Here is a 69,544-nt window from a genome sequence, read left to right as displayed (position 1 = left end):
CAGCCTGAGAGCCAGCCCTCCGCAGAGGACGGGACCCTGCCTGGGGATGGCTGCCGGTTGCATTTCGCTGCTAGCCCAGTCACCTTAGCAGGGCAGCCCCCCGGGAGTCAGCCGGGCTGCTGCCCCCCTCTCCCGGTCCCAGCCCCTGTGCCCCGCAGCATCCCGGGGGCTGAGCACCCCTGCACCTCCCTTATCTCCCTTCTCCCCTGCCAGCCCTGACTGCCTGACATATGGGAGCCATTTCTAGCTCTTCATGTGCTCTCTTTTGTTGTCGTTCTTCTCAACAATGTACCTTCTGTGTGTGCAGCAACTCATACCCGTCTCTATGCTGATGTGCAGCAGTTTAGGTCTCCCCGCAGGTTTTGTTGCCCAGCTGCCAGCTGAAAGGGCTCTGGGGGTGCAGGAGCGGTGATGGGAGGAGGGGGCTGCAGCTCAGCTCTCGCCCGGGTTTAACCCTTCAAACAAGACAAAACCAAGCCCCGGCTGTGGCTGCAGAGACTGCAACAAAGCTCCTGCGTGTGAGCGGCGTGGGCTCTGCATGACTGCGGCCGATGGTTCCGCTGGTCCTGCAGCTCTTTCCAGGGGACCCCAGCACCAACGCCGGCGCCCGCTGCCCTGCGCTGCACGGGCCACCCGGTACAAAGAGCTGCAGGATCAGCTCCTCAGGTCATTTTTCAGCCTTACACAGGTCAGGGAGTTGTTTAACCTGAGTAAGGCTGGACTAAAACTGCGTTAGATGCATCTGCCTAAAACAATCTGTCACTGCCAGGCAGGCAGCCTGCTTGATTTGTGTGCCCTGCTGGCCTGCTCCACTGCGCTTGGCTATAGAAAATGCATAAGTATACACACACACACACACTTATATGTATATGCATATATATATATGTATATATGGGAAGGAACAACTCTGTGTGTGCATCCTCCAGTGCTGTCTAGGGAAACCTGCTCTTACCTCCTTTGTGCTCCGGAGTCCCGAAGCTCTGAAGTGAAGGGTTAGCCAAAAAAAGAAGTGACATCCTTGTGGATTTTTAAAAATGGAATAAACTTTTGTTAGGAACAATTTGGGTGGTGTTCTTCCTCTTCTGGGGCACACTTATATGGGCATGCATAGGCTAAAGAGCCAGTCCAGAATTGGCCATCAAAAAAAACCCTTTAAATATGTGTTTTAATAAGAAGGCGTTAGTGCCTGCGTTCCCTTTTGCTGCAGAGCACTCAGCGGCAGCGGCGGAGGCCCCTCAGAGCCACAGCAACCCGAGAGAGAGCCGGCTGCAGAGGTGGTGCATCTGCCGCACTTCCCTGCGGCTCCTTGCCTGCCCGCACGAAGGCCCGTTTGCCCGTGGCTCTCGGCATCCTGCCCGAACGGAGGCCTCGGAGCACGCCTGCACGGTGCTCCTGCTTGCAAAATCCCCCAGTGAAACTGGGTCGGTGTCGGGCTGAAACCAGCTCTGATCTGATACCCTCAACACACCCACCCTGAGGGCATCGCTCTGTGCCGGGGCCGATGCAGGAGAGCATCGCTCTGTGCCAGGATGGCAGCTGCTGCCGGCGGCTCTCCCTTCACAGCAGAGTCAGGAAAGCTCCTCTCTCCCTCGCTCCCTCTCATCCTCTCTGCTTACACATTAGCAGAAACGGCATGGGTTTTTTTCATTTTAGAAATAGCATTAGAAAACGCTTCCTTTACAAAGTAATTTTCAACTCACTTGTTTCAAATCTGTCAGCTGCTAAATGTGTTTCCCCAGTCATTTTTTCCTTACTCTCACCCCTCACAATCCCCGTTCAAGCCGATGTATGGGTCTTTATCTTTTAAAAATTTCCCAGCCCCTCGAGCTGTGTTTCTCCCATGCGGATTTTGCTGTGATAACTCAGCTAGCACTTCAATGACAGACAAGAAGGCTCGCCAGGCTGCAGGCGAGCACATCCCCATTGGGTGCAGCAGTCTGTTGGGGCCACCAGTACCACCCCTGCAAAACCCCTCCGTCAGGCCCCAAACAGCACAAGAACTGTAAAAAATCACAGGGGAGGAGGGGAGGGTTGTTTGGTTTGCTTTTAAATATGAGCGTTGGTGTCTTTCTGTTTGCCTGCACATTTCTGAACAAAAGTTTAGGGTCTGTTTGCTTCATCTCCTCAAGCTCTATGCTGCAAACACGAGTGTTTGCACTTAAGTTAAATTAGCCTTAAACCCAAAGCGAGCCGAGGTTCTCCTGCAAGCTTTGCTGAGATAAATGTTGCAAGATTGGCGATAAAAAAGAGGAGGACGTGGCAGAACCGCCTCCTGCAGGCTCTTGAGCCAATGCCCCTTGTCTGGATGAGGCCCGGGAGCGGGTGCTGTCCCCAAGGGCAGAGCTCATCGCCCCCAGCCCACAGGGACAGGGGTCACCCCACGTCCTCTCCCCCTGCAACCTCCTGCTCTCCCCATCCCTGCAGCCGCCGAGGGCATCGCACGCAGTGCGTGCTGCAAGAGCCTTTGATTCTCAGACAATAATTTTTGTACTGGTACAACCACCCCTCAGATGGTGTTATGGGTATTTTAAAACGAAATCCTTTAAAGTTAGATTTGCTAATTGGATAGGTTTTGAAATATATCATTATAGATTATGTAGTAACTCAGGAAAACTGAGAAATAAAACAAGGAAAGAAAGGCACCAGTCATAAATTGCATGGCTGGACTGAAAATGTCTCTGTCAATATGCATCACTTTAATGATACAGCATTGCAACAAGAAAGGAAAACATCCACGGGGGGAAATCTTTACCCAAAGGCCTGATCCTGCGCCCAGCGGGAGGCCTGGAGCTGGCCGTGGCTCCGAGATACAAGTGGTTTGGAGGGAGGGATCTCACGGTGTTCTTCCCCTTCTCCATTTTGTTTGCAGTCCTCTGCTGCGGACGCCAGCACACCCGGTGCGGTGGGAAAGGTCCTGGAGCATCCCCGAGTCCCGGCAGGCGCAGGGGCTTCGCTGGGCGCTTGCTGCCGCGGTTGTGCTTTTCTCCCAGCACCGACTCTCAGAGGATGGTGCAGCCGCAGCAGCACCGCTCGGGGTAGTCCAGCGCGTACACCTTGTTTTCCAGCCCATAGACGTAGTAGAGGTAAGGCTTCCCTGAATACTGGTAGTGGACTTCCGTGAGGGGGATTAGCTCAATTGTTTGACGCTGGGAAAGGAAAGGAAAAGCTCAAATTCAATAAGCAGTTTGGAGCAGAGGCTGTATCTCGCTTTAGACCAACACATGTAGAGAGGAAAAAAGCCCCAACTTTTAGCCACAAGCCTCGCGGGTCTGAGAGAGCTGCTGCTTTGAGAGGGAGGAAAGAAAGTCTGATGGAGACCAACCAGCCCATCACTGCAGCCATCAAAAATTCCCCGAGCTGCAGCTAGCATGTTCTGGCCCGTGCATACTAGACCATTTTTACTGCATTTATAGCTAGTTAAGCAAATTCTTTAAATCCTTTAAACCCTTGTTTCCAGTCCTCGGTGCGTTAACATATGCCCCCGTCTCATGCGTGGTTGAGGTCTGTGTGTGAACGCGGTTCCCTGTCCTTGCCCTGGGAACATGGGAAAGCCACAGGAGTCTGGATGTGCACCAGCAAACACTGGCGTTGGTGGTGAACTGTGGACACACGTCACCTCTGTCCCTTGGAAGCAGGAAGAGACTTCGGTGATGGGCTGCACCGTGCTGTGTTACTGCAGCAGAAATTGCTGCAGATTTAACCCCTGCTGCTCCGCTCCCTTCCCTGTCTGAGGGGGAAGGAAGCTGCTTTCATCTCCACTTACCTGGTAATTTTTATTCATGGCTGAATTACAGGAGATAGGCTAGCATCAGTGCTGCGGTGGCACCTTATCTCCTCATGGAGGGCCCTGCTTTCCTCCTCCCTTTTCTTTGCAGAATGAATTTAGCAATTCCTGCCTCTCCCTAACACACACCAAACCCAAGTTTTGGTGAATTTTTCATCTGTGATCAGCCAGGAACCCCGCCGGCTCGAGCCCAGCAACACACAGCAGCCCCTTAGGGCTGCTCGGTGGGATGGGAGAGGGAGGGGAGTCGAGCAGTGCCCGGCAGCCGGTCAGGTCTCCTGAGCAGCCGGTGCAGCTCCGGGAGCTGCTGAGCAGCAGCAACCCGGCGCGGAGCCGAGGGGCAGGCGACCGCCCCGGCTCTCACCTCTTGTTGCAATGACACACGAAGTCTTGGTTTTAAATAAAGCTCAACAAGCCCAGCAAAGTCTGCCGGGCTCCAGCCCCTCTAACCCCAGAGGGTATTTACCTCCAACACACGGCCAACGTCGTAAGAAGCCAGAATAGCGTCAGCCAAGCAAAGAAGAAGAGATTCCCCCCCTCCCGCCAGCTTTTTCCAAAAGATGCTGATTATTAAGCAGAAGAACTTCAGCCAACGACAAGCAGAGGGAATGAAAAATTCAATGGTGGGGACAGCGCCGGCAGAAGGCGGCCCGGATCGGCATAAATTCCACATGGTGCTGGGGATTTGGCGGGGCGGGAGGTTTTCAGCACCTGCTTTCCCATAGAGCTAGAGGATGCTTTGGCTGGTGTGCAGCAATCTAGTGAACAAACTGCCTTTGATGCTGAGAAGGGGAAATTATAGGCTGGAATTAAGTTGGAAGACAGAAATTTGCCAAAGAGCTGGTTTTGACAGACCACATGGAAAATCAGACCATCTCCCTTTAAGTTTATTTTGGTCTTTCAGTTTACTTGCATTTTTAATGTGAAACCTTCTCTTTCCTGTGGGTGAAAAGACAGTATGTTCTAGCTAAACTTTTGCATTTGCAATCACATTTATAATACCAGCAACAGAGATTACAACACTCTAGCAAGAATCAGATGGAGTGGAATTCTAATGTTTATTCAAAATTAACTTCTAAGACAAAAATAGTGGTAATAAATAATGTTTGCCAGGGCTTTGAAACAGTAAAAGGAACACTAATAACCACAGTCGCCCACATCTTTCTATACATGTCTGAAAAATTATTTCCCTGGTATTTCGCTTGATAATTAAGATCTCTTCGATAATCAGAATTTCTTTTTCATTTGCTAAAGATGACCTCTAAATAAAAAATGAAATCTGTTACTATTCTCAACATCTTACTGTGTCTAACCAAGCTCACTAACCAACCACCATTAGCTGACCCCCCCGGGTGCAGGGGTGTGCAGCAGGCGGGGGGGGACGCGCAGGCAGCTCCGCTCCGGGCTCCCCCCTTACCTGCCGGAGGATGCGGGAGGACGTGGCAAATGCCGCGCTGTGCTCTGCGATGGCTCGCTGCGAGGCCAGGGAGATCTCGGGATCGGGAAAGTCGATGACGGGGTACACCTGCAAGAAATAAACCCACCCGCGCAACAGAGAGACCCTATTTGTCTGGCACAAACATAGTCATTTCACCTGTTACCCATACACGCAAGGAAAGACCTGGGCATATAACGGAAACATACAGAATAAATGCTAAGCTCAGAGTCCCAAAGGCACGTCCGTCCCGCCCCAGCAAAACGTAGAAGTGTCCAAAATAGGGACCGTGCCTCCCTAGACAGAGGTCGGTGCTGCCCGTGGAGCAGGGCAGCACGGCGAGAGGCCGCTGTTCCCAAGCTGGCAGGTTTGGTTAAAAACTGGCACGGGGTGACTCGGTGACTCTGCGCCCCAAGAGGATTCGCTGTCACCTTCTTCCCGCAGCGCAGCACTGCTAAATTTGAAAGGTTTTTTTTTTAAAGCCTCTCTGTTTTCCCCCAGCATGTGGAACATTTACAGAAGAAACACTGGGCTTGTGGGCAAAGCAAACTAGTCATGAATGCAGCTACTTTTTGCATGGCCAGGAGTGACAGCCACTTATGTGAGAGGCCCACTGATTTTAATGCTCATAGGACTTCAGATCTAAAGCATTTGTTGGAGAGTGACTCAGATGCTAAAGCATCATTCAAATCCCAGAGGGATTCTGCAACACCAGATGCAAAGTCTTCACCACAGATGCATGACACTGAGTAATAGCTCTCTGGGGGAGAGCTGGTCCGTGCTTGGATGGTGCCTATCTCCCCGTCTTGGTACATGACTAAAGTTTCTACAGGTTACTGCAAAACAACTAACAAATAATAAAAAGGCACAGTTAAATCCTCCTCATTTGCATTTGCATTAAAAAAAAAATCAAGCTGAAAACTGAGCAGTACAGAAATGGCATTGGCTGTAGGAGAGCACTGTGCTTCAGCCATTTTCGGACTATTTTGCCCCAGACTTTTGCAGGTATACGAAGGCAGATTCCCTCTGGGAGCCCTGTACCACAGGAGCTGGAGGAGAAGTGATGTCCAGCATTGACGAACATCTTGTTTAAGGGCCCTGCACCCGCAGGTCCCCACGGCAGCCCAGCGAGCAGCCCTGGCCAGCAGCAGCACCTCTGTGCTGGATCCCCGGCTCCAAAGCTGGCAGGATCAGCTCCTGCCTGCGGGATGAGCTCCTGGCGGCTCTGCAGGCAGGTGGGTTTGCTGGTTGATGGCAATGCCACGCAGGCGCTCCGGCAAGGGGCAAGAGCCGCCGTCCCATGCCCTCTCCCTGCAAAGCCTGCAGCCAACGGCGCTGATGCTGTGCAGACAGTGGAAAATGTGCAAGGGGCAATATAAAAAGCCCCAGGGATGGATGTGCTGCTGGATGTCTCCTGCTATTGCTGGAGAGCTGCGGAGAACGACTCTGGGGTGGGATTTCCACTAGTCTGGCAATGGCCACCAAAAGTAACGTGGGGCAGTTGAGTGCTGACTGCTGCAGCATGCGTTGGTCGCATTTTGTCAGGCAGAAGACCCAACAACTCTCAGTTCCTCAGAGGAAGCTAAGGATGCTCTGCACTACCTAGAGGCAACGTCCCGAAGCCACCTCGTTGCTTTGGTCCTGGTGCCACACTGTCAGACCGCACAGGTCACCGGCGGGGACCCCTGCTCCTGCCACAGCATTTCTGTTCCAGCCTGAGAGCTCCCTGGCCCAATGCCCCCGCAGCGAGGAGCAAAGTCGCGGTCTCCCCGGGGCTGCTGATGGAAAAAGACCCACTTTCACTGGGTTTCATAGTCCCATTGCTCCCTAAGTTTCTCCTGACTGTAGAAATGGGAAAAGCCGTGTCCCGCGAACAGGAACTTGGCAGCTCTGCTGCAGAAGAGGGCACTGGTTATCGCCGTGTCCAGAGCAGCCGCTGGCTGCCGCAGCAGAGAGGCACAGCCATTTCACATCCCCCCTCTTTCACAGCCGCGCAGGGAGGGATCCCCTCCGGCCCCGAGAGTCGCACTCACCACCACATTCTCATCTTTAAATATATTCTCTCCGCTGACTTTGCTGAGCAGCTCTCCTGGGAAGTTCAGATGATGCTCAGAAACAAATTCAAAGACATTGTTCTTCCTGCAAGAGAGAGGGAACACAACTGAACGATCCGAGGCTGGTCGTAGGGCGCTGAGCTACCTCCAGGCTTTTTCTAAAAGCCCGAGTAATGCTTGAATGCACCCTGATTTCCGAGGACAATAATCATGCCTGCCTAACCTTTGTGCGCTCCCGCATTAGTTTCTTAATAACCTTGTATATGCAACAACCATGGATGACTCTTGCATAAATAATCCTGAAATCAGACCTTCATGGTGATCACCTTGCTTTATGGCTTTCAGAGCCTCCTGCAGCTATTAACTCCTTGCTGCAGGAGAGGTCTCATATCCCCTTTCCAAAGCCACAGCTCCTGTTACAGTGAACCATTTTGCTCTATTACCTGTAGGACGTGGGCATGGTTAGTGGCTGATGGTGGCCTCCAAAGGAGCTGAAGGTCTCATCTGGCAGAGCTGTGCTTGTCTGGGGTAGCACAGCCCTGGGGCCCCCGCGCCCCCCAGCAGTCCCACCAGCGTGATGGGCATGGCTGGGGCAATTTCCCATCTCTCAGGATGGACGGAGATGGTGTTTTGAAAAACGAAGGTCTTCACACAGGGTAATTGAAGGCATTTTTGTACAAAAATGGGAAAGCGCTCAGGAAGCACCCAGCAGGGCAGGTAATGGCTTTTTGCTAAAGCTCACAAGCTAAGATCCTTTTCAGCCCCATCTGTTATCTCTGGCACTCGAGCTCCCAAAGGGGAAATGCCAGAGCAACACGGCAGCCAGCAGCCCGCGGCCGTCACTAAAGCCCCAGAAAAAGGAGCTCGGCCACTGCCCCACGTCGCCCCTGGCTGAGGGGGCTTTGGGTCTGGGCTGCGCCAGCTCGTACCGGGCAGAGGCTCAGCCGCTCCGTCTCCATTTCTGACTTCTTGTGCGACCTTGGACCATCCTTTACCTCTGCTCCCACCACGCCCCGTGGACAAGACTGCCGTCATTAAGGACTAAAGCCGCCCCTCTAAGCCCCCCTTTCTGCCTGACCAAAGGCCATTAATACTCTCCCAGCTTCCCCTTAGGGACCCCAGCTGAGCTCCCAAGCCTTGCAGTAAAATAAGGAATAAAAGTAACAGCTCTGAACTCCTGCCCATGCTGCTTACCAGCTTATCACCAGCTGCTTGAAATGTTGGAGCTTTTTCTCTCCCTGACAGGTCGCACAGGTCTTGCTGCCCCGGCCAGAACAGGTATTGCACCTTTGGATGCAGCAAAAAGGATTTTAAACAGGATTTTGAACACTGCCCACTTTCAGAGGCCTGCGGACCTGAGGGTGATTTGTTTCAGACTCTTTGTGTAGCTCAGCTGGGTCAGCAGCTACAGGAGTCAACGGTAGCACATGCACCGCACATACGTCTTCCCCCAGTCTGTGACTCAAGGGATATAACATATTTGCTGGGAAAAACAAATGACTAATGCCAGCCTCAAATCTATTTGTAAATGTGGAATTAGTCAAAGAATGTATTTGTACGTCTAATTAAAGATAATCACAATTTCCCTACACAACGGTAGGAAGGCAATTGTCACTTTGAAGACGCTGCTGCCTGTGCTTTTAACAGATGCAGGAGGCATATGCTTATGCATGGAGCATTTTGATTGCATCAGTGCAACACAGATTAGCAGCAGTTAACAACTGATTCATTAAGGCTCTTCAAGCCATCATTAGCCCCAGTGGATTCATGCTTTAAAATGACTGCCATGATTATGCACGATACCATCTCTGTTATTTTAAACTTAATGGAGCCACATAAACAAAACAGTTTTAGAACAGTGCCTTCTTTTTTTGTCACTTAAAGATCATTTTTAAGCCTGTTAAGTTTCATGTTTGGAAAAAAGCAGAGGGTGGTAATAATTCTGCAGGCTGCTCTGGCCGTGAAACCTGCCAAACCCCAACCGGGCGCTGCGGGAACCGGACCTCAGAGCGGCTCCGAAGTTTGCTGCTGCCGTCCCGGGCCGGCTCCCTCCAGCCCTGTCCCACCACCCCCTCCCCGGGCTCCGAGCCAAGCGGAGCCCACCGAGACCCAGGATGGGAGGTTGAGCATGGACCTGGAGAGAGTCGAAGCCTCTTGCCTGCCGCAGCTCCTGAAGGTCTGAGAAACTCTGCTTTCATTGGAAAACCCAAAGCTTTCTCCAGTTTCCCAGAGAAGCTGGGAAATGCGACAGTCTTGCGACAGAAAGGTAAGAAAGGTGAAAGAAAGGCGAGCCAAAAAATTATTATTTTCCCAGCACTTAAGAGCTTCTCTCACGAGTTTGGGATACCCGCCTGGTTTCTGAATGCTGAGGGTGGGCCACACAGAATGAATAATAGATGTTAAAATGAAAGCTCATTTAAAGATCAGAGGGGGAAAAGGCTATTTCTAACCATTTTTCCTGGAGAATAAATCTAATGCTGCACTGCTTTATCTGTTAGGTGATCTTCATGGTAGAAAATAAAAAAACCACACAGGCGCGTAGAGCATGCCCCAGCTCCGCACTGTAACCTCTGCCAGCGGCACGCGAGCAGAGTCATTTTGGCGCAGCCATACTGGATTAAGGGCTTCTTTCCCCTACCAACTTTCCAGTCTTTTCCTCCTACCGGCAGACCCTCAGCTGATAACCTCCACCAAGCCAGTGGGACTGGGGTGACTGGTTTCTACTAACGATACCGTTGCATGAGCAAACACGGCCTAAGGGAAGCAATACGGTTGGAGCAGAGCCAGACTAACTGACGCGCAGAGCGGAGCCCATCGTACCTTTTGCGACCTGTACCTGAACAAAGCTGGCATCTCTTTTGCTGCTTTAGCCTCCGTCGGGATCCCTTGCACGCTACACACCTCGTCTACAAATACACCGAAGAATTAAAATAGGTGGTGACTGCTAGAATAAAAACGTCAGGTTTATAAATCAAAAGCTTTTATGCACGTTACCAAAATAATTGCTAACTCAGGCTTGCAGAGAAAGGCATATGCCAAGTACGTACATTGCAAATGAAGAGTGCACAAAATAGCTCATAAATTGTGACCCTGGATTAATTAGGTGTTCCAGTCAAACTCACCAGTGATGCAAACGAGACACATCATAGGTTGAAATGCCTTTTTTCTTACATGCCTGTTTTTCCGCTGTTATTTATTCTTGTAGTTAGTAGTATACTTTTATTTAACTATTCGTATTTAATCAGATTAACTTAAATTAAGCAGTAAATTTGTGCAATAACAATACATCTTTTGGCTGTCTGGGAATATCTGTGCAGAGGAACAAATAAAGACAGGAGGCCAGATTTGTAGCCGCACTCGCATCCCTGGGTTAAGCCTCCTCTCCCATTCAGAAACCCCAAATAGAGAACTGAGCATATCCGAAAGGCAGCACACAGTTTGCTGTATTTCATGCCTAAGATCTAACCTCATTTCAACAGTGGAGAAGCAAATTCTCCTTTTCCTCTCACCATCATAACACGTAGCCTATCGATTGAGGACGGGTAAGACATCTTTGCTACCTGGGCAGGACTTTGACAACCCCATTCCGCATCTCTGCAGGACCCGGGAACATCAGCTGGAAACTGGACTGAACACGAGTGGGTTTGGGATACGGGGTGGTAAAGGGGGAATAAAACAGAACTTGCCCTCAGATTTCCAACCCTCATACAAAGTACAGTAATAAGATAACATGTGTTGTAATTTTGCAAATGAACCCCAAACTTAGAGGAATAGGAGATGCAGGCTGCCTGGCGGAAGGCTTCCCAGCTCCTTACCCGACCTGCCCCATGGCACACCCCGCACTTGGACCGGCCGTGACCGTGGCATCTGTGACAGTCCTGAAATCAGAAGATTATTCATGCACAGAGCCGCCCAGGGATTTCGGATATCTCATATTATGCACATGCACTCTTCCTGCATCTAAATTCAGCGATAAAATTCTGGTCCTAACAGGACAGAATCCAACACCATAAAACTGTGCTGTACGACCATTAAAGGAGTCATAAATAATAATTATTTAACAAAGGCAAATGTCTATGTAGTGCTGGCAAAAGAAAGTAATTTTTTTTCTTTATTCATCATTTCACTTAAAAAGTAAAATAAATTGACCAGCTATAGAGCTTGTCAAAAGCTAAATGGGAACTGTCATGCAAACAAATGTTCTGCTAATGTTGAAAAAAAAAATTGAACAAAAGAGGAAAGATTATCCGGTGCTGTTTCTTGAAAAGGCTGCAGCAAGATTTGTCCTCAAACTTCTAGAGGAAGAAAGCACCAGGAAGAAGGGATCTATGACTATTTTCCCTGGCATTTAATGAGGAAAAACCCAAGAAAATGAGAACTGTAGTGACGTGCCCGTCACTGTCCCGAGGAGCTGAGGGTCCTGGGGAAGGGACAGTGCCCCGGCATGGGGCTGCTCCCCGAGCCCCAACAAGCCCATCGGCTGGGGAAGGGGCTCCCGCGAGCAGCCGACAGCGAGCGAGGACTCACCCTGACCAGCGCCGAGCAGGGCACCCGGCAGCGCCGCGTCTGGCCCTGGAAGAGCGGGGGGGCCCCGACCTCCATGTCCCAGGGGTCCAGGGGGGCGTCCCCAGGGGGTCCAGCAGCTCCGGGCTCTGCAGGAGGGGACGGCGTCTTATCCACCTGGCTGGAGGTGGTGCTTGGATGCTGGCCGGCTCCCAGTGCTGCTGGGGACCGGCCAGCTTTGCTCCTCATCCGCATGCGGGCGTCGCACCAGGGACCGACCCTACATGGTCCGTGCCACCCTGAGGTGCTGAGCATCCTCCTGCCGCCACGGCACAGCCCCCGTCTCCCCCCAGCCCTCCCAGCAGACCCCCCGGGCCAGTGCGGGCACCTGGGATCAGCTGTCACCCAAAAACCGGGGGCAGGGGTCCCCCGCACTCCTCAGCAGGTCAGTGCAGAGCTCCACTGCACAAGAGCTCAAGTGCCCATCTCAGGTCTTGACAAGCTTTGAGTCTACATGGCATGTGGTAGGAAATTACTGCTGCGGAGGCAGGGACCTAACAGCCTCTGCTCCCAGGGCATGCCACAAAACCTCCCCTAACGTGAGGAAAGCCAACTCAGCTTGTAAAGGAAAGCATTTTGCCCCAGCTTCGCAGGCCCTGCAGAGTGCAAACGGCCACAAGGGATCAGACAAACCTGATGCACATTAAACCAGGCTCAGGTCATCTCCAGGAGCCACGCGAGCCCTGGATGGCGAGCACTGCCACAGACCCCAGCTCCAACGCGTGGGGCACGTCCCATGAGAGCTATTCCAGTGGGATTCAGGGCAATCACTTACTGGTGAAGGGCTCGAACGCCCACTCGCTTAACCTCGACTCACTGAACGTCTCCAGTCGATACTAGAAGAGAAAAATCAGGCACTCGCCACAAAGACAACTTGCACAAAGCAGGCATTTAAATTTGAACCGTGACTTGCTAGTAACGGGCCTCGGGAGCATTCCCAGACTCTTCTGTCTCCGAGTACAACTTGCGTAAGAAAAACTGCTTGGCACTTTCACAGCAAAAATGCATTTTGCCATTGTTTGGAGAATCCTGTGGCTTATTTTTTAGGGAAGGCTCAGATAATGTTTGTGAGTAATCAGAATAATCTCAGAAGTGGAACTAACACTTGCGTAAGGGAATATCTGCCCCACAGTGCCTATCAAAGGGCACTCCCAGCACCCTGCTCCTCGATGCTCCTGCATTATCCCCTCCAAGAAGCCCCAGAAAAGGGAGCAGAGGTGGGCACAGCAGCACTCCCCTGCTCGGCTGCCCAGGCAGGACCCGCACCAAAGCCTGGCACAGAACCCACCATTTCGGTTTGTTGGGTGCTCCCCCATGGGCAGCGATTCCCCAAACCAGGACTGACTCAAGAGCCAGCTACTAACGGCAGCAAGCACCAAATCTGCGATAACTGTTTTCAGTGAGGGGAATGACAACAGGGAATCAAAGCCCACGCGTTGCCTGTGAAATTAAACGTTACCAGAATAGATTCACGGCTTGGGGGATGCGTGGCATTACAGGTCACTCAGTGCTTGCCTGGGCCCAAAATACCAAGCTGCAGGGCAGGTTCCTGCAGTTTAGGTAAGGAAAGGGCTCTTTTGCCAAAGCTAGGCTGTCAGAGAAGGCTTCCAGGGGCTTTGCCGAGGTGGTGCTTTACTGTAGAGGAGGATGGACCTTTCAGCTATAAAAGCCCGTAGTCAGCTCTTAGGTAGACCTTCCTTGGAAAGCACTTGTATGGCTGCGTTTAAAGTAGGATGAAAGCCATTTGATTTAATGAACGGATGGTTCTGTGTGGCCCGATGTCACTACGTAATTGGAAATTATCCCAGCCGCTCAGGAGGGGTGCCCAGGATGCCAGGTCTGGAGGTACTCACTCGGTACATCCCCAGGTGCCGCAGCCGCCGGATGGCCAGCTCTCCTGCGGCTCTGCTCCCGTAGCAGCATCGGGAGGCCACGAAGCGCAGGAGGGCTCGCCTGGCCGCCGCCTCTGTCATCGGGGGCACGCTGGGAGGCAACGGGAACAAAACAGGTTTATACTCTTAACTTCTCCTAAAGAATTAGCTGGAAACATTCAGTGTATTTAACCTACTGTAAAAAAGTGAAGTAGAGCCCATTTGGGAGCACCCACCTCTTTTACACAATCACAGCTGGCACCTTTCTTATTACAAAAGAAAGAGAGATTTACATTCTAAAAAATATCTTCACGCAATATCAGTAAGGTCAGTATTAAAGAGTGGTCTAAAATAAATATGTGTGTGTGTAAACCCTTGCCTCCAGCAGGCTGGGTAAAGGAGAGACGGTTCGAAATATCATTGTGTCTTTGCAACCTGCAAATCGATAGCTTCCCTGTCAGCTCACGGGATTAGAAATGGCACTCTTTATTTTTCCAGACCCAAGGACCCCTGTTACTCTGAGCTGTTTCTATTTTCAGTTAATAGAAATAACAGCAGAAAGACTAACTTGTGCACGAAGCACATCCCGTGCCCGCCGTGGCACCCTGCAGCAGCTCTGCCCGGGCACGGCTGGGGTGGCAGGTCCCCGGAGGTGTCACGGGCAGTGCAGGGCACTCCTACCTCCCCTGCCAACAGGACTAGAGAAAAATTATGAGAAAAGGAAAAAATAAGCCTAAAAGCTGGTTCTCAGAGGTGGTTCCTCAAAAATCCTCATCAGTTGTCTTTGTAAGTAAGAGAGAAAAACCTACAATGACTGCCCAAGCCCGAGACAGGTCTGTCTGTCCTCACTGTGACATCTGACTGTCCGTTACGCATTTTTTCATCTCTCTGATTTAACACCTTCGGAAAGCATGTTAAAACACCATTAAGTAAATGGTAACAGAGGAGATAATGTCAGCATTTGCTCTGTGGGAATATTCAGCAGTGAATCCTTTCCTCAGAGCCCATGACAGCTCCAGCCTTGGTGGCCGAGCGCACTGGCGAGCGTTTTGTTATGACCCCAGACAACGTTCATTACGAACCCTCCCTGTCAATAGGGTGACAACCCCCTTCAATAAAGAGCAAGAGCCGATCCCACAGGTCCGACAGCTACTTTGGTTTGGCAGGGACGCTAGCTCAGGGAAGGGGGGGGCTTGGCCGGGCAGCAGCGAGCGCTCCCCCGGCTCCGTCACCTGGCAGGCGCTGCCTGCAGCATCCCTGACACCGCCACTGCCGGCTGGGGACTCACCTGCATCCCCGAGCCCACTGCTAGCCAGAGGAAATTTAGCACACATCTGCTCTTAACAGCTATCCCGGAACCTTCACATTCCCTTTTTCTTTTGTTTTTTTTTTTTGACCAGATGTTTGTTTCTCTAGCAAGCGTTCACCAGGCATTGATCAAATTCAAAGCTCCCATGTTTATTTAGTCACTTTCCTGTCCTTTCAGGGCTGTGTTTATGAGATGTTTCAGCAGATTGCTGTCCTGCAGTCATCTTTTCCCCTCTCATTAAGGCTCAGAAACGTAATGGCGCCAGATATCCAGTCTGAACCTTTGTGTAGATGAAGAAAACGAGCAGGAGCAGACTCCCACCATCCTGTACTACTATGGATCAAATGCTACCTTTCGAGCTGGCCTTCTTTTTTCTTTTTCTCCATGCGCAAAGGAAAAAGGTGTGCGTGTGTTTGGTTTTGATTTGTTTTGTTTTTTAAATTCAACATGAAAATCAGGAGAGAAAAAAGACAATAAGCAATAAAAGCATAAAAGACAGAATAACCGACCCCTGGGAGAAGGATTAGCATAAAACCTGTGTAATACTTATATTCCAAAGAAAACGTCAAGAGCTTGGGCCCCACCTCCGAGGAGTTGCTCTGGTTGTGCTCAGACAGAGGGTATTTTATCAGCCCTGCCGCTGGGGACACTGGGCTGTGGGGAAGGCAGCCCCGCGCCTGTAAACTCAGTTTTTACCCCCGCCCCGAGGCTCTCCCACATGCAAGCCAGCGCTGGTGCTTCTCCGCACTGCTGGATCCGTAAAACACCCGTCCACCTTCTCCCCACCTCCGCTGCCCAGCGCGGAGGGACAGCACTGCAGGATGCCCGGCGCAGGGACGGCAGCTCGTGGCACCAACCTGAGGGCTGGCGACGACGGCAGGAGATGGCACAAGGACGATGCCAGTGCTGTCGGTGCCATAGGGGTCCGCGTCTGCCCCCGGGGCCAGCTCTGGGCACGCCGCAGGTTGCCGGTGCCTGCGGCGGGGGCCGCCTTTTTGCCGTCTCTGGGGCCCTGGGACCCCAGCCAGCGTGCGGGGCTGGTGCGAGGGCTCACCTCCCGCCCCGGGGCTGCGCTGAGCTGCTTTCAAGAGAAGGGCATAACACGCACGCTCCCCAAAGCTGCTTACCTGTGCTGCGCAAAGGGGGGCCCGCTCCTCTGCTCCCCGGGCTCGACCACCGGGTCTGAAGGTGGTGGCAGGGGCTTTGCTCCTATGGGAAAGGGCAGCTGAGGAATTCGAGCCCAATTTAAACCCAAGGCAGATGATTGTGCTCACAACTGCAGGAAGATTCAGCTGTAGCAGCTAAAGCCACTCCCGGGTGAGCAGTTTGCTTCACACCTAACACCCCACACACCCCAGCCAGAAGCTGCTGCCAGTCCAGCTCATCCCAGTGGCATTCCAGCAAAGCACTGGGACAGCTCCCAGGTGAGTTGGGCAGCCGTGCCCATGCCTGTGCCCACAGCACTGACCCCGCTGCTTTGCTCAGGGCAGTACAGCAGTCCCAGCTCCCCACTCAGCAGAGGTCTTGATGACTTTCCAAGTAGGGAGAAGCACAGCCAGATGTCAAAGCCAATTGCTTTTCAAAACATAGCTGTCTGCAGAAGAAGCAGGCCAGGAACAGCAGCCCAGGAGGTAAAAGGAGTCTGCGAGCTGGACAGGCACATGCCCACTGCCGTAGCTGTAGTGTGCAAGAAGGAGGGTTTCGTGGGACTGTCCACCTTGCCTGGCACCTCCTTGGGTTAAGCAGCTGCTATTGTTTCCTTACGGTCAGAAGAGTAAAGTTACAGGAGTGCGAACTGTCAGAAAGACAAGAAGTCAGTGCCCTGCACGTACCTCTGCCCTGGACGGTGCACTCACAGTCATCCAGCCGTCCTGGAGGTGCAGAAGGCATCAGGGGATGTCCCGGCTTCGGGTCCAGGTCCGGGTCACCTATAGCCCAGGGAAACATCAGTGAGTGAGGAAGCCTCGAGGTCTGTTGGTGCATGTAGAGACCAAACAGATGTCACAGGCCAACATGCAGCCAGAGGGTTTGCTGTCCTTTCACACTGCCTTGCCTTCCAGGAGCTCAGTCCCTGTGCTGAGGTGGAACAACACTGACACCCTGTGTAGGTGACAAAGCCCTGCAGGTCCTCAGCTCCCTCCGTGGCCCGGGAGAGCCGAGGACTGGGCGTTACAAGCCAGGGAGGTCAGGAGCCCGGCTGGGGAAACTGGCCCGGCAGCCTGCGGCATCGGCACCCGGTGGCTGGGAGCACCAGGGAGCAGTGCCGGCGGCTGGGACGGCCACCCAGGCCGGCCGGGGTTAAGCACACAGGCAGGAGAAAGGCACCGGGAACGTTCCAAAGACCCAGAGACGTTGTCTGGTGAGCAGGTGAGAAGGTGCAGCTGAAGAGCTCAAAATTGCGCACACTTACATCTTTAACGGGACGGGAACATAGGGGTGAAGGTCAGCACCTCTTGGCTGCCTTTGAAACGTCAGGCCTTAGTTTGACCAGCAATGACTCTGCTCTTTAAGCGACTGCCTTTTTCTAAAAGTTTCCAACTTATTTTAATTCTGCTCATGGGACATCGGTTGTTTGTTTCCTTAGGTACCGCTCTAAAAATAACTGCTGCTAGCAACTGGTCCTCCTGATGCCTAACACAGAAACAATTCTTTTTATTAAGCCTTTTATCCAGTGGCCTTTCGTATCGCAGCAGTTGATCACAAAAATTCAGTTTGTGCAAGAAAAGAGCGCGTGGAGGAGCCAGGAAATGCCAGCCTGGCAACAACACACAGTCTGACCGGCGCAGGGAGAGGCCGAGGGTAGTCATCCATCAACTTGATTTACTAGACTTTTCTTCTGAAAGCATGCTCCTTTCTTCCGGGAAGCTAAATTAATCTCTCCGTTATTTCTTCCTATGAAAATAAGAAACTACATGCTGCATTTGAAATGTCACATCCCTCGTGCAGGAGAAGACAACGCTGTCCTTGAGCTGAAGGAGCACAGGTTTCCAAGTAACAGTGAGAGATAAGCACTATGGAGAACTTCCTTGTGAAAAATAAATCAGTAAGATGCCTTCAGTGTGATTATCTCGGTCATGTCTAGACCAAACAGAAACATCTTCCGCAAGTGGTAGGTAAAGCATCTCAAACAATTTTGGATTCACTGGCCAATTAGTTCGCAGACAATGCGAGTCTGCCGGGGCTTCGGTCATGATAAAGCTCCAGCTTCGTCTTCTGTGCCCTGGGGTGGGAAACCGCGCTGGAGAGGTGCCTTCCCTTCCCTCTGTTTTGGTGTTGCATTGCTGGGTGTTGGTGTTGGTGTTTTGATATGTCTGTGTGCAACCGTGCGCTCATAAGGAAAAGGACACACAACTACGACTGAAAATGTTGTGAATTTCCTCATTCAGAAAACGCAGCGTTTACAAACCTTTAAGGACTGAAAGGACTTTGCACACCTTTGGCGAGGGCTCCCTTGTCTTCAGTTCAGCAGGACTGGCGCAGCCCTGCTCGGGCGGGCAAGTGCCATGCTCGGCACGCCGGCGGGGAGGAGGGCAGAGGGAGGATGAGCGCCTTCCCTTAGTGTGCCGCAGAGAAATATTCCAGGAGCATGAACTCCCAGGTCCTTATTTTAACTATTATATCACAACAAATCCTTTATTTCCATTCCAAATATAATGGATTTCTGTACATGTTACCAAGAGAACCTGAATGTCTATTATTAATGTGCAAAAGTTAAACAAAAACCTGTTTAAAACAAAAGATGGAGATAAGAGTGTAAGTACCAAATTCCAGTCCAATGGAAATGGTTTAAATGACCAGGATAAAAATATCCCAAATTTGGAGTAAATAAATCAACTGCACAGTTGTTGCTACGGTGATGTTGTTGGAAATCACAATAGTCTATAAACATGAACACATAGCTCCGTTTTAAAACAACAATAAGTCTGAGATAGACTTTGACCAAAGCCAGGAAATGCAGAGCTTAGGCTGTTACTCATCCGATATTTCAGGTTCTGCTCTGTATCGTTGGGATCCGGCTCTAGGCACACCAAAATAGCTGGCAAAATTCCCATGGCATGCAGCGGCGGCGGAGTGAGCTCCAGCCTCGGACTCGAAGCTCCGTTTGTCAGACCTGGGCACGACCCACGTCGCAGCATCCCCTAAAACCCGGCGTGCTGCAAGGCCCTGGGCACCGAGCGCTCTGCCTGCGTGCCTCCTGCAGCGCAGCCCCGCTTCCCGCTGGCTCATCCGAGCTGGCACCAAAACCTCATTGCACCTTTGGTTGAAAATCAGGTTATCAGAGGTTTGGCCTTTTTGTAAGCAAATAGGGCGATGCTGGATGGTTGTTAAAATGTGACCAAACCTCTCTGGGCAATTCTGTGCACTGCCGTGTCCCTGCCCTTCCTGCACGGGGACACCAACAGCTTTGAGCATCTTCCACAGAAGGACTCCCTGTCCTCTAACGACCCCCGGGACACTGCCACCTCTCCCTGCTGCTGGCTCTGCCAGCGATCAGCTGCAACGAGGGTGAGAGGCCACAAGCCGAGTGAAGACCTACATGGGTGGAAACCTCTGTTCGCTTTCCTGAGGTGCCCAAGATCCACATGGCACATCTGCAGTTGACATTTACATTCCTCGGGTGTCTAAGATTAGGCTTTTATGCATGTGCTTGAAACAGCCAGATGTGACAGTCGTATGCACTCGCACCCTGTTTCTCAACTGGAAGATCCCTCGTCTCTCTCCCAAGGGTGCTGTCTGCTAAGCGCTCGCTTGCGATGTCAAGGCTCAATACCGCACGGAGCGTGACGGCTGGTCAGCTATAAAGAACAGCCGAAGGAGGGGAAATCGGCATGGACGCACCGCTGGATGGGAACCAGGGTTGGGTTCCTCCAGCCGGAGCAGTAACCGGATTTTATCATTTGGGGAAATCCCTCTGCAGAGAGGGACAAGTCCCGGGCAGGTATAAACCAAGGCCAAACGCTGCTTTCCCCACACACCCCTCCAGGGAGTCCATGGGGACAGCAAATACTGCAGCTGGCAAGCAGTAACTGAGCAAGCGCCCATCACTGTCAGCGGGAAGACCCCCGTTTTCAGGGCATTTAGGATTGGAACCCACAGCCAAAAGTTTGGGAGAGTGTCAGTCTTTGGCAAACCCTAGCCGTTAACCTGCAGTTCTTGCCCCCATCAATCACCTCCCCCTCCTGCTGCACTGTCTGCCTGGTCGAGCTGGATGTCAGCGCTCCACACAGCACCTCCAGGACCACAAACTTCTTTTTTTCCCATCTGATTAAACAGAAACTTCCTGTGGCATCATTATTTCTTCTTAAGCTAATCAAAGCTTTTCTCATTCATAAATTAAGGAACCTCAGAACTCAATTACTTTTCAGTAACATCAGTGACAGCAATATTTCACTGGGGCCCCACATAATTAGAGTTTCTTCAGGCACCATATTAACATCTAATGAAAAGGTATAGTCAAGGGCATAAGATCAAAGCTCCATCATGACATATTTTGATTAAGCAGCATTTTGTTAAAAGATAACAAACCCTAGTTTAATCTCTAAGCCATGTCAGGCAGCTTATAGTGGACTCCAAGAATCCTACCTTAAAAACAAAACTAGGAAGCATCCCAGGAGCAGAGAGTCAGGGACTAAGTTCACACCTCTAAGGATTAAGTCCCTGTTCCACTGGAATCAGTGGGCTTTGCATTGCGCCTAAAGGTGTAGCAACACCTTTAGGTCACAGACACGGCACAACCAACGTGCCGACCCTTTCCACTCCTTCCACAAACACTGACTGGACGGGTGCATACACTGACACTTGGTGGAAGAGAGTTCAGTTCTGGAAACAGTTATTTTTAACATATTACTTGAAAACACAGTTTATGAATATCTTAATCAAGAGGTACAACTGCATAAAAATAGTAGAGAAGCTCACCAGCATGGCATGCAATGTATTTCTTTTTGTTTTACTTACTGTCTTCTTTCATTTCTTGTTCCATTTTCAAAGGCTAGGAGCAGAGATGATCCCGTCCCAGCAACCTCCTCTGGAATACATTGTTTTCTGCAAATTCTGTGCTCACAGCAACGAAACCCAGCCCCCGTGAGCCACTCCCCTCTGCCAAACAATGCAGATGTTGGGAATTAATGAATTGATGTCAAAGCTGGACAAAGCAGAAGCTTGCCAGGAAGGAAAGTGCCAGACAGCCCATGCACACCATGCTGGCCTCCTAAAGGGAAGCCCCACTGCAGAGGAAGGTGTTCAGAAATCATGGAGATGGCACATGGGACCAAATTACAGCTAGAGAGGTATAGAGAGAGTAGATCTTTCAGACCCCTTCACGGTATGGTTGAAATCCAGTCGTATGAGGCACAAGATCTATTCAGCACGTGCTCAGCCGGTGAGCTGGGGCTCCAGGCACGGTTCACTCTGTAGAGAGGGAGCTGCCTGCGTGCCTGCTCACAGTCAGGTGCCTCTGGGGCATCACAGGAATATTCCACTTATTCAAAGTTCTCGGTGTTAGCTTTTTTCCAGTATCTAGTATAATTATTAAATACTTGCTAACTTAAGTGCAGATACTAGAGAAGACATTAGCACTGCTTCGTTCAGTGCCTTTCATTTTCCAGACTGCGTGCAAGCCCTGTACATTACTGAAGCCAAGTTCCCAGGGAACACAATAGCTGTGCAATGAGCTAATGACGGCACGGCAGCCGAGTTATCCTCAGCTTCCCTACCTTCCTTTTGGGTATCTCACATTTCTGCTTTCTCCACTTGCTCTCCCCAAGCGCATCGTCAGCCCATGAGCACAGAGAGGGAGCAGCGTGATGCTGTTAAGCTTATAAGCCGGTGACTATGGCCTCAGAAACCAGCTAACAAGAAGCTTTGGCCAGTTAGTTGATGATCATAAATTATGAAAAGAGCCTGGTTTTAAGAGCTGTCCCTACTCACCAGACCTTAGGAGCCTCCCACAGCTGCTCTTGTAGTCAAAAGGCTGCTATCCACTTGAATAATCAGAAGAGAAGGTTTGCCGCACCACACAGGTATCTGTGAGAATCTAGGTGATTTCCTTAGACTTTGCTGCATTTTTCATCAAAAGGCCCAACTTCTGACCCAACACCATGGTCTGCAAAAGCCTGAGCTTTAACCCCGAAGTATTTCTGTGCATGGGCTCTAGCAGGGGGAGAAGGGTTTGCTTCCCTGCAGAGATTTATCCACCCCGATTGCTGTCTGAAGAACTCGGTTAATGCTGCAGGGGGGTGACTGTGCCGTTAGCGGCACACTGGGGTCCTGCGAGGTGGGGAGGGGGGCCCTTTAATGCGGTATTTAGCTCAAAATGTAAAAAGAATTGAAAGCTCTAGTGGAAGGCACTGAGTAAAGAGTGGAGAGCTCTGTTTCGGCAAGGGCAGAGCCAACAAGGCTGAGCCGAGCCCTGCCACGGCCTCACCCGCTGCAGCTGGTGGTCCGTCACGGCAGCAGCTGGAGGAGCTACCGTCCCTTTGGGTCCTTCCAAGTCAAATTGTGCAGCTATTGACAATAGCATGTTTTTTTTTTTTTTTCTTTTTTTCCTTTAGAGCTTAAATCAATGGCTTAACCATCCCAACTACGTTCCAGGCTCCAGCTACACCACACCACTTGCAAGGTTAGAGCCTTGTTGCAGCCACTGGTGCTTCAGAGCCTGCCTTGGGAGCCAGCAGAGTCCAGAAGTGAAGTTCCACAGAGTGCCCGCTCGCTGCGGCTCCCCCAGCCCCACCAGCCCCGGCGCTGGCAGGGGCAGCAGAAGGTGCAGGGCCTGGCCGTGGTTATTAACACCAGATTATCCTTTCCCCATCCAAGTCCAAACCTGTCTCGGTAAATGCCTAATTGGATTTCACGTCAATAAAGCCCATTAGCCGCGTGCGTCTGGAGGGGCTCTGCTCTTTGCCGCCGTGCCTGCACGGTATTGCAGGCAGCGGGCTCTGTTCTTTGCCGCCGTGCCTGCGCGGTATCGCAGGCAGCGTTAATGACGTTAGCAGGGTGCTGCTGTGGGTTGCCGCAGCCCAGCACCGGAGCCAGGGGCTGGCAGGCGGGCCAGTTTCTTACAAATATGAAGAAGAGTGGTAGGGGCAGGCAGGGAAGAGCTGCCCTCCCGAGCAGCTCTGGAGACCCGCACAAACCCACCTCCTCCATGGCACCAGGGCTTCCAGGGGAGTTAGTTAACCGGGGGAGTTAACCAGGGGAGTTAACCACCTCGGTCCTCCGAAGGGCAGCCGGGCTGTGACATGAGCCTCAGGCCCCGAGTGTTGAAGCCTTTCGTGATGACAGCCAGGTGAGATTTGCTTTTCCATTTGCTGTGGCATGCTGCAAACTTGGACAGAGGAGACTGGCAGCTTCATTTGGGCATATAATTAATGTAGCTAAGACTATCAACACCACAAACGCAAGCTGGTTTTAATTGTGTTCAGACAGTCTATGCAAGGACAGCCTCCAACGCAGTTATGTTTAGCAGTGTGAATGACACCAGAGAAGGGAAATTTATCATTCAGCTTAACAGGGCTCTGGGTAGGTGAGTCAAGACGCGGGTGTTGCCATTCCCCAGGTCGGTGCCTGTCCCTACCCACCGGCACAGCTTCTCGGCACAGCTCTCACAGGGGACACAGGAGCAACGCGGGACAGAAAGGAAAATGAATTCCCTTTAGCAAGGAAGTGTGCAGAGCTAACTCTGGTACGGACGTTGCTGTCATCTTCCCTGAGCCATCCAGCATCACTGAGCTCCTCTATATTCCAAGAGCTTGACATCCCAGCATGAACTCGCAGCCACACAGCCCCACCGCACAGTGTATACCATTGCATACTGTCTACCTCACAGCTATATACATACATGGTGCGGTCCCTAGCCAGTCGAATGCCTGGAGAACATTTGACAAGCACCTTTATAATGGCTGCACTGACTGTGTAGCTATAAAGTGTTATTTACAGATGCGCTGGGTGCTTACTGCTGGCATTTGTGCTTTGCTGGAGGGACACACTTTTGGAAAGTGCTTCTTTTCTGGTTTTGCATGTTGTATCAGAGACTCTGAAATGTGTCAACGGTAGAATTATTCTGTGTAGTTTTAAAAAAGAGCTCAAAAACATAGCTGCTTGGGAGTGTTCACACCCTTAAATGCGTGTGAATAGTATGATACAAAGGAAAACAAAGCTGTACCAAACAGCCTGTTGGATCATGATAACATTGTTACTGAATTGTCCCCTTTCACGGGGAAAAAAACAAGCTACAAAAAAAAGAAACCACAGCAAAGGAAAATCTTGATTCTGTGGAATAGGATAATGGGTTATGCCCAACAGCATTAAATAATGGGATTTGGGGATTATCATATGCAATTAGAAATGTGATGTGGCTGTAGTTATCTATGAACAAGCTGTCATCTCTCCCAGCACTCATAACCAAGGATCAGAGCAGAGGGTACGTGCCACTGCTGTTTCTGAAAGGCAGGCGAGCATCGCTTACAGAAGGTTACAGTAAATTTTAAATGAGTTGTTAAAGGTTGGAGATAGTCAGTGGCCTAGAAAGCAAACGGCAGCTCCGGACTAAGGCTACGAGCAAACCAATAGACACGCGTGTTAGTACTGCTGCCAGCATGCAGGACTTCGATCGATAAAAATCAGCAGCAGAAATAGCTAGCATCCTGCGTGGTCTTTTGAAAGTGTATCCCTAACTACTACTGAAAGCTCAAGCCTTCCCTGAAAAAAGATTGACATTGTGCTTTCGCCTAATGGAAAACATGAGGGAGGTGGGAAGGAAAGGGATCACAACAGGGCTGGGCCGGGGATGCTGACAATACCTCCTCCGCTTGAGAACGGAGATGGGGAGCTGTGGGCGCCTGCTGTTCCGTGCTTATGAGACCCAACATACAAACCCTCAGCAGGAACAAGCACATGGAGCCTCCTCAGCCCCCACACACCAGAAATCCCTTTTATTCCATTTCCAAAAGGGCTGACTTTGACCTGAGCAGCCCTGCTCCCTGCCTTCCAGCAGGTAACCCCAGCTAGCTCGCTCTCCTGTGCCATTAAGTGCCTGATAATGGCACAGCGAGTGACACCAGCGCAGGCAGCAGTGCCCAGCCTCCCCGTTTGCGGCAGACCCCCTGCGTTTCCAGTTCCTGTGGCTGCAAAGGGGGCATGGGGAACCATGGGGGGAATTTTGCGGGTTATTTACGACCGGGCTGGGGGGGGGGGGGGCCAGGGCGGGCAGGATCCCAGCCAGGGAAGCAGCGGGATGGGCTGGGCAGACCATGGGCACCCATCACTCCTCAGCACTGCAGGGTGGCTTGGGCTTGTGTCTCAGATGACAGTAGCAGAACCGATGCTTCCTGAGCCACAGACTGAATTAAGTCAGACTCCTCACCCGTTTTAAGCAGACAGCCGACAGAAAGCTCATGGGTGGGTGGGAAGGTGCCTTCAGCCCTGAGAGCAGCCCAGGGAGGGTCTTCTCAAGCAGCCTCAGCACCTGGCAACAGTGGTAGGTCTGTCTGGCAGTTTGCACCCAGGTCCCCCAAAGAAAAGAAACACACAACACTATGGTTTCAGAAATAATTGTTCTTTTTCATCTCAAAGCAGAAGCAGATATGGGGGGTTTACTGCATCAGCCCCGAAGGGATGAAGACCCTGCTCCTGCTGTGCAAGATGCACAGCGTCGTGTGCTGTCCTCAGGATGCCCAGCTCCCCCAAACCTGCTTCATCCCCCACTTGCTATTGGGATAGTTTTTCACAAGATGGAGCAGGCAGGTCCCCGGAAACATCTGCAAGTGAGTGCGCTTGGAAATTATAGGGCACGATCCTCTGCTTCCTCATACCCCACGAAATTATAGGATGAAGCCGACAGTCCCATCAGTTTAGCATAGGCATCGCTCACTTGGGATCTTCAGAAATGTTTAGCAAACTAAATACAATATTTCAATGCAAAACCTTAAGGGAGAAATAGAAGGATTTACACTTTTATCCATCTTCCAGTGTCAACTCCAAGCAGCTTTGCACTAAGCCATTTCTTCCTTCTCCACACAATTAATACAAATAGAGAAGAATGGCCTAAAGAAATGGTCCTCAGTTTGCTGTTGCCCTGATAAAGCAGAGCTTTTATGCTGTACTGGTAGGTGACAGTTACTGTATGTGCTACAGGAAAATTGGGAAAAGAATATGTGGTTAATCTAAAGAGAATGAATAATTATTGATCTGCTATGCTGCTCAACAACACAGTTGAAGATCTGCATAGAAATACATTTCCCATAATTCCTTTGCTTCTTCTATTAAACAACTAAGATGATAGAAAAATCAGTTTAAGTTTCGCCAAAAGCAAATTTTTCCAACCAAAAACTTTCTCATGGTCACCCTTGCCCCCAGTTTTGCTCAATTTCAAGGCAAATGCTGCATTTTCTAAACAGTTTTATTCCTTCATAAAGCATTCCCCTTCCTGTTTTAAATCTAGGTGCTTTTTTTAGTGGAAAAAAACTAAGACTTGGAATGAAAAAATCTGACTCCTGCTCTCACCTTTTAGTTTGAGATTGCTCTTCAGGGGTGACTCAAGTTCCCTTCCTCCAGCCCCTTCCTTCCCCCACCGCTCTGGGAGTTTATCATTCTGCAGAAAAATTTACCCGGCTCCAGCTCTCGGCAGGACTGACCCACGCTCACAGGATGGCACAGCAGCATTTTCCCGGCAAGCATAGACTTGCTTTTCATCACCAAAGACGTAGAAGGAATATGCCTTCCCTTTCCATTCATATTCATGAATGAAATGAACGGATATGGGCGATGAGTGGACTGAGAGCAGCCTTGCGGAGAAGGACTTGGGGGTATTAGTGGATGAAAAACTGAGTATGAGCCAGCAATGTGCGCTCGCAGCCCAGAAAGCCAACCCTATCCTGGGCTGCACCCAAAGCAGCGTGGCCAGCAGGTCGAGGGAGGGGATTCTGCCCCTCTGCTCCGCTCTGGTGAGACCCCATGGGGAGTACTGTGTCTAGCTCTGGGGTTCTCAGCCTAAGAAGGACATGGACCTGTGGGAGCGAGTCCAGAGGAGGCCATGAAGATGATCAGGGGGCTGGAGCACCTCTCCTATGAAGACAGGCTGAGAGAGTTGGGGTTGTCCAGCCTGGAGAAGAGAAGGCTCCGGGGAGACCTTATAGCAGCCTTCCAGTACCTAAAGGGGCCTACAGGAAAGGTGGGGAGGGACCCCTTATCAGGGAGTGTAGCGATAGGACAAGGGGTAACGGTTTTAAACTGAAAGAGGGTAGATTTAGATTAGATTAGTCACCAGCAAGGGCAATTTCTCACGTATAATTTGACCCAGAGAATCAGATCTTGCCTGCGCATGCTGCCCAGAGGCTGTATTTGGGCAAGCTCGGACAGCTCTCCAGGAGGAACAAGACCAAGCCCATCCTGTCACAAGGGTGACTGATCACCCACCGCATCACAGCGCCTGCTCAGGCACATTTTGTTTAAAACCAACTAGCCCGACAAGCATTTCAGTGTTACCGATCCCATGGATTGATTATTCGGGCAGCTCTCCCAGGAAGACGCCTGGCAGGGAACCGTGCACCCAGCCGGGATGAGGTGCTGTGACTATCTCCCCAGCCCGTTTGCCCCAGAGACAAGTCATTCCCATCGCTAGACATCCCCTCCTTGCTTGCACTGACACCTACCCCTCCAAACAGCTGAAAAACAGCTTCTCGTCCAAACCCAGCGCTAAAAAAAACCCTGAGATGACATTTCTGGATGCTTATTTACACTAAAAAACTAAAAGCTGACCTGACTACAGATGGACAGTTAACTAAAATAATATTTACAGATATAAGAGAAGCACTTTCAGTGGGAAACTGGTTCATATTAGTCCTTATCAACACCTCAGCATCACACTCACATGATGGAGCTTCAGGCACGTCCTGACACTCTCTACTCCAGCCATCAGCACTAAAACCTCGCTATTGACGCTGTTGCTTTTTCTTTCCATCTCAGTGCAACCCGTACGAAGGGACACCAGCAGGGCAATCAGTCTCTGTCCAAAACCCCCAAAAGCCTAACTGCATTTCTAACTTTATTGAGGTGCCTTTATTTGACATTTCCTAATGCTCTGTGTTTCCTTGAGTAGCCATGTGGAATGGGTTTACTACATGACCAGGTTTTCAATTTAGGGTGTTAGTAGTTTTGACCCGATTCAGTATAAATTGGGTCTTGTTTTTCTCAAAGAAGATGGGGCCTGATTTAGCTCCAGCTGACAAAATTTTCCAGAGATTTATAGGTTTTGAATCAGTCCCATAATCTTCCGTTCTTAAACTGCTGTACATTGATTTATGTCTCTTACACTTTCCTCTTCATTCTGAGAAACTTGTCAGAGATGTACAGTAGCTTTCTCCTCTAAGAAAGCAGAGGAAACTTGCTTCATCATCCCATATTAAACTCCCAATTTTGTATATCCCATCTGCCTGGGAGAACGATTGCAAAGGCAACATCCAAGAGACCTGGAGGAGAGATCCTACCTTGTTGTCTTCACACAACGAAGTTCTTTGCTCATCTCACAGCTCAAAAAAAGGAAGAGGATGACAAGGGAGGTTAGCTGGTGTCATGCATTTCTCAAAGTATTTTTAAAATACACATGTTTTGTTCTGTCTCACAGTGGACACGATATCCGGAGCAATCCCACGAGGATCCCAGGCCAGCGTGCCGTGCCAGGTCCTCTGCACCAGCCGCATGGGGCACGACCGGCTCCGGAGCAGCTGGGACAGCCCTGGAAGCCAAGGAGATGGAGCAGGGCAGTCACTCGGCAGGCGCAGAGCTGGGAGATGTGCAGGACACCCCGTGCCACTGCTCATCAGCAAACGCCTTTAAACCCGGCTCATTGTAACCTCGCTCTGCAGATCATCTCGGATCTAGAAGAGCAGGAGGCTCAAACCACCCGGTAGAGAGGGCTAAGGGCTGCCGTGTGAGCCCCACGCTTGCTCAGATCCGGCACAGGCGCTGGGAGGAGCGGGACTGTACCCGGCTGGAAGAATCTCTTGTGCATACAGGTGTCTGCTGAAATACCTGCCCAAGGATGCTCTGGCCCATGCTGAGTGGGAACAGGAGGAGCTGGCCAGGCGTTCTCTCCAGACGAGCTGTGTTCACCCAGACCCCAGTTAGGGCAGGCTTTTCTGCCTGATTTTGTTTGTTTTATCCCAGGAGTAAAAATAGTTGGGCTTTGTCCTTTTGGGTGGGTACAAATAATTTTTAATGGCAACTTGCCCATTCAAAATGCACACTCCAGACTATTTCAAGCAGTAAAAGCTGTTCTTTGCCAAAACCAAGTGCTAATCCTTTATCTGAAGCTATTAAAATACTACCATTAGTTCAAGCAGAAAAACAATGCTTCCTGCCAGAACCAGAGTTATCTTTTCTTATCATTAAGTCGTGAAGGGAAGAAGCAATAAATATAACGGTACACTAAAAAATGGTTGTTCTAATGAGTAAAAATAACTCTGTCAAAATAGGTACATGTAGCAGATACTTATCCAAAAATACAGAACTGAATATAATAGTCCAGTGGGCTTAAAATGAATGTGTGCTCTGGCATTTGCAGCTGGAATACCAGGATGCTGCCGGAGTGTGGTCCCAGAGGGGGGTCAGCGGGGCCATGGGCCGCAGCGCGTGCAGGGTCAGGCCACGAAGGCTCGCAGCTCCTCGCTGCTGGACCGAGCGTAGCCCAAACCCCAGGTGCAGCCCCTGGCAGGGCACGCAGCCCCTCGCAGGGTGGTTTTCCAGGCAGATCAGGGACGCCACACCGGTGTCATCACCCACCGCAGCCCCACGGCACTGCTGGCACGCATGGCAGAGCACCCTGTGCCGTGATGGACACTGCAGAAGAGCAGCCACGGGGAGCTCACCTGGAGCCTGTAGGCACGAGGCACTGGCAGGCACACCTCGCAGTCAGCAAACAGAGGAGGGGGGTCCACGGTCACATCCCCAGGGGCATCACCGTCTCTGGAGAGTCCACAAACCCGCCTGGGGTGGGCAAAGAAGGCAAGAAGAGATACAGGGTGGTAGGGACATGGGGAACCTGCCTGGATGCCCTTCAGCACCCGGGGCCTCCTCTGCTGGCAATGAGGATAGCCACTGCCACCTCCATCACCCGCAAAAGGAGAGCCCAAACTGTGCCAGCTGCCCGGTGCTCCCCTCACCTGTATTTTGGCTGTAGCTCTTTCCTAAGAGGCTGAGCCCGGTCCCGCAGGTACCACCAGTTGCAGAGACTGGACACGTGCAGGGGACTGGACACCAGCAGATTCAGCAGACCCGGCAGGAGGAAGCACCCGTTGCCCCTTGCAGCCCGGGTGCAGGGACAGGGGAGCTCGCTGGCTGCTGCAATCACCGTGCACAACATCTTTGACTTTTTCTTTGGAAAAAGCCTTGCTGTGTGGCCCAAAGTGGGGGGAGAGGGGCAGTTTTGGCCTGTCCTGCATGGCCCCAGGAAAGTCAGCTGCCCGCTGCCCGAGGACACCAACCCGCTTACGCCCGTAGGGCTCACTGGCTGGAAGAGCACTCCTGCTCTCAGTGAAGGTTTGCAGCTGGTACTGGCAAAACCACATGAGAATTAATGGTGACAGAGAGCCCACTGGAAGGGGACAGAGCTGTGAGCTTAGCCCCGCTCCTCACCGACACCAGCATGCACCAAGCTTCGCAGGACTGGAACCAGTTCCTGCGTTGCAACCACCGACCTCCCGCTGCAAGAGCGGCAGCTGGGGAAGAACAAAAATGAAAACTGGCTCTTGCTTTGCTGAGAGGCTGCCTCTGCGCAGGCCAGCACACGGCCGTCCCCATCCCGCAGAGGGGCGGCAGCGAGCCCGCCAGCACAGCACGGGCCCTCCAGCGTCCCCGGCCCCGCGGGCTCCTGGCACGTGTGTTCCGTCCAGCAATAAATGCCAGAGTCCTGTGCTGCTAACCACAGCCTGTGCTCGGGTGCAGACCTCGGCAGAGTCCTTACACTTACTGAAGAAAGCGATGTGCAATTACTTTTTTTTTTTTTTAACACATTGGCAACATAACACAAGCAGAAAGTTCAAGAATTTTTCATTTTATATTACACACCTCAAAAACATATCTGAAGCAATCTCTTAGCGCAGTGGGCTGAGGTATAATCCCATCACACAGTTGTGCGTACTAATGTCACCTCCTTACCCAATACGTGTCCAATGCAGTCAGACTCCGGACCACCATGTGTTTTGCTGGGGCAGTCCTACAACAGCATTTGCTGGCTGCAAACTGTGCGAAGGCATCTTTGGCTTCATCCTCAGAAACATATAAGATGCTGGAAAAAAAAAAAGAATAAAAACAGGTAGTTTGAAAATGCATAGGTGATGTGATCTCCTGAAAGTTTTTTAATCACAAGGGAAAAAAAATATTAGAAGACCAGTCAAGATTCATTAGCAATTTCCATGCTTCATTTAAGGTTGTGCACTTGGAGATTTTTTTTTATAGGCTAAATCGTTCTGATTTTCCCCAAGAGCAGAGCCCCCAGTCTCAAAGGGCTGGTTTAAAGGTTTGTCACTAAGCAACCAAAAGCCAGTGCACTTGAGCGCACATTTGCTCGTCCTCACCCATTACAGCCCTTTGCATCAGCGGGGCTAATCTCACTGTTTGGTTTTAACAAGAAAGCAGCGTCGGAGGAAGTCGCTCAGCTCCTCCCGCGCAGGAGCACTGCCGCAGTGCCCGGTGCCGGGACCGCCACGGCTCCACAGCCATCGTTTCGCTTTCTACAGGAGGCAGAAAATGCCTTGTCATATCTTTGAACATGTTTCAACAACAGACGAAAAAGAGGTTTTGCCTCTCTTCTGCTTGAAACGCCACGGTTTTTGGAGGGGACAGAGCGGGAAAGCGTTCACACCCTGGAAGGCAAGAGGAAGGCAAGACTGCTGTTGGCATTTACTGACTTGCAGCGCTATCGTTTAACATCATGACGATAAGCCAAGTTCCCTCTTCTAGAGAGGGTGATTTGCTCCTTTACTCTCACCTTGCCTTCCCTCCCTCCACTTTCACTCTCGCTCCCCATTGCCCTTGGCCCCCACAAACTGTGTCGTCCCCATGCGATGCTGCACCCACGGCAGGTACCTGCACCGCTGCCGTCTGTGCTGGGCCCCGTGCCCACTGGCTCCGGGGGGGTGCGGGGGGCTCCACACCGGGATGGGGAGCTGCAGCGATGCCTGTGTGAAAGAGGGGTTCAACAGAAGTGACATCTAGAAACACTCCCAAAGCGCAGTTACAAATTGCCACTGGTTTGCAAGGAAGAGGTCCCCAGGAACACTGCGAGTAGTGTGTGTGGTATCCGACATGGCATTTAACACACTGGATGATGAGATCTTTTCCAGTGCTCCTGCAGCAACGAGGGAGCCCGTCCCAGGAGATGTGCCACCCAGCAGGACACTCTGCACTGATCAGATGTGGCAAGGCGCATGGTCTGAGCCTCCCCGTGCTGCCTGGGGGGGTAACCTGCACTCGCATGCTGGCTCAGCCCACCACCCTGGGGTGCGGAGGCTTGGGAACTACCTATTTGCCCAAAATCCTTAGTCCAAGGCTATATCAATCCAGAATCAGCCTGTGGTTTCCACAGCCCTCAGTGGCATTGAAACATGGGAGCATGAGAACGGCCAGAGGAAGAACAGAGACGGAGCAGTGATCATGGGGCAATGCAGAGCTAGGAAAGCCGCTGTGCCAAAATCCCTGAACTTTAGGTTAGCAGAGCTCAGTAAGACTGCAAAAAAACCCCAGTAACCCTTCCCTTCTGGGCCACAAAATGCTAACCAGGCTGTCCTCGGCCGGTCTGACCCTGGCAGCAGCCTTGGTGGGCACAGCCGCCCGGCAGCAGGGACCACGGAGGGGCTGCAGCGTTTCAGGCTGGCGGGCAGGATCAAACGAAGGGGAAGGTGGGCGGCTGTTCTCAGCCACAGCAGAGAACAAAGGCAAGTCCCAGGCTGCCTGCCTTCTCAACTTTTTCATCTCATCCACTGCTTTGAAATATTGGATAGACGAGAAAAAAAAAATTGATCTGAAAATGATCTTCCAGGGGAATTTGTTCAGGCAGATTTGTCCAGCTCAGTGCTCTTTTATCAAAATCAGTTGCCAGACTAAGTTATTTTGGTGGTGAGCAATCTCGTCACTGATTTCAAACTCACTCAGAAAACAGTTGGCTGTGAATCAGCCCTTTCCTTCTAATCATCTGGAATAAAGTCACTGCTATATCTCATGTCCTGCTTTGCCTCCCGGCTCACTCCGTGCCGCAGCATCCTTTGCTCCAGCGTGATGGGGCAGAGCCCAGTGCCAACAGCACGTCCCAGCGCTGGCGGGAAACGCCAGCTCTAAAACATCTTGCTTTTAGAAGAAACGTTTAGTTTACACAATGTCTGCAGCACCCACGCAGCAAAATCTTGGTGTTTCACTCTGCTGCGGAGCACGTGGTCGGACTTTTCCCAGTTCCCAGTGTTGCACTCTCTGTCCTCTCCTGGCTGGACATGGGCCCGGCCCATGGCCTCCCTGAGCCGTGCCAAGCCGCTGCAGCTCAGGCCAGGCAGCACAGGCAGCACTGCCAGCCCGGTGCCAGGGTACGGCGGCTGCCGGCACCGCGGGGGCATGGGCAGCTGCACGCAGTCCCCCCTTCCTGGCAAGCCCCGACACCCAGCCCTTGGGCAACCCGACCACTGAAGAGAGGATGCTCTGACGTTTGCTCCTGTTGCAAAACCAGAATGTCACAGTGTCACCTTCCAGCACACCGTGGCAGGCAGCAGCACCGGCAAACCGGCACCCTAGAGCCCTTACCAGCCAGCCGGCACCCTATGGCCCATCCGCAGCTCCAGCTGATGACAGGCGCAGCAGGGCTGACCGGGGCAGCCACGCCGGAGAGCGGGGCTTCGGCATCAGTCCCATCCCCTGGAGAACTGCCGGTGCTGCCCATACCTGGCTTGTCGGGAGGAGGAGGAGGAGCAGGGGGGTCTGAGCTCCCACAGCTCACCAGATCCTCGTTCCTGCTCAGAAAAATGCATACATAAACCATCATAAATCAAATCTGTTCTGGAGGCAGGCAGGCTGGGCAGGGAAGCTTTAGATCAGTCTGTTCTCTCCTTCAGAGCAGCAGCACCAGCGAGGGGATAATGAATCTCAGCAAAGGAAATAAGGAGAAAGTGATCTGTTCTCTGATGGAGGGGAAACAAAGGAAAGCAAATGCATCTCCATGAGCAGTGGAACTAATGAGGTTTGGTTCCCTTCAGAATTGTCTCTTGGTGACAAAGCCTTACAAAATCATTCTCAAATTTTCTGTTCCCTCTGCATAGATGTGTAATCCATCTTTTTCCTGCTTACAGACTCTTACCACGCAGCATTTTGAGGCACCCAGTATGCCGGCTGCCATCCTGAACTGCAGACATCATTAGGAGGGGCAGGAACCAAACTCTCCTCTCCCACGCCAAAGTCAGGGCGGCTGCCCAGGAATCGGCAAGAAGAGACGATCTTCTGCCGCTGAATTAATGATGTGAGTGGTGAAATGTTTACTCAGATTGCTAAAAATGCCATGTGGGAATTCTCCAGCATTTGGGGTGCTTCGTGCTCCCAGCCGGGCTAACAGCATTGTGGAAGGATTTCCTCAGCTCATCCCTGCCCAAGCAAGGAAAACACAAGCGTGCAAAGACCAAGAGATAAGTGGGGATGAAGTTTTGATTTACATTTCATTCTGATTAACTAGGAAAAAACATCGAGTCACCAAACTTTTGCAAAACAGATCAAAGAAACTGTTGAAGAGACAAGAAGCATTCATCTGGATTAGGATCGAGTCAATACAGGCTTCAGTTGAGATCCACTGATTTACACCATTGCACAAACTAACCACTTGAGTCTCAGAAAGTCTGAAATGCTTTCAGAACAAATTAAATAAACAAGAAATCAACCCTGCATCTGTAAATGCACCAATTCTGCCTACAGAGGAAATTCAAAACTATTTTATTAAGCAGAAGCATTTGAAATGTTTAAAGGTTAAGCCGAATGATTTTATCCACTATGCAGACACATGCGTTCGTACTGTGTTTAAGAATCCCTCAAAGAGAAATGCAACACTATTCCGTAAGGGTGGGGAGCACTGTAGGAATATTGTTATTAGATGCAGCTTTTATATGAACTATGTTTTACAAATTTTTTTAATTAAATGGGTTGCCATATGACACATACAATCCCTTCTTCAAAAACTCATTGCTTTGTGGGTTCACAATGGAAAACTGGGGCAACAATTTCATTCAAGTGAAAATATAACTTCCCCAAAAGTGGGTATTTTACAGACAACACCTTCAACAACCGTATCTGAAGTTATGGCCGTCACTTTACAGAGCTACTTCTTCACACACCTCAAAATAAATGTGTCATATTTAACCCCAAACGGATTTTATTTCCCCAAGCAATAAAATCCATGAAAATAGGAGGTCTTGGTGAAAACACCTTGTGACTCATAAGCACACAACATGGAAGGAAAGCATCTTTAAATGCCACAAAGAAGAGCAGCATTATTAACATTCCCAGTTGCTGCAGCTACTCCACCCAGCTTTTCAAAAACGAAGGGAACAGTATTTTCTCCATTTTTAACCCCAACTATGAAATATTAACAAATGTTCCCCGAGTGCTTTGTTGAAATAAACCTCCTGCTTGCCCTCTAACACAGCCACCCTCCCTGCCCGCACTCCGGGTTGAAGCCGCATCATTCTCTCCCTGGTATTTTCAGCTGCGCGCTTTTCTCAAAAGGTAAATTCTTACATCTTAAAGTCTCACCTGAGCAACTCTTCTTTCTCCATCGCTGTTCAAGGACGCAGCTGTCATTGGCTTGAGAAATGGATGCCTCACGTCGGTGCTTGGGGCTGGAAACACCACGCCAGTGGAGGAAGTCGCGTTAGCGAGGGCCTCCAGGCTCCCACTGGGCTCCGCTGCGCTGCTGGGGCTTTGGGTCCGTAACACGTATTTCCTTACATATTTCCTCCTGCTTGTGGAGGGTGAGGGAACAAAAAGGCACGTTTGCAAACGGGGTGTCTCCAGGATATCGGGGCCTCTAAAAGGACCATCCTCACCAAAGTCAGATGTAAACTCTCCTCTGCTTCAACAGAGCAGCTCAAACTCTAGCGCGCGTCCACTGCGCCAGCATGCAAACAAACACACCCGCAGAAGGTCTAATTTCAAGACTGAAATTATTGCAGTTCAGAGAATCACTTGCTTCCCTTCTACTGCCTGCACATCTACACATCCAGCCCTATTTAAGGGACAAAGGCACACGCAGCACGTTCCCCCAGTGCCGCTGTCAGCCTTTCCTCCTCTCTCCTAGTGAGTCCTCCCTTCTAGTGAGCCCAAAGCATCTGGCCAGCTGCTTCCCACTGTCTAAGCGGGTAGAAGCCGGGATGCTCCACTGCCTGCTCTCAGGAAAACCTGTCCACGCCAGGCATGAGGAAGCGCCGGCAAAGTTTGGCCGTTTCCTTTAGGAGGCAAATCCACCAGATCCAACTTTCCCCAAGGAAAACCGGAGCCAGGGCCGGGCAGAGCAGGGGTCAGGGCAGAGCAGGAGGCTCCCGGGGCCGGGGCAGAGGAGGAGCCGGGGCAGAGGAGGATGCTCCCGGGGCCCGGGCAGAGGAGGATGCTCCCGGGCAGCGCCTCACTAGATGGTGCTGTCGGTCCGGGAACAGCCTCCGCCGCCCAGCACTCGCTGCTGGAAGACGGGCTCACCCTCCTTTTCCTTCCCTGATGTGTTTGTTATCATAAACTAAATATGCTTTTTTTTTTTGTCTTTGCTCCTAGCTCTCCGGAGCGATTTGTTTCCCTACAGTGCAATCTCGATGCCATGAAGTTATCATGGAAAAAGTAACTACGAGTATAAATCCGCCCTGTGCTTCAAAGAATGATATTGAAACACGCCTTGTTTTAAAAGTTTTGCAGTGCTCGCCCGTAAATGCATCCGGGCTGTCTCCCCTGGAGCTATCCTCTGCAGAGGTTTAGGTAACGCTCGCGGCGTTGCTCAGGGATGCAGGGACAGCAAAGTGACAGACAGAGGATGCGAAGCCCTCCTGACCTCTGGAGTCAGCCAGGACCTTGAGTCCTCATGTCTATTTTGAAAAACGTGATGAAAGATTTAAAAGTTTGGCTTCTTTCTGAACCAAAACAAGCCCTCTAGATTCCAGAAAAGAAAAAAAAACCAGTCAAATATTTAGGCTTTTCACTTTGTGTTATTTGTTATGTAAAGTACAAAATACCGTACTTCAAAGTGGAAAATAATTTCCAAATCAAAGCTTGAAATATTTTGATAGCATCAAAATCCCCCATGTCCAGCTCCTACAGTCTCCCATACTATATTGATCCAAAACAAAATTATAGTTAAATAATTCCAGTTTGATAAAATATTTAAGGCTGGCATATCTATTCCCAACATCTATTTTTTACTCAAAGATCCTAGGAGCACATTTATTCTTCAGTCACCTTTATGAAATATTCCTTTCACCTACTTTAAAGACTCTATACAAAAGCTTTTTAAAAATAAAGACTATTTCATAAGAGTTCTACACAGGAGAAAGTTTAAACTCTCAGTCCTTACTCTGCACACACTCCAAGAGATTTTCTAGAGCTCCTGCACCAACCACCATTGCATTTAAACCATCCAAAATAAAGGCAGGAGTGCTTACCTCTGGTTCCCCCCCCCTATTTTCTATTTTCTAAACCAAGTAGAAAACACCCAGTCATTAGTTTTAGGAGGGATATAACACTGCGGTCGGCATCAGTTCATTTGTAATATGTCATAGTTCATTAATGACATTTTAAAGACGGAAGAGCTGTAGCTGTGTCCATGCAACAGTCACCAGGAAGGTGAAATATGCTCCAAACACTGGGGATCGACGGTGCTGAGGATGCCCAAGGTCTTCCCTGGAAGGCGGTGGTGATGCAGCCCAGCTCTGAAAGGTGCGAACCATCATCACTCCTCCCGCCTCTGGTCAAGATTTGACAGCTCAGCAGCTCTGGAAGCCATGCCAACAATGTAGATTGACAAAAAAAGCAGCATTTGGCCCCGAGTCCCTCCAATATTTGTTTTTACTATAAAAGGAGAATTGGACTGTAGATGACACATGGGTTAGCTGATTTAGTTATACAAGTAACTGGGAAAGCAGAGTGTTATGTTTTCAAATGCCCTTTTCTGCTTTTGACAGTTCAAGTTCTTTTTAAACTTCACCTCAGGCTACACGAGTTGTTCTGTCCCCAGACCTGTAGCTATGCTATTTTAAGCGCTAACAAGCACAGTCTCACTACCAGGCACTGCTCATCTCAGAGCATCTCCATCCAACGACCACCTTGAAGAGCTTGTCAGTAAACCCAGCTTTTTGGTCTTCTGCATATTCAAAAATGTTATTCTTCCTAAAGGAACGAAGCCATACTGGTGGCCACCTAGGTTTGGAAAGGAAACCCAGTGGGGTCTGACTGAGGGTTTCCTTCATGACTCTCATGCTGTGAGCACACCACCGACCCCAGCAGCCCAGGTTGGTGCCTTTCCCCTCCTCCTCGCCTGGATTTCCCAGGGTAGACACTTTGCCATCATAAGTTTCTGCTTCCTAATGACAACCTGGAAGCAGGCAGTGCTGGAGAGCAAACCAGGACCCAGAGCAGCAGATTCCAGCTCTGCTTCCAGCAGGTGTTAGGCTCAAAGCCTCAGGGGGTTACTGTTATCATTTTCATTTTACAGCCATTTTACAAAGACTATCAAACAATAAAAAAAAAAAATACAGCCTCAAAAGCAATAACAGTAAAAGAAGGATGGCTGAGAGTTTAATCCAAAGCAGCACAGAGCAATCTGGGAGCTTTGCCTCAGCTCCAGCTACTTTATGAACCGGAGATTGGAGCCGAAGTGCAAGATGTGTAATGTGGACTCCCAAACCAGAAACCTGAAGCTGGCCAGAGCTGCAGGGGTTGTTTGAGACCATCTCTAATAGCAGGGTGAGTAACAAATATCCTTGTTATAATAAAAGAAATGGGAAGCCGAGGTGGAAGCACGTGGAGTGAAAACTCGGGGAGCGAAGGAGATTCAGCCTCAGCAGCCACCCAGCCCTGGCCCTGGCACAGAGCTCTCCTCAAGCTGTCCGCAAGCTACAGCAAACCTTGGAAACGTGAACTCGCCATCGCACGTCTGAGCGGCCCAGCTCTGCTACGACTGCACTTTTAAAAACCTCGCCCAGTCCCTTAAGGGACACCCACATCTCCTACTCCTCCTCTGCTTGCCAGTGTATTTGACAGCGTGTTTACCACAAAAAGGAAGAATTTTCTGCCCATGCAAGACCCACCTGAGATTTAACATTTGTTGTTAGCCTTGCCTTTGTACTTGCAGGTCGATGCAGCTCAGCAGCCGCCCTCATCCTTCGCAGGTGGAGCAGACGTTGCGCCCTTGTCCGAAACAGGAGCTGTGTCTGTTGTCAAAGAAAAATAACTTCACTGTATGGTGAGAAAGCCTCAGAAGCGCCATTTCACACGCATGTTGTGTGCCTGCATCTCACTCAGCATCGCGAGAAGGCTCCGATTCAGCTGTACGAGCGTGCCACACGCCTCCATCGCCATTCCGCCACACAAGCTAAACCCGTAACAGGGAGGACTGTTGCCACCCTCACCACCGGCCACGTTCCTCCTAACACCCAGCCCTTCCCTAGCGCATTTAAGCCCGTTATGTTCTGCCCTGCTCATAACAGACATGCAAACAGACAAAGTGATCCCTTTCTCCATGCAGCAGTCCTCAAAGCGTTTGCACAATAGCGTTGGAAAAAACAGAGCTGAAAATGTCAAAATGGGATTTTTGATTGCCCTGCTGAGGTGGGGGAAGGGCACTTGCAACCAAGAACATGGCAAAACAGACATGAGCACACAAAATATTCACATGTGTATTTATATTTGCCTGGGAAAAGAACTGCTGGAAAATGTTGCCCTTCTGCTAATAACCAGTGTGTCCTGAGGATGAATAATTTTGGCTTTTTCCAAGAAAGGGCTCCAAATCAACAATAGCAGCAGGGCTTCAGGCTACTTATCACCAAGGGACAGGGTTGGTTAATCTTGCCATTTACTCCTGGTGGCACTTCTTCAGGAAGGGCAGGTCAGCCGTGGATGTGACCATGCACGGCCCTGGACTCCTCAGCTCTCCACCTCCGCTGCCAAGACAAACTGTTGAATCCCAACTCACCGAGCTGGCCTTCGCCAGAACAGGGACCCACCGCCCCTCTCCGCAAGGAGCCGTAGCGTCACCTCCCTGCAGTACAGGTGAACCGAGGCACAGGAGCCCCGGCTCAGAGGCTCGAGCTGCCTTTGCAGGCTCTCCACCAGCTGCACCGCGGCACTTCGGAGGCTCCGGCATGCTTTGCTTGTTTTCTTCAGGGATGTGCAACTTTCCCCTCTCCCCTCTCCATATCTAAGTAGTAGGGCTTAAGCGATGGAAGATGTCAGTCTTTAAAGTGATAAAGCTTTCTCACCAAATTCTTTTTCTTATTATAAAAACAAGGGAAAGAATAATATTTATTCAATCACATGGCTATTAAAGTATCTATTTTTCTGGACTCTGGCACTGCTTTCCCTAAAGACTGAGCATTTTCTTTGTGAAATACCAGCAAGTCTTGGGCATGACTTTAGAGAGCACCAGAAATAGTGTGTGGAAGGAGAAAAGCAGTATTGCTTTCTTCCACATATGGATACCAGTTCCACAGAGGGATTTACACACACAAATATAATCCCCTTTGATTCTGACATAGCTGGGATCTTGTTAGACCCTCTTCTACTTTTTCCTTCCATCTATTATATCGTTGTCAATTCATTCTCATGTGCTCCCTAGTTTTGGCCATCTTTGGCCTCAACTTCAGCGTGGCTCAGTCACAGCTTCTCCTTCAGCCCCCACAAGCACCCCCGGTCGCTCCTTCCCCGCCGGTGCAGGCAGGGCCATCAGGGCACTGCCTCCACCCCGGATCTGCAGCCCGACAACAAGGTGGACACATCTCCATGTCCCTGCAACCCGGCCACACGCAGGTGTCACAGCTCCTCTTGGACATCCCCACGAAGCAGTGGCTCTTCTGCCTTGGGCTTGGCCCTGCCGAATGTGCGCTCCTGTCCTGCTTACACCCGCCCCGAGCACCACCGTAAAGGCAATTATACCGCCCTTTGCTTTCACTGCTGCCAGCCTTCTCCTGGAATCCTTTGTCACCCCAAAGGGGGTCAGCCCTGTCATAGCTCAGGCAGGGTCTTAGTGGCAATCGCTGCCCGCCCCACTGTGCTCAGTACGGCCATGCCACATGCTGCAGTGCCAGCATACACTGGTACAGTTTTCTAATGTGTATGTTCATGCCACTTCCCATAATGTCCTTCAGATTTGAAATCAATCTGCAAAGGCACTTTCTGATGCCTGGAAAGCCGCTCAGGTCCAGGTCTGGATTTGATTGCCCCGAGGTCTCTTGCCCGTTGATACATCCCCATAGCCCAGCTGCCACCACAGCTCAAGGGATGAAGGGCCGCCTTAATCACCAAGGTGTGCACCGAGGGCTGCATCACTCTGCGACCAGCACAGACTTGCTCTGGCACTGCTGAAGGCAACGGCAGAGCTCTTTCAAGAAAGCTTAAGTTTGTGCACAAAGGTGTCCGGCTACATCTAAGCAGCCGCCATGCTGCGGTTTGAACAAAGGCACACTGTCACAACCATTCATGATTTATATTGTATCGCCAGGGGAAGTCTATGAATATTAATTCATTTAGTTCTGCTGTCATAAATAGCCCTAGTCAGTCAACACCCATAAAAATACAAATAGTCCAGTGTTAACTCTTGGAAAACTCCAGCATGAAAGTGTAACAGGCTCACAGATCACCAGCATGGGCCAGACCCCAGCTGGGGTTACTGACTGCAAGCAGCTTTAACCGTGGGCAGATATACCAGCACCTCACAAGATTTGTCTCTTGCACACCTAAAGGCAAAGAAAAACCTATTAGTTTTTCCAGCCTTCTACATAGATCGTAGAATCATAGAACGGCTTAGGTTGGAAGGGACCTTAAAGGTCATCCAGTTCCAACCCCCCTGCCATGGGCAGGGACACCTTCCACTAGGCCAGGTTGCTCAAAGCCCCATCCAGCCTGGCCTTGAACACTGCCAGGGATGAAGGTGTTCCTACATCTCATCTAAATCTACCCTCTTTCAGTTTAAAACCATTACCCCTTGTCCTATCGCTACACTCCCTGATAAGGGGGGTCCCTCCCCACCTTTCCTGTAGGCCCCTTTAGGTACTGGAAGGTGGCCGTGAGGTCTCCCCAGAGCCTTCTCTTCTCCAGGCTGAACAACCCCAACTCTCTCAGCCTGCCTGCATAGGAGAGGTGCTCCAGCCCCCTGATCAGCTTCGTGGCCTCCCCTGGACTCGCTCCAACAGGTCCGTGTCCTTCCTATGTTAGGGGCCCCAGAGCTGGACGCAGTGCTCCAGGTAAAAGCAGTGGCCCGTACGGGGATCGAACCCGCGACCTTGGCGTTATTAGCACCACGCTCTAACCAACTGAGCTAACCGGCCCAACGACACCTCAGTTTGCAGCTAAATTGTTTCTTTTAATAGAGCACAGCTTGCTGCATAGGGCAGCTATCCATCCCGGGGACCGAGGAAAGCACCCCAGGTTCTGAAGCAAAATTAAAACTTCGACACAAAAATAAGCCATAGAATAAGCAGCTGTGTCAGGCCTGGGTACACCAAACACCCTGTGCTCCATCCCACCGAGGCAGGAGGCTGTGCAGGAGGGGGCTCCCTGGAGAGCCGTGCCCACCCGAGCATCTTACGTAAAACCAGTGGGACAAGGGGAAGTGCCCTGATCTGCACTGTCAGCATACCGGGAGGGGCGAGACTCCAGCTGCAGCCTTCCCTCCAGCTCCGAGACACACACACACACCTCTGCAGGTTTTGTTCTAGGGATTTGGACAGTCCAAGCTGAAATCCCAAAAAGCTGTCCGTAAGATAAAGGCAATGGAACAAAGTATTTCTTCTATTTCCCCCTTTTATCCTGAGCATAGTAATCACTAATTTTACGCACTGAAGAAATGTTTACCTTGCATGGAATTTCCCTTCTCCGTTTAAAGATCTCCGATAGGCACCTTCCACTTTTCACCTCTCCTTAGACACTGGTGAAATCACCTGGTTCCTATAACATGTTACAAATGGTCTTGGGTGCCCTGTTTACATTAAAACAATACAAATTAGGTACTAGGTACTGGCTATGCTCCAGTAGACGTGAGAGCATCCGCATTCCTACAGAGTTACAATGCTTCCTCCAAAGATTGGATTTATATCCACATCCAAGCTAAATAAATCATGTACCACGGTTCCTAAAACAGCTCACTTACCACGCTTAGTGTGAATAATGAAATGTCATAATATTTGTCCAAGACACGTGGTTTATTTTGCTTTCAATAACTAAAGTCTTGCAGAAAAAAAAAAAAAAATGGAGGTAAAGCTTCCTCTCAGTGTTATTCGGTATCTGGTAGTGGAAACAGACCTTGTATTGACGGGGGCTGGATAGGAGGAAGGTACCTGGGACTTCCCCGGAGCAGAATCCAGCTTGGCCCTGTTAGGGACCATATTCTGCTCAGCAGCCTGGGCTCAGTGCAGCTCTCCAGGCAATGCTGCAAAATTAAAGCCAATCATAGCCCCGGAATGGGCAGCCCAGGAGCAGCGCCCTGTGCTCAGACCAGCCGAGGAGTCCACGACTCGCATCAGCCAGAACCGGTGGTCACACTTCAGGGGCAGCCCCGGGAATTACCTGCAGGGACACGCTCTGGAGCCCGAGTCCCATTTTCCATGCTGCGCGAACGCATCTCTGGCTGCGTCTTCTGAAGCAGCGTCCCACTGCCAGCGACAGCCAAGGGGAAAGATAAAAGTGCCAGCGGGTTTTAGATGGTCTTCAAAGCTGGAGGGGGGTAGCACCAGAAACACCCGTGCTTTCCCCATCGGAAAACAACCCACCACGAGGTGCTCGCCCACGGAGGCTTTGCCCACTTGCCTTACAACCCCAGCAACACCCCGCGAAGCCCAGCTCCCGCAGAGCCGTGGTGCATCTCCAGCCCTGGGGCCACAGTGAGAGCCCTGCCCAGCCCGGCTGGGTCCCAACCCGTCCCCTGCTCCACCTGCACCCACACAGCCATCTTCTCAGCCTCCAGATGCACTGCCACAGGAATACTGGCAAGGGTTAACTCCCCCATTATCATTCTTTTTGGCACAAAAGCCTCTCAGAGCACCTGCCCTGCACGGCTCCCATGCTAGACCATTGCCAAGGCACAGGGAACAGCCATCGGCCAAGGGCAGCTGCAAACACGGACCTGCTGCTCCCACGGCGAGAGCCAGAGGCCCCAACACCCCCAGAGCAGCAACCGCCTCTGCCAAAAGCACCTCTGCCCTCCTGCTGCGCACAGGGGCTCCCCGCCTGCTCCCCCCATGTACCTGCCTCTGCTCTGCTCAGCTGCACCAACCCTGCTCAGCGTAGGGAGGATTTGGGGCAAATTAGCCGTTATTGTTTCAGTTGCAAGACCGTGGGCAGGCTGCAAGGACATACACCACGTTTACACTGATGGATGAAATGGCAAATTCAGAAGAAAATACCTGTAATGCTGTCATTTATCAAAGGCAAAAAATTAGAACAAAACTGACATGAAGTTCTAGCAATAACCACCAAGTTTTAATTTCCGCTCTGAAACCCATCTTCCCAAGCTGTAAATCAGACCGAAAAATCATTAACTATATTGAAGCTCTGAAAACTCTGTCTCTTGGCAGGATAAGGCCTATGCCTGGGTCTCTTGCCACAGAGTCCTTACCTTCGCAGCACAGCAGGAGATGCTCAGGTTTAAAATACGAGTGGCAACAGCAAATTAAACCACACAGGAACGACTCCGCTAGATCCGGAGCCGGAGCCTGCAGCAGTCAATAACGGGCATGCAGCAGCCGGACGGGCTCAGTGCTGGTGAAGCCCCGCGCTGCTTTTCGTGGCAATATTTGTCCCGGTGGCTGCAGCCCGTGATCAGGGCCCCTGGAGAGCAGCGCGCCGGCTCGAGATGTCCATGCGAGGCATCTATACTGAAGAAAACCCAACATATGTATTACCCTGCTAAAGTCCAGGAGGGAACAGCAAAGTGACTTGGACCAGAACAGAATCAAACAGCAATCCGTTCCTGGCAGTCTGATCTTTCACAGAACAGAAAGTCTTTTTCATGTTTAATAAAGACTTTAAGGGTTGAGACATCACTCTGGCTTCACAGAACTGGGCCATGGTTTTTATATGTACTTTGTCTGAGCAGACAGTATTTTTCCAGTTGCACATTGCCACGTGCAATGCTATAGATGAAACGTTCACCCGGAGGAGAGGGAGATGGGAAACTCTTTTCATGTTACTATATTTGCTAGTCTGTTTAGCGGTGTTTTTTAGCAGCTGTCAGCACACTAAGCTGGGATATTAGGTGCTCACAAGCTTGTCATCTTTTCTTCTGGCTTAAAGTAACCCCTCTGCCACTTTAGGGCTTACACTACCTGCAGGAACCCCCCAAGCCCTGCCAGCCAGCCCACCAGTGCCACACGAACACCGCTTGGCCATCAACCTTAGTTCTAAAATTGCTATTTTGGGGGGGGAAATGGTCAGCAGTTACATTGGAGCCTGAGTCCCCCCAGTATTTAGCTTTTAGACAGCCACTGCCAGACAGAGGAGTACCACAACAGGTCAGAACAAGAACAGGACAGGGAAGAGCAGCTGAAACCTTTCACATGCAAAGCTCCCAGTGCTAGAAATAGGCATCTATATTCTGCACTGGGTTATTAAGAGACTAACCCCCCCTTCCAGGGCTTGAAAGGATTTTATTTGCAGGCATTAGGAGCCTCCTGGACGTGCCACAGCCAAGCAATATCGATCAACACTGCAAAAATCCCTCTGCACGTCTTTGCCATGACATCATCCAAAGAGCAGCATCTTTTCTTATTCATGAGTGGTAACAGGCATTGCTTTCTGCACTTCAGCTTTGGCTGCCTTGTACAAACACTTCACGTAGTGTTTTATTCAGACAAAGCCCAACTTAGCCTAGTTCCTTTCAAAGAAGGACTGGGCTTCTGAGCCCCGGTCTTTAAACCATGTTACCTCTCTGCTGCACTGGAGCATACAACGAGAGCGCACTGCAAATCCTCCCGGGCAGGAAAGGGGAAAAAACATCAGCCATTCCTTGTGGGGAAGCAAAGGGCTTTCCAGATGCTAGAGCAACCCCCCTAGATGAGCAGGTCAGGCAGCTAGCAATCCCATCCCACGCACCCTGCTCATGTCATTGCACCAGGGTGAATTTTCCCCTGATCTCCCTTGGACCTCAAAGAGGGTAAAACGCTTGCTCTCCTTCCTCTCAAATCTGTTCTACGTTGTCAAAAAATGCCAGTCTGGAGGATGAAAGTGGAGTCCTGAAACCATCAGTAAGACCTTCCTTTTAACAGCAACAGGTTTGCTGCACCCAGGGGCAGGCTATGAGGAGACCGTGCTCCAGTTCTGTTCTCCCAGCCTCTTCCACCGAGCCCAGGACAGTCAGTGCAGTCCTTCTGCTGCAGCGTGGCACATGCTCATGAAGGAGCAGAACCAAAAGTGTATTTACGGTATTTACGGTCTGTCCTTACAGCACAACAGGGGCTCCTCCGCACTGCAGCAGCTCAGGGCTGCAGAACGAGAAAGGACCCCGGGGCCACCCAGGACAGGAGCCAGCCACCACAGCCAGCCTCCACTGTCACATCAAGGTTGACAAGCCAAGCGGTGTTGACCCCAACTCTCCTACGTACACACCAGCTGAACTTCTTCCCACTTCAACTGATGGGGCTGGAAACCTGAATTTGACATGTCCTTGCCATCCCCGAGTGCCGCTTTACACCAGCGGTCGGCCAGCTCCTGCCGCAACGGCTGCCCTGGGCTGTCGTGGAAGGATTTGTTTATTTTTACAACTGCAGCTCTGGTTGAGGTCTGCATAATTTTGGCAATAGGTGCTGTGCAGCAAAGCTAAACAATACAGGGAATCCAGACAGCAAAATTAGCCATTTCTAAAAATATAGCGATAAAGTAGTAGGGCATCACACGCCGTCACCTGCTCCCAGGCTCACCTCTGCTACCGCAGCCACCTGGGAGCAGCAGCGGCCACGTCCCCCCGACTTGGCTCCCTGTGGGATTGCTGGGCAGCAGAAAGAAAGGTGCCGGTGGAGAGGGGTGCTGGCCCCTGCCCCCTCCCAGGACAGGCTGAGCTCAGGAGAGCAGAACAACGTAACTGGGGTAAAACCCACCCTGCCATCCCTGTGCCTCCTGGGGCTCGCTGTGCTCCTGCTCTGCCCGGGGAGAGCAGCTCCCGCAGGAGAGCCGTGTCCAGCTTGCCCGGGCTGGCTCCCAAACCCACCCGCGTCCCAGCGGATTTGCAAACTGCAAATCCCTGTGCTTAGCATTGCCGCAGGGATGTTTGTTCCCGAGAAGGGGGCTTGGGAGCTCGGGCTGAGCCCATCCGAGCTCTGAGCCCAGGCTGGGATAGCAGCTAGCCCCACTCTCCGTGAGCTCGCCCAGGGCCCCCCCGCAGCCCAAGGCCAGGACCAGGCGCTTGCAGGACACAGCTGCAGCGTTGTTAAACCAGCTCAGCGCAAGTGGGGGCCCAAGGGGCAGCACAGCAGCGCCTGGGGGTCTGCCTCCCCCCCCCCCAAGGCATGCCTCACCCCTCCTAGGGCATCCACAAACACCCTCACTTTCTTCTTATCCTAAAGCTGTGTTGCAAAGCCCCTATTTGGGGTCATTTTCTTGCCAGCAAGACAGTTTTAACTGCCTGGTTTCCCATTGCACTCGCTGTAGCTTGATGCAAAACACTCCTTTGAGCCATGACTGCAATCTTCTGTACGCTGGCAGTGCCTCCCCTCATTACCTGGCTCCTGATCTTGCAGCTTGGAGCAGTGTTTCTCTTTGCTGAAAGTGAAAACATTATTCTACTGCTGCATGGTTTTTTGATTAAAGAAAAAACCAATAACACCAGGATAAATAATAGCCAAAGGCACATTTGGACCCTTGTTCTAATCAGCAGCACACCAACTAGTTAAATCTGATTATCAGACTACCCAATTGGTTATGTCACAAGCGATAAATCAAGAAAAGACTCTCGCTTGATAAGGAAAAGCCAAGCGAGGCTATTTTAAAATGAAAATCTAAAGGAATTTAGAGTGCTGGTGTGAGAGAAAAGAGCTGAGATTAAGAGGAGATATAAACACAAGCTGAAAGGGGGCCGCTGCAAAACTGTCCTCCTGTGCCTTCAGCGGAGGAGGAACAACATCCCATGAGTTACTCAAAGCTGTTTTTTCTTGGAGCAGGCTTGGCACCGTCCAGCAGCAGCACTGCAAAGAGCCCGGCTCGGTGGGGGCTGGCCAGACACCCCCCAGCCCTGCTCGGCCGCGGCGACCGCCAATCCATCAGCAACATTTTACATGTAGCTTTGCCCACAGCCGTAAGAATGTGATTAAGAGGGAATTAGGAAATAGCTAGCAGTTACTTACAGGCTCAATTAGTGCCTGACGAGCTGCATAACAACACATGCAGTTGTAGATGTTTCATGTGATACCCAGTGCACTGGTATCACTAAACACAGCATTAAAAGCAGACACTCCTCAGCACCTGGGGTGTCTTAATGTGATACCATCTCCTCAGGTCTCCCACTGACCTGCTATGTCCCTGCCGGAGGGCAGCCCCGTCCCCCCCAGCCGGCGGGGACTGCCGCATCGCATCGCACCACCGACAGCCCAGACCCAACGGCTCTGACCGCAGCCGATGCACCCTCAGCATCTGGGCATCCCGGAGAGTCAGGACAAATATGCCCAAAGCAAAAAGCAGCACATAAATTAAAGACAAAAGGGAAGAACTGTTGATTGTAGACCATAGGATGAAATGCAGCTTTACATGTTTTGTGTCACAGCTGAGCTCTCCCTCCCTGCTCTACTTCAAGGGGCTCCACTACAAATAAAGGATTTCCACCCGGACAGCCCAGCTTCTGCTCTGTGTGAGCCCAAACTTGCCCCCTCCTGCTGACGTCTGCAGAAGCAGCAGCACCTGCCTGCCCTAAGCACTCGCCCTCCGCCCCGGCAGAGCATCCACAGCCCACTGCATCCTGCTGGGAAGGAGGTCTCCAGCTCCTATCCCAGCATTTACCACGGAGACAAGAACACAAAAAGATTAGGTGGTTGTGTATCCATAGGGGCATGAATTTGATATTCATAGACTTTTTCTCTTTTAAAGGGCAAAACACTTTGAACTGAAACAAACTAAGAAGACCTGAATGATAAATGAATGTTTTTCTGTACTTCCTCAGTGAAATTTAATTTTAATTGATATTAAACATGACAGAGCTTCTACTCAAACTTTTATTTGCCAGCCACCTATTTCAGCTGCCTCTGAAATGGTAATGCCATTGAATCCCTACCCCCTGTAACTTCTGTGCTCGTTAGCACTTGAGGACTAGCCCAAACACAAGAGACCCTGTGCCACTTGCAGGGAGGCAGGGCACTGGTCTCCGGACTAGTCCTACAGACGCCAGGCTTTTCATCCAAGGGCTCTCACACGAATAGCTCCAGCAAGACTGGATTCCTCTTTCACGCTAACAGAGAGGAGATCCAGGCAGGAAAAGGGCAAGATGCCATTTGCAATCAAGGAGAGCTCTGGCTTGCAGTCCCTGTGAGAGAGGGGAACAGAGAGAGGGAATTCAAGGCAGATGGAGAAGACCCATCCCATTCACTTGGAAGCACACATAATTCACTCAAGTGTTCTCAAGCTGACCAGCAAAAGTGTGAATTAAACAGTTTTCTCACCTGGGGCTTTTGCTCCTCCTGCGCATTTCAATCCAACTTGTTTACTTTAATAATAAATTATTTCTGTACAGGAAACTCAAGGTGCTGCATAGTGCAAACTTCACATCGCACAAAGTCATTGCCTATGGTTCTTCCCGGTGCTCTTTCAAGCCAGCAAAGGAAAACAAGAAGAGGGTCAGGTGTTTGCAGATCCATTGGCCACATTTGCAGGTTTGTACCCAAACCAAGAGAAACTCATCCCCAGCGCTAGCAAGCCTGCACACACGTTCTCCTGCCACCAGAGGAGACCCAGCCTCCAGCTTCTGCCTTACAGCATCGCGGTGGCAATACGCAAGAGAAACCAAAGGCAGGATCCCACAACGCTGCCGCTTGCAGGATCCCATTTTCAGGGAGAAGTAGCACTGGGGAATGGATCCTTAAAACTGAGCTTTAACCTGTAACAGAGAGTCAGAACAGCTAAAAAGTGCTCGTGGGAAGGAGACATGAAAGGTAGTTTTGTTTTGCTTTTTAAAAAAAGATGAAAGGCGAGCTCTGCTCCAAGCACTGAAGGCACAGCTGATCCCTTACCCTCACTCCCATCTGGCAGCACCTTCCACTCACTTGAAATACTCATTCATTTGCTTTCCTTGTTACGCATGCTAAATTGAGCTGAGGGATTAAAAGCCCCGGAGGTCAGGACTTATGCACCGCGTCATTCCTCCTGCTTTGACCTAAGACTTAATTTACCAGCATCACTTTGTACCTGGCTCTCCTCTCTCCCACAGCATACCGCATGCTCTCAGAGGACTCAATAGTAAAAGCTTCCAATTTCTTCTTCTTTACTATTCCTTCACTGCAATTCTGGTCTATTTATTTTCATAGGAGCTTTGATTTCTGCGAGCTTTATTTCTGCTTTATTCTTCTCTGCTTGAGAAAAATATATTTTACCTGCTGGGACCAAGCAGCAGGTTATTTATCTGACCTCTAGAAGGCTTCCAAGTTCATAGCATCAGTCCTTCTAGCCCACAGCCAGCCCAGGTTTTGACAATCTATTCACCAAAAGCAATACTCCCCTTGAGATCACATATAAGGCTGGTCGGGGGTGGGGGGGGGCAACGACAACTATTTGTTTCTGCAGAGGCAAACTTGTCACAAGGTTTCCTAACAAACGTTCTCAAAATGAACGGTTTGAATTTCAGTGCAGCTGGGCTTCAACTCCCGCGGGTGCCCACAGAGCCCCGGCTCTCACCCCCGGGATATGCAGAGGAGCGGGGAAGGCAGCAGCACCCCGCTCCAAGCGTCAGGGGCAAAGCAAGCATTTCATGGCATCCGTTTTGGACAAGGTCTGTCCAGCAGAGAACAAGAAGTGACCCGAGCAGCACTGAGCAGGCATGTCCTGCACTCCCACTGTCGAGCCCTGCCCTGCTCCGGCTGGGCCGCCTCTCCTGCCTCTGCTGTGTATGTAACTCTTTCCATTTTCCTAGGAGAAAAAAAGCCTTCAAAGAGTTGACATACCAGGAGCGTAGGAAAAACACTAGAAGCTAAAGAGAAGCAGTGGAGTCTCCTTCATGTCCTAAGCGATGCCTGAGAGTTTGGGAAGGTTTCAGGATGAGGAGGACCAAGCCGCATGCCCAAGTCCTGCTTCTCTGGTAAGCTCCAGACCGAAATGGTGACCCCAGCAGCAGCCGAGTCGCACCTCCTCCTCTGTCAGTGCTGCAGCACAAAGCTTCAAGAGGAGCTGCTCGTAGAATGGGAAAGAAAGCATGACAGCAGCAAAGAGCTGAACAGAAGAGGCTTCTCAGTGCAGTGGCCACCACCAATATCGTATTTACAGGGTAGGAGCCATCCTCTGGTAATGGGCACACCCCAGGTTCCTGCACCGGGGTGGGTAGCTGGGTTTTAAAACACCCAAGCGTGCTCCATGCCTGCAGGAACACTCGATCTGCCCAGCCTTTTGCATGAGCTTGAATCCCCTTTCTCCACGCTCAGAGCTGAACAGCCGTACAGGCAAGGGCTGGCTGCAGGCGGCTGCACTCGGGGGACGAGAGGACCCGCTGGAGCTCAGGACTTGCCTGGAGCCTGGGCAGGCTGGTGCAAGAAAACCTCCGCAATGAGAAGCCCCTGATTTGGAAGAAGGAATGCATTTGCTGTAAGAAAGCTGGACTTCACACTGAAAAGCATGATGACTTTATTGCTGTGCAGCTGAAGTGTGAGTTGGTACTAGCGAAGGACACTGCCAAGAAATTAAAGGCTATCGGAGTCTCTTGCATGGCCAGGTTGGGAGAGGGTCTCCACAAGACAAGCCATGGCCAGCAAATTCTTTCAATGCATATCTCATCTATATCCATCCCCAGGGGGGCATTAATATTTGCTAAAACTGCTCTTGTTTTATCATCTATACTTAGCCATTAAACTTCTGGTTGTCATTAGTTACTAACAAACTAATATTACTGTTAGTAAACTGTAGCATCTGCACACCAGAAGCTTTTACATGGTGTCCCATTCACAGTCTTAAAGTACTAGGAAATAGATTTATTTATAGCATCTACGGTGCAACAGAATATTCTTCCTCTCTCTCATTGCTACTTGAGACACTTACTAACTGCACGTTAACCACTACGTGGGCTCACATTTTCCTACTCCCACGCCTGGGACACCAAAGCCGTGTGCCCGGGTGCAGACAGCAAGGACCAACCCAGCCCAAGCCTAAAGACAGCAAGTGACTCACGCTGTTAGAAATCCCATACAAGAGGTGGGGCAGGGCCCAGCGAAGCAGGGGCGAACGCATGCTGCACCCCACGACCACGCTGCCATCCCCCTGCACAGCCCTGGGGCTCAGGGCAGCCAGCCGAGCCCCCCTGGACCACAGGGAGGGCAGGTCACCAAACACCCCCCCCCCCCCCTTCCCAGTGTCAAGCCTTCCACGCAGGACGGGTCGAGGAAAATGCAGCAGAGCAAATACCTTGCGTCGCGCTCCTCCGGCTGTCAAGGGACAGCACTGCCAGGAGCAGCTGTGCCTCCTAAATTCGGCGCGGGTTCCCGGCCAAGCAAGCATTGCTCTTCCATCAGACGGCGGTTACTCACGCACACCGCCTCCGCTCACACCAGCAACATGTGCCTTTAACTCAGAGTAAGGGGAAAACAGCTTATTTTGCAAAAACACCCTTCACAATCTATCTGGAAGTGCTCAGCCATCGCAGCAGCGGTGCTACAAAACTTTGTTAGAGGGGAATTCAGCCGTGACAGAGCAGGTCTGGCCTTAAAGCTGCTGCCCAAAGCTTTGGAGCATGGAGGATTTTTTTACTTGCAACGCCAGCCCATGCTGGGTTTGGGCTCTTCTAATGCTGCAGCAGTGTCTGCTGCTGCGCTGCTAACCCCGAGCTGGTGCTGCTGAAGGGTTTTCCAGTGTCCTTTCACCCAGAGGAACGCAGCGCTGATGGGCGCTCCTCTCCAGAAGCAACCTGCCCAGATTTAAACCCACAACCCCACGCTTATAAGCCTTGACAGAGTTTGTCCCTTCTCCATAGATGCCTCCTTTACTTCTGCGATACCCCATGGGTTTGCACGGTTACTTTCCCACCCCTAGTTCTGCCCTTTCTCTCCCTACAGGAGGGATTGGGGGTCTCTGACAAGCTGCAGTCATCGCATTTTTAGCCATGGATGTGTCACACCCCAGGGCATCACCACATCTGCTTTCACTAGAGCAGAAATCCCAAGAAAAACAGTTTCCAGACTGAGCTACCACTCTGACTCCAGAAAAAATACTGAAAAAATACCACAGGCAGCAGAAGGAGTTAGAGGAGTCTGGCAGCCTTTGACCTGCAGTAACGCTCAGGCAGGCCCTCGCCATCGCAAGTTCTGGGGAAAAATGAATACGCCTGAGAGACCTGCGACGCCTCAGCCAAATAAAAGAACACAATCTCATTTTTGCACTGTATTATATCAACTCAAAGGGCTGGAACAAAACCATTGCAGCGCTGAAAGCTCCAGGCACCAAGCCACGTGGGTTTAATAAAGACGACACTGCACAGGCACTGATGTTTTTAGAAGGCAGCAGCCTTTTGCAGCTAAAATACCTCCCCCCGCCATGGCCGCCGAGCACATTAGCTCTGAAGCGGCTGCATCCACGCTCAGCAGTTGTGCAGACACCCCCAGGCACTGATCCCTCCTCCTTAACGAGCCATACATCCTTCCCTCTCTACCCCTTCTCACTTCTGCTGTGTGGTATCAGCACAAACGGTGTGCAGGCAGGCTGCCTGCGCTGCCCGCTCACTGCCCGCGTGAAGGAAGGGGAAAGCACGCACCCACAGCACCACCGGACTTGGGTGCTGCCCGTGGGCCATCAGCAAGGCTCATTGGGGTGCTCCCGCCTGCTCCTCTCCCGGCGGAGGGGAGCATCCCCGCCTGCTCCTCTCCTGCAAAGCGACGCGGGGGTCACCGCCAGCCTTTGCCAGAGGCAACGTTTCATCTCAACAACGAAACCCAAAGCACTTCCCAGCTGGAGGTACCCCACGTCCTTGCCATCTCACACGTGAAACAGAAGACAGAGAAACGGGGCTCAAGGGCAGCCCAGAGAGATGCGTCTCATGAACACTTAACATAAGCGGGGGTTAATATGCCCTCGCCCCCTCGAGAGGCTTTGCCTCCAAACGCTGCAGCGTGCGGCCCCAACGCAGGGGCTCACTGGGGGTAAGCCACAACCGGCTGCTGTGTCCCCCTCCCAGCACAGCCAGCTGGCATCGAGGGCATCCCCAGCGCTGCGGGGAGAGACTTCAGAGCGGCTGTAAGGCAGCCTTTACCGAAGGGACACACGGTGGGAGAACAGAGGTCGGTTATCCCAAAACTACTGCAAATGAAAGTGCCTATAAACAACTGATTTGACAGAAGCTGTGGGTGGGTGGGTGGTTTGTTTGGTTGTTGGGTTTGTTTGTGGGTTTTTTTTCCCCCCGCAAAACCATTAGTTTTAAACAAATATTCAGTTCACGAAAACCAAGAGAGCACTGAAGGCGTTGATGAGGATTATCAAAATACAGCACAAGTTAAATAAATCTTCATTAATATGCTACATGTCACTGCCCAGTGTTCATGGAGGAGATACCCCAACCATTATAGATCTGTGGGTTGATCTGTTGGATTTCCTCGAGTTTCTCTGTGTGAAAAAGCTAGAATCGAAGCAATCCAAGCTGATACTGCGAGCCTTCTTCTGGGCTCCCGGAGGGACCCCGAGGCTCGCTGGCCGTCCCAGGACAATGTGGCTTCTCTGGGCGATATTTATAGACACGATTCCAGTCTCCTCTGAGCCACTTCGTTTACAGATTCGTAAACGACAGTTTCCCTCGTAAACAACTATTTCTCTCAGGCTTTTGAGGACTTTTGCCCCAATTTGGGCATCGTTTCTCCCACGCTGCCTCCCCACGCGAGGAGAAAATCCCACCTGCACAGCTGGGCTGGGGGGCTGCACACCCACCCTTGGCCCGGCTCGAGGGCCCCCCCTCCGCCCAGAGGTGACACCGTGGGGGCTGTCCCCAGCAAAGCCCCTTTAAGGGACACTTCAGGGCAGCTGCGGGAGGCACAACATTAATTTTAGCCTGGAGCGCTGCCAGGGGCGCAGGGCTGCAGGGCAGCTGCGGCGGGTGGCGGGGGGGCCAGTGCCTCCACACCCTGCCCTCCCCCAGGTCCTCCTCCAGCAGAGCCCCAATTCCCTGCTCTGTGAGCAGCCGGAGCCAAGCTGGCGGCAGAGCAGCCATGGCAGAGGAACGGACTGAGCTGGAGGAGAGGATCATCATCAAGGACCAGCACACCAAGGAGATCGACCTGGTGAACAGAGACCCAAAGCATATAAACGAGGACGTCGTCAAGGTAGGACTTTCTCAGCACGGTGTTTTAGAAGCGTCGCTGCCTCCTTAACGCAGTCAGTGTATTGGTATTGTCATTCTGTATTTGGCTTGACCTCAGCCAGGGCTGTAAGTCCCTGGTATACGTGCCTCAAGAGGTGGCATTACCTCGGGCTGCAGGGAGGTAACCTGCTACAAGCCACAGCCCTGCTGCCAGGGGCGTCCAGACGCCGGCTGGGCGGCGTGCATGGCTCCCATTAATGCAATAGTTCCCATTCCTTGAATGCACTCTCCAACTTCACGGGCTGTAGCTTGAAAATTTGTGGAGACGCCCTCCTTCGTACCAGTAAGTGCGGAGCCAAAAATAAAATAGGGTCAGCCCATATCACTGATTTAAAGGGAACCTTGGAAAAAAGACTACTAATCTTCAAGACCTGACAATCTGAGCACCAGAGCATTTAGATACGTGTTGTCCTTTTTGGAAGGAGATTGTTTCTCCCACACAGCAGCAGGAGGGTGCAGCAAGCCTCCTCTGTCTATTTTTGATCAAGAGGAGTTCTCAGTCTAGCTGAACAGGGAAACATTTTCCTGAATGCTGACCACTAAAACGTGGTTGCTCTAAGCTTTGTTACCATCATGCCAAAGATAATTCTGGCCCAAAGGAGAACAGGAGGAGATGGAAGGGTTTTGTTAAAACTGTACTTGAGAGATCAAAGTGGATGACGTGCCAGAAGGGACAGCATGCACCAAGCCTGCTCACAAAGGCTTTGTAATGGGCTGTGACCTTGATCACACTGGTGAAATGCAAGCCTGCATTTGTGCATTAAAACACTATTACAGCTAAAACCATGGCATGGTCAAATTAAAAGCCCCCCAGATGAGCTGTGACAGTGACAGCCGTAGATGGGCACCCTTCTGGCACAGCGAGGCGTGCCTGTGACAGCTGCCAGGCACCCCGGTATCTCAAGCGCGTTCCCAGCGGCACATCCCACATCCACGCTGCACCGTGCCAGCGCGTCCCAACAGCCTTGGCCCGGGGCTTGGCGAGGCGCTGGGCTGCGGGCAGCACCACCCTGCCATCGGCCATGCTGCCGGTGCAGCGAGGACCGGGACAGCCTTCAGCCCGCTCACCCCCAGTGCCAGGCAGCACTCCGGGGCACACCTCCCTGCTCCCCAGCTTGGAGATGTCACGGGCTGCTACTGGGGGATAATGCCAGCATCTTCCACGCCATCCCTAACCCCTCATGCCAGCCATGTTCCCCCACCCCTGCCTTTTCCCACTCAGGGATCCCCAAAAGCCTGTAAGAGGATTTTCAAGCTCACCCACTTACACGGCCACGCTGCTGCTTCATCAGCTTTGGAAGTTTTCAGAGCGTTTGCTCAAGCTACCTAGCATTCCTCCCAACTTAAAAATAGCACAGCCGATAGGGCTGGGGAGGGAGGGCAGAGCCAGCCCCGGGGTGAGGAGCACAACTCACCCCGCTGCTGCTCAACAGTGTCCCGAAGGGAAAGCTAAAGCCTCCCAGCTCTCCAGCAGGCAGCAACACACTCAAAAACACCCTGGGCATTAAAGCATGCGATGCTCTTCAAGCACAGCAGGTAGAGAGGCATCCAGAGGAGGGAAGCAGGGAATCAGAGTGCTTTGCAGGCTGAAGGGTTCACGTGGCCATAGATAAACCTGCCCTGAGCATTACAGTGCAACAGGCGGAATCTGAGACCACGTTACAGTTACAGCGGCAGCACCAGCTACAGAGGCTTTGCAGAGCTTTAAAAGCCTCCTCCCAGGCAAAGCAATAGAGCGGTACCTGCGTTTGCTGGTCCCTGAGCACTTCGGGGCAGTGCCTAGGCTCAGCTCAGGATTCAGCCTCTGCCTCCACCGCTCCTCCAGACCCGCTTCTGGTGCACTGTTAGCAAAAGAAGCAGCAAGGCAGAGACTCTTCTCTTATAGCCTGCTGCTCCCTCCGTTAATTGATCCCCTGATGAGCTCATCAGGCAGTCAGGCAGCTGTGCAGGGACCCGCTCCTCGGTTCCCAGCCCACCGGGGCAGCAGGGCTTTCCCGGGAGCTGCTGCCAGGCGCTCCCGGACCAGCTAACCTGGCTGCTGATTCCTAATCTGCGTCAGTATCTCTCCCGGTACCTCCTGCCCACTCCAGGAAATTAAAGATGATGCAGAATGATTTTATGATCAAAGTGCTTCCAAAACCAGAATAGATATTGCAATTTAACATAAATGTACAAACAGACACATTAGCTTCCCAAGGAAAGGCCATGCTGTTTTTCAAGACAAATAGCTTGGCTCACATATTCCCTAGAAATGAGTTACACCACAATGAGATCTCTGTGTGTAGTTCAGAGGCTTTTAAGAGTATTTGTCATTCAGAGACACTCGCAATGCTTGCACATAACAGCACTATCCCTGTAAGGGCACGGCCAAGCGATCTCTCTCCCTCTTCAGACAGAACACAGACAGACAGAATTGAGCACCTCGCCCCCGCATATATAAATAAATAAATCGTAAATCAAGAGGGCTGTTGGATTTTTATTAGCACAAACCACCTCCTTGCCGAGCAGGCAGCCCATGTCCCTGAACGCTAAAAAAGGGTAGGAACGGGCTCTGGCCTCCTCCGAAGTAAACCCTCCCACACACAGCTCCTGTTCCGAGGGCTCGCGCGTGGCCCCGGCACCTGGAAGCACCATCCACAGCTCGGGGTTTGGGACCGGGGAATGCGTCCCGCAGCGGCCGAGCCTGGGGTCTGGTGCCGTGGGCTAAGCCTGCGTGCTGCACTGCCCACGGGCTGAGGCCAGGCAGCGTCGGGAGCCCTGCGCCATCTCCCGCTTGGACCTCTGCAAGGGCAGGGGCTCTCCTGCTGCACCGGGGCTTGTCCTTGCTCGGGGGGTGCAGGGGATCCGTCCCCCCCAGCACGGCCCTTGCTCTCCCCAGCCCCCTCCGTTCGGGCTCTCCTCTCACGTCGCAGCGGATCCTCGTCCTTGCACTGGAGCCCTTGTTAACCCCCCCAAACCCCCCTGACCCCCATCTCCGCTCCTCCCAGGTGGATTTTGAGGATGTGATAGCTGAGCCTGTGGGAACGTACAGCTTTGACGGCGTCTGGAAAACCAGCTACACCACCTTCACCGTCAGCAAGTACTGGTGCTACCGGCTGCTCTCTGCCATCCTGGGCATCCCCCTGGCAGTCGTCTGGGGCTTCCTCTTTGCCCTCATCTCCTTCTGCCACATCTGGGCAGTGGTGCCCTGCATCAAGAGCTACCTGATAGAGATCCAGTGCGTCAGCCGCATCTACTCCCTCTGCATCCACACCTTCTGCGACCCGCTCTTTGAGGCACTCTCCAAGATCTGCGGCAACATCAGAGTTGCTCTCCGGAAGGAGATCTAGGTCCCCACAGCCACCCCAACCAGCCCTCGCACAACCACCCCTCTGCGCAGGTTTCCCTGGCTCCTGCAGTGTGCCCTGCCCTCGGGCACACGGACACCCGTGCCCAGGGACCTGCGCAGTGCAGCGGGGCCCCGCGGCAGAGCTGGCTGTCGGGGATGCTCCCTGCAGACGGAGGCATGCCAGGCGGCCCCTTGCTCCATGCCAAAGCCAGCAGCTTTAGGAGAAGAGAAGCCCGTTGAGGCTTGGCGAGCCCTCTGCCCTCCAGGACCCCCGTCATCGTGCCCCGCTCCTGTGGGAGGGACCGCAGCGTCTCCTGGACCACAGCCCTGGGCCACAACCTGCAGCTGCAGAGCGAGAAGCGAGGGTGCAGAGATGCTGCTGGACAACAGACCAAACCCTGCCTGCTTCTCCATCCCTTCAGTCTAGCATGACACTAAGAGAAATACTTGCATATAAATTATTATTTGCTGCAAATAATTGTTGTTGTGGAAGCTTCCGTATTAAATCACGCTGCACAGAAGTTTTGTGGATAGAATAGTGAAAACAAACTTTTTTTCATGTGTGTTTGCATTTCAGAAAAGCTTTGAAATCCAGATCAATTAGTGCATGAAATGCGTCTGCCTTCCGGGAGCATGTACCGAGCCTGGGCAACCAGCAATTGCAAAACCATTTGTGGCAGTTCGACACTCACTACTTAATTATGGGGCACCGTTATGCTTTGTGGTCAGGATTCAGCGGGCAGTACAGCATCGGTGGGCAGCCGTCCTGCGCATCGCCCGTGAGCGTGCTGGGGCTGCAGAGAGGGCAGCCGGGCAGCACCATGGGGAGCGAGGAGAACAAACGGCTTTTGGGAACTTCCCTTGAGAAATGACAAGCTTGGCTTTAAGTAAAGCTTTGGCTCGTTTCTCAGGGAGAATATTTACCACGTGCTTGCTTGTTTGATGCCAGGTAAGCTCTACCCTACAGCAATGCGTTTGTCTTACACAGCGAGGGCTGTCCCTCTGCTCCGTGCCCTGCCCTGCTTCGGCTGCCGTCCCGGTGCTGGGACGGAGCGACCGAGGCTGCGGGGCGGCAGGACCACGCCGACCCCTCGGGCTCTGCCCCGAGGCAGGAGACCCCCACCCAAGGCGCTGCCTCGCACCCTTCCCTCCAGCCAGCCCCCCTCCCCTAGGATCCCGCGGGGCTTGCCCAGATGTGCGGGGGGAGCAGAGGAAGGAGCCCCCGCCAGGACACTGCCCGCTCCCGGCCGCCCCGGCTCATGAAAACACAGGGACGAGGGGGAAAAAGTCCAATCCGGAGCTATTTCCTCCCCTGTATTGTCAATTAATTTGTTTACTCCATCTTCCATGAAGCCGTACTTTAACTTTGAGGCACTTAAACGCTTTTTTGGCTCTGGCCTTAAGTGCTTTGCTGAATCAGGGCCCAGGAGGTCTCGTTGTTCAGAGGTTATTCTCAATTGTATTCATGTGCTTTTTTCCCTTGGCTTCCAACAAAGACTTGGAGCCAAAGTCTCTTCTAGTGCCATGCCAAGGACAAGAAAGAGCCAGATTTTTCTATTGGTGGTCTTCCAATGGCCTGGGATTGTGGACTTCCATTATTCCATAGCAATATAGCACCCATGCTCTAGCAACACCGGGCCTCCAGATGGACGGAGTGATACAAAAAAAAGATATTTAGATATTTGTAGGGGGAAAAAAGTCTCCAAACCCACTTTATTGTGAGCATTTTTTAAAGCTTTTTGTGGGAATAAAAATAATTAAAAACAATACTGGGATTATATTCTTTTTAATTTTTTTTCTTCTAGTAGTTCACAGCCTGGACCCAAAAAATCCTCCAAAATTCTGATCTCCCCACTGCAGTGTTCTATGGGCTCCCCACACGTGGAGCACACGCCACTCACGTGTCAGCACCTCTATTTTGCTTTTGACCCTTACGAAAAGTTTTTCGGCAGCGCGTTCGACATCCTTCCACTGCAACAAACCTGGAGCTCCTCTCGCCGTCCCCATTTCGCCGCAGCCCGGGGACAGCGCGGGAGCTCGGCCGTGGGCTGCAGCATCCCTCGGCTGGAGAGCGCAGTATTCCCACGCGTGGGGGCACGGCCCCGCCTGCCCGACCCCGTAACCGCAGCAAGTAATGGCAACCAGGGCTCGCAAGGCGATGCCCTGCCTCTCCCAAAGCCTCCTCCTTGCTCTGGGCATCAATCCCAGTAAAATCTATCGCCACGTTGCGTTTCCTTCCTGGCAGATGGACGATGCGCCAGGCGCCCGGGTTCATGATAAAATGGAAGCCCCCGCTCCTTGTTTTGTGCAGGAGCCAATTACTCTCAAGGAGAAAGAAGGTGAACATGGAAGGAAAATGCTGTATGCTTTGCTAAGGATTTAAACCAGTCTGGTAAAATATGCTGGGACTGAATGTGCTGAGACATTCAGCAAATGTGCCGAGAGCTCACTTGAAGCTACTACAAAAAAATCAAAGGAATGCCAGGATATGAAAGGTGAAAATGTACCTGTTGATGACAGTGAAAAAATAAAGTACACATTTAAATGCATTTTTCATATTCATTCCCAACACGTAAGGCCAAATCATATTACTCTTTGACTGCATGCAGCCTTGTTTCTGCACATCCCCCCTGGCTGCAGCGCCGGGAGGCGGCGTGAGCAAAGGCAGGAGCATCCGTCTGCAGTCGCCGGATCCCACTGCCACCGAGTTCACGGGGAAGCTCCCACCGCCTTCAGCCGGAGCTGCGCTTCACCCCAGCTGTCCCACCCGCCCACGGCTGTGTCACAGCGAGCTTCATGCTATGGAATACAGCGCTGTGCAGATCTTAAGTGCTTGGTGCAGTACTCTATAAACAAAAGCATCGTTACGCTGAGCATACTTGGGTCTTGAGTTTAAAGCGTTGTTTCCCATGGGTTTCCTTCATTTTCTTAGTCTAGTGCTCCTTCTGCACTTCCCCTCCCCCTTTCCATCAAGACACAGTCAGAAAACTTTATTTACAGGTATTTCTTAACAATAAAAAATCCATGCCATAAGCATGACCTTGTGCATTACAGAGCAAGAAAATTGCATTGGTGTAAAAGACTAAACGCGATCTGCGGTAAACCCAAAGCAAAAGCTTGGCCTCCGGGGACTCAACAGGAGTTTCTCTGTTAAACCCCATGGAGTCCAGCTGTAATCCCACACGCCTGCCTTCAGAGCAGCTTTTGAGCACACTCAGCAACCGTGTTATTGCACAGATCCCCTGGCCCTGCAGTCGTGTCCGCTCCCCTGGCTCCGGCTGGCCCGGGCGTGCAGCCTCACGGAGCAGAGCTGCCGGGGGGGGTAGGGACACCCGGGCGTTAGTGTTGTCCCCTGGGAGGCTTGTCCCCAGCCCTGTCCCCACTGCCGCCCCAGCCCGTGGCAGCAGGACTGCCCTGCTCTGTGCCGGCGGTGCCGCCGGCGGGCCGGGGCTGGGGGAAGCAGGGCTGGCACCGACCAGGGATGCAGGGATGGGGCTGCCTCTGCCCCACAGCGCTTCAAGCAAAGCAAGCGCACCCGTGTTGAGAGCGCAGTGCCCGCAGCTCTGCCCCAGCCAGGCACTGCCGTCCCACTGGATTCCTGCTGCAGGCGGAGGTGGGGCCGGGTGCCCGATGCCTGGGTGCCCGGGGTGGCACCTATCACCCTGTGCTGCAGCCCCTCGCACCTGACGGGGACGTAGCGCAGCTGCCCCAGCAGCATGGGATCGTTCGGGGCAAAACCTGTCCCTCCCGGTGGTATCTAAAAGCCACCAACATCAGTGGTTTGGGGGCTCAGAAGTGGGGTTCCTGGTGTCCAGTCCCAGGCAACACTGAAACTTGCACCACAGAAGTCCTCCCCCCACTCCCACCTCAGTTAAATAACTACCGCTGTACATGCTTACACGCGCACAGACATATATACACCTATTTATACAGAACCCCCCTTGCTTGTCCGAATCCCAGCTTTTCACAGGGAAGCGCTGGAGTCAGCACGGCGGCGGCACAAGGTCCCGGCCAGCGATGCCCTCACGTCGTGGACGGCCGCGTGAAGCTCCTCTGGCTTATGCTCTTGCAGCTGAGGACGAAGGAGGAGGAGTTGCTCTTCTTGCTGACGCTCAGGTCGCACGCCGGCCGCGACTTCAGGTAGCGCGTGGAGCAGCAGAGGAAGCGCCGCATCAGGTCACGGAAGAGATGGCCCGTGTACAGCATGTAGATCCAGGGGTTGCAGCAGCTGTTAAGGCTGGCCAGGAGCATGGCGATGATGAAGGGGGAGGCTGCAAGGCAGAAAGCACGGCAGCGTCAGGGCACGGAGAACCACCGCCATGGGGAGGCGGGCACCGGGCACATGCCGCGGTGGGCTCTGCCGAGAGCCCCGAGCTCTGCCGGCACCGCGACGCCTCCTCCCACGCCAGGGATGGGCTGCCCTGCCTGCAGGAACACCACGGTCAGTACATCAGTAAAGAAGAGCTGGCGAATAAAAAGAGGGGAAGCAGGTCTGGGTTTAAGCAACTTGGTTTTAGGCCTTTTTCCCCCCAGAAGAGCTGCATTTCCCCCGTTCAGCTCCTGCGCTGCCGCCTGCTCGGCGTTACCCTAGAAATGCCTCGCCAAGAGGCAGAGCTGCCCCCAGCATCATGGGCACAATTTGCCTTTATCGCACCCAAAGCGGGGAGGAGGGAGCGTGGCCTCTTGGAGTTGCCATGGCAAAGAGCAGGACCGGGAACAAAAAGAGCCGGGTGGCTCATTTTTCCCCACCAGCGGCCAATTTGGGGCGGACTAGCGGCTTTCATCTGCCCGGGCTGTGGGGAATTCACACTCCCCCCCGGCCCCAGAGCATCCCCTGCTCCTGGGCTGTCCCCACCACCAAAACCCAGCCGACAGGACAGTGCCTGCCAGCCCGGCCCCGTCCGTGCCTCTTTGCCCAGTGCTCTCCCAGCCCTGGGGAGCGGTGGCATTTTTTCTTTCCCCCTGAATTAATTTTTTCACATACGACGCTCTGCCAGGGGAAATGACAGCCATTCCCCTTTCCGTAATGAAGCCCTGGGGGCCTGGCAATGGCTCCTGGCTGCAAGCGTGACGTTGGGGACGGGAGGCGACGGTGGTGGCGTGGTGCCAGGACGTCAAGTCTCTGGCTGCTGCTCTCCACCCCCAGAGCACAAAGCCCCCGACTGTCCCACCTGAGAGGTCAGACCGGTGCCTTCTGGTGAGGACGGTGGGACTCGCACCCGCCATGGCAGCCAGGACAAGGAGGGGCAGCCCCGGCCCCCCACGGGGCAGCACCTCCATGAAGCGGCTGCAGGCGGGGGACAGAGCTTTTATTCTGCTCCCCGTGTTTTCAGCCCATCTTCTCGGCTCCTTGTGCTCTCAGGGGACGCGCCAGCAGTAAGGATGCGTACGCGGGTTTGGCTGTTTCTGCTCCCTTTCTGCCTCTGCAAAAATCCACTCGCAGTTTTTAAACTAGAAAAGAAGTGTGAATAATGAATACTAGTTTCCAAATTCACCTTTAGCCAACTCATGCATAATTCCTGCTCTAGTGATGTCTGGTCCAACCGCTTTTAATTTCAAGCGTACACTAAAAGAAATCCATGGGGAATGGCTTACAAATCCTAGGCGCAAGACCAGAAATACATCATAGCGTTTTTATCCACTTAAAAAAAATCCAGCCATGGCTGACTCAGCTCTTCTCTCTCTGCAGGAGATAAATTGAATTTCATGGAGCTTACTGCAGGGCAGGTCTTAAGCGTGGGTCTCTCTCCTCTCTGGCAGGACTGCCGGAGATCCCTGAGAGGTGCTGCAGAGAGCAAGCTCTGCCCCTCACAGACGTTCCCTCTCCCCAGGCTCCGAACATCCCCCCGCACCGGGGCTGGGGATGTTGCGCTGCCAGGAGGGATGGGCAGAGGCAGGAGGCTGTGCCCAGGGAAGGGCTGCGGGACCTCTGCTGCAAACGCTGCTACAGAAGTGAAATGAAATGAGGACTGTTCACTAATTCCCACACACAGACAGATGCTATCACTCACAGCCCACGTTTCAGGGCATCAGCTCCCAAGATTAAGGGACCAGTATAACAGAGTTATGCTGCTTCACAGCCTCACTATTATCATCATGGATGCCTTAAGCCAACTTTGACTCAAAGCTCAAAATGCCACACGTAACGTATATTATCTGTGTGTGCAGCAGAAACCTCATTCTAACCAACGGTCTGCGAAGGATCCCTGGTGCTTAAGCTGACACCTGAATCAAAACCTGTAGCTCCAACCCGTACTTACAGAGGCTGTAGGTTTGCATGCCCTGCAAAGTGGGGATCACCGCTGCCTGGCCCGGGTACCCCCAGCCGCTCCCCAGGCATGCAGCAAACCGAGGAGCCTGGCACCGCAGCAGGGCTCCAAAGTGTTTGGCACCCTGAGGCACCTTCATCTGCCCCATGGCAGCCACGGGCCAAAGGGGCTGCCTGGCCCTGAAGTTCCGTGGAGCCGGGGTGCAGGGCAGGGCGATAGCGGGGCTGGGGGAGAGGGGGAGCGGGGCCAGGCGGGCGGGCAGCAGCGTGGGACCCCAGCCCCATCCTGCCGCTCCACCTGGCACTGCGCAGGGCAGGGGTGCAGCTTCTGCACTTCACTTGCCTTATTTTATTGAAGTTGTTTTTATGAAGTGAGGAAGACCCGTGTAGAAAGCTGCTGAAGTGGATCAGTAATCGTAGGGTGAGATCTCTCTGATTATCACTTTACTAACTAGGAAAGGAGAGCTTCTTCAGTTTGTTTTCTTTACAGTCTTCTCTTTTACCCCTGACACGTGCCAAACCGCAGCAGGCTTTGCACCCTGAGAAGGTGAAAGCATGGCCCATGGCATGCCAGGCCAGGCATCGGATGGGAACAGTACGGGAGTTTTACCCACGGCAGACCAAGCGACGTGCATCCCTCCGCTAACACCCGAGATCTGCGTCTCACCACGCTCTGGGATGCAATGCACAGGCAGAAAACTGCAGGGTGCCTGCTCAGCATTGATTAGGATTCAGTTAGGGTTAAACAGACTTCCCCGTGCCAGGGACACTCTTTATGACATCCTATGTGGAGAAAACTAAACATTTTCTAAGTAGGCGACGCTGCCTCACACAGCCTTTGTGATCTGCTCGTCACCTCCCGGGGTGCACCCCATCGGTGTTGCAGCCGTGAGGGGGCCCCGCTGCTGCCGGGCTGCACGGCGAGCACCCTATCCGCCTGCTTCTCTTCCTTCTCCGATCTTACGCCCATGCAGACTGCCAAGCCTGCAAGATGACAAACAGCCACATTCCCTTCCTGCTGCGGGGTACACCTCTGCCAGGCGCCCCGCAATGCTGCCCGGCCAAGGCAGCCCAAGCCTCGGTGCAAAGGAAAAGAGATCCGGGACGCAGGGCAACACTGTCAGGACGCAGCAGGCAAAGCCCCTTTCTTCTGCAGAGAGGTCTGAGCCTGCTGCCCCTCTCATGCCTCTGGGCAGCCAGTGAGGAGGAGTGGGGGCCTGGGAGGAAGGGCTGGGGTCTCCCAGCATTTGCTATCCACAATAACCCACCCGAGGCTTTTCCTCCCCATGCCATGAAAGCCTCCAGCAAATGCTCTGGCAAAACTCCCACCCTTTACTGCAGAAACGGGCCCCTGAGCAACAGAAACATGAAGGAAAGGGGGCTTTGCTACAACTCAGCGCGGCTGGAGCTTCCCTCACTACCTAAAAGCAAAGCAGAAAGGGAAAGGCGTCGCAGGGCCGATTGCACAGGGTGAGCAAGGGAAAGTTTCCCTGAGCAGCAGGCAGGGTGCGATCTGTGATCGCCCCGGCCATCCCCCCGCTCCTCGCCACAGGAATCAGCAGAGCGGCAGAGGTTTGTTTGCCGATGAGTCAGGTGGAAGCCCTCGAGACTGCAGGTTTGAAATACAGCAAAAGGGAGAGACGCTGCTTTATCCCAGGGCGTATCTAAAAACTAGAAGTTTCAACCAGCCTAAATCAGGTGGAAAGCCAAGAGACGGCTGCCTGGAGCACCTAGGGAGGTTTAAAGAGCTGTGCTTCTCTTCTCCACCTGAAATAAAAGGAGAACAGAGAAGCAATAAAGGCAAGTTAGGAGAGCTGGAGCCAGGCTATATCAGCTTCGGTCTATGGGAGAACAGATGTGCACAGGCTACAGGAGACATCAGATTTTCCACAGAGCAATGTATAGCTGGAATAAGGTTAAAGAAGAGTGCACGGTGTAAGCAAGCTGTGCCCTCCGCTGTGAAGCTCTTGCCGGAGCAGGGCTGCCAGGGCAGCCGGGAGGGGGTCGCAGCTCCTCATCGGTCTTTGACATCCCCAGACTCAGCATTTCTGATGAGTTGGGTCAGTCTGTCCAAGCAAGAGTTGTCCCTGGAAGCACTTTTTTGCCCTTTCTCCCACCTCACAAACTTGTGCAGAGTTTTTGTTTTAAGCTTTCCTGGCCGGTTCTCCCTGCGGGCACAGAGGGACCATCGGCCACCTCCGCCCGGGGACAGCACAGACTTGCACAGCTACAAGCGTGTGAGACCAAAGAGGGTAATATATTTTACTCTGTCTGCAACCTTAGTGATGACAGGAGCAGCCAGCGCCAAGTATAAAAAATGGCAAATCAGTGACACCACGTCCTTTAGGAAAAGCCTTTGCTCATAAATCAGTGGCTTTCTGCAGGAACCGTGCTCCAGTCAGAGATAAAATAACAGCAGCACAGTCCCAGGGTGGATGGAACTGGGAGAAGAGGAGAGGGAAAACAGGGCAAAAGAGTAGAAAGCAAAGAAGTCAGCGAGGACAGAACGACACAGGAAAAGAAAAGAAGTCGGGCACTAACGCTGTGCAGTTCTCTCCTGCGGCCGGCGCGAGGAGGGCTGAGCTCCCACGCCGCCCTCGGCACACCTCAGCACCCGGGGTGGGCAATCGAACCACTGGGGACCTCGGAGCGGCCCCAGGAGGGCTGAGCTCATGCACCCGGGGACAGTTAAAACCTCCTGAGCCACCATCCACACAGCCCGACCCCTGAGTTGCGGTGGCCCTGAATTTGCCGGGGGCTAAGCTAGCCCTCGCCTGCACCAGGGAAGCTCAGGCACAGCCACTGCTGCCTGTCGGGTGGTTTTTCCATGTTCAGGATCTTTTCCTGTCTCCCTCCCAGCCCCCTGAGACCCAGCTCGGAGCAGAGTTTCTGGCTGTCGCTCGCAGCCCGCGAGTCCGCTGTCCGTGTCCCTGCGGCCGCTGAGCCAAGCAGTCCATGCAAACGTAGGGCTACGGGAGGGGAGAGGACATACCTTCCTGCGGAGCATTCGTGTCCCACACAGACCACATCTGCACAAAGAAAAAGGGAGTCCAGCACACTATGAAAGCTAACACTATGATGAAGGTCATTTTGACTGTCCGGATCTTGGCTTTGGAGATGAGCCTGGTGCTGCTGACCCTGGCAAACGCCATCCCGCTGCGGGAGCTGGAGCTCCGACCCATGTTGGGCCCATGAGCCGTCTTAAGCTTCACGTTCTGCCAGATTTTGAAGCTGATTAAGCCATAGCAGATGCTCAGCATCAACACAGGGATGATGTAGACCATGAGGGTTATCCAGGTGACATAGGCTTTAGGTCCCCAGGGCTGGATGAAATCTGCCCAACAGTCGTAAACCCCGTTCCCCACATCCCTCAGAGAAAATATGTGGATCTGAGGGATGCTGACCAGCAGGCACAGCAGCCAGGTGAGGAGGACAGAGACCCGGTCCGCTCTCCTGTGCAGAGACCTCAGTGGCTGACAGATGGCCAAGCACCGGTCCAGGGACATCAGCAAGAGCATGTAGGTGGAAGCAAACATCCCCACTACCTGCAAATACTTGATCAACCGGCACAGGAAATCTGGCCCGTAAAACCTGAAGGTGATGTCCCAGATGAGCTGGGGCAGCACCTGGAAGATGGCCACGACCAGGTCAGCAATGCTCAAGTGCTTCATGAAGAAGTACATGCGGGAGTGCTTCTGCCGGGTGGTGTGGATGGCCAGCAGCACGCACAGGTTGCCGGTCAGGGCGAGGAACAGGATGAGGCAGAGGACCATCACCTCCACCTTGGCCATGTCCTCGTTCCTCTTCAGGGGGTCCGTGGTGCTGTTCCTCCCGGAGGTCTGGTTCTCCAGGCGGAGGCTGCCGTTCCCCAGAGAGCTGTTGATCGTCCATACGCTGCTCCCCGCAAAGTACAGCTTCTCCATGGCCAGCTCCGTCCCACATAGAGCCTGGTAGCACAGAGGGTGGGTGGCAGATCCTCTACGAACGCGTCCCCGTTTGAGGCAGCCGTGTCCCCGCTACGGCTCTCCTCTCCCCGCGCTCTCCTCCCCGGGCTGTGCTGCTCCGTCTCTGCCTTCCTCCGAGGAGCAGCCTGGCTGTCCCCGTCCCCGTCCCCGTCCCCGGGGCTGGAGGGCTCTCCGGCGGCTCCACCCTGTCCCCTCCCAGGGCCCCCGACGTTTCCGCAGGCTCCTGCCCCCCGACAAAACCAAAGCG

The 69,544-nt window shown here is 52.2% G+C and overlaps 3 protein-coding genes and 1 non-coding gene across 4 annotated transcripts; 1 reads left to right on the top strand and 3 right to left on the bottom strand.

Annotated features, from left to right (window-relative positions):
• Positions 1 to 2,905: 2,905 nt before the first annotated feature.
• SSUH2 (ssu-2 homolog) lies at positions 2,906 to 13,812 on the bottom strand. The gene is made up of 9 exons (XM_050904925.1): positions 13,690 to 13,812; positions 12,612 to 12,672; positions 11,801 to 11,925; positions 11,089 to 11,151; positions 10,094 to 10,179; positions 8,468 to 8,560; positions 7,253 to 7,358; positions 5,202 to 5,309; positions 2,906 to 3,146 (listed from the first exon to the last, which is right to left on the bottom strand). Exons 1-9 carry the CDS (start codon positions 13,807 to 13,809, stop codon positions 3,000 to 3,002), a joined length of 909 nt encoding a protein of 302 aa, XP_050760882.1. The 5' UTR covers positions 13,810 to 13,812; the 3' UTR covers positions 2,906 to 2,999.
• Positions 13,813 to 42,478: 28,666 nt separating this feature from the next.
• Positions 42,479 to 42,552, bottom strand: TRNAI-AAU (transfer RNA isoleucine (anticodon AAU)). The gene has a single exon. It is a non-coding gene; the product is annotated as a tRNA-Ile (tRNA).
• Positions 42,553 to 55,584: 13,032 nt separating this feature from the next.
• On the top strand, positions 55,585 to 59,513 carry CAV3 (caveolin 3). The gene is made up of 2 exons (XM_050904770.1): positions 55,585 to 55,698; positions 58,724 to 59,513. The coding sequence occupies exons 1-2, from the start codon at positions 55,585 to 55,587 to the stop codon at positions 59,063 to 59,065; spliced, it is 456 nt and encodes a 151-aa protein (XP_050760727.1). The 3' UTR covers positions 59,066 to 59,513.
• A 3,574-nt stretch (positions 59,514 to 63,087) lies between these two features.
• OXTR (oxytocin receptor) lies at positions 63,088 to 69,255 on the bottom strand. The gene is made up of 2 exons (XM_050904809.1): positions 68,325 to 69,255; positions 63,088 to 63,335 (listed from the first exon to the last, which is right to left on the bottom strand). The coding sequence occupies exons 1-2, from the start codon at positions 69,253 to 69,255 to the stop codon at positions 63,088 to 63,090; spliced, it is 1,179 nt and encodes a 392-aa protein (XP_050760766.1).
• Between the last annotated feature and the right edge of the window lie 289 nt (positions 69,256 to 69,544).

This window comes from Gymnogyps californianus, chromosome 13 (genome assembly GCF_018139145.2).
Source record: "Gymnogyps californianus isolate 813 chromosome 13, ASM1813914v2, whole genome shotgun sequence".
NCBI lineage: Eukaryota > Metazoa > Chordata > Aves > Accipitriformes > Cathartidae > Gymnogyps > Gymnogyps californianus.
The sequence above is the reverse complement of the archived record's forward strand: the minus strand, read 5'-3'. Positions and strand labels throughout refer to the sequence as shown.

What these genes read in the sequence shown, in the direction of transcription:
- OXTR (XM_050904809.1), bottom strand. Translation starts at nt 69,255, where the DNA reads ATGGAGAAGCTGTACTTTGCGGGGAGCAGCGTATGGACGATCAACAGC. An exon ending in CACGAATGCTCCGCAGGAAG is followed by an intron (nt 63,336 to 68,324) that starts GTATGTCCTCTC and finishes TCTGCCTTGCAG; the next exon opens with CCTCCCCCTTCATCATCGCC.
- CAV3 (XM_050904770.1), top strand. Translation starts at nt 55,585, where the DNA reads ATGGCAGAGGAACGGACTGAGCTGGAGGAGAGGATCATCATCAAGGAC. An exon ending in TAAACGAGGACGTCGTCAAG is followed by an intron (nt 55,699 to 58,723) that starts GTAGGACTTTCT and finishes CGCTCCTCCCAG; the next exon opens with GTGGATTTTGAGGATGTGAT.
- SSUH2 (XM_050904925.1), bottom strand. Translation starts at nt 13,809, where the DNA reads ATGACAGAGGCGGCGGCCAGGCGAGCCCTCCTGCGCTTCGTGGCCTCC. An exon ending in AAGCAGCTGGTGATAAGCTG is followed by an intron (nt 7,359 to 8,467) that starts GTAAGCAGCATG and finishes TCTCTCTTGCAG; the next exon opens with GAAGAACAATGTCTTTGAAT. An exon ending in TTAAAGATGAGAATGTGGTG is followed by an intron (nt 5,310 to 7,252) that starts GTGAGTGCGACT and finishes TATTTCTTGCAG; the next exon opens with GTGTACCCCGTCATCGACTT.